General features: G+C 35.2%; 2 protein-coding genes across 2 annotated transcripts; one reads left to right on the top strand and one right to left on the bottom strand.

Moving 5' to 3' along the window:
• Positions 1-29,707: 29,707 nt before the first annotated feature.
• LOC136817272 (growth/differentiation factor 6-A-like) lies at positions 29,708-38,082 on the top strand. The gene is made up of 2 exons (XM_067073604.1): positions 29,708-30,301; positions 36,521-38,082. The coding sequence occupies exons 1-2, from the start codon at positions 29,893-29,895 to the stop codon at positions 37,447-37,449; spliced, it is 1,338 nt and encodes a 445-aa protein (XP_066929705.1). The 5' UTR covers positions 29,708-29,892; the 3' UTR covers positions 37,450-38,082.
• An 8,249-nt stretch (positions 38,083-46,331) lies between these two features.
• LOC136817270 (innexin inx2-like) lies at positions 46,332-51,267 on the bottom strand (the record flags this gene model as incomplete). The annotated part of the gene is given in 4 exon segments (XM_067073603.1): positions 46,332-46,958; positions 47,851-47,987; positions 50,363-50,591; positions 51,052-51,267. Coding segments are annotated over 4 exon segments (704 nt in total), but the record flags the coding sequence as incomplete, so codon positions are not given.
• Between the last annotated feature and the right edge of the window lie 8,178 nt (positions 51,268-59,445).

Here is a 59,445-nt window from a genome sequence, read left to right as displayed (position 1 = left end):
AAAGTAAATATCGTAGAAATTATTTTTGCTGCTTAGAATTTTAAAAAATCTTTGTAAGATCTTACAACGATTCTTAGGCAATCTTGAAAATTTCTTCCAACAAAAAGATCTTGTAAAGAAATTGTTAAAAATTGTCAAGATTCTTCCCGCATATTTATAGTAAGAAAATTTATTATTTCTTATTAAATTCTTAAGCAGAATCTTACGAAATCTAGGGCCATAAAATATAAATTTTTACTTAAGATTCCGTCAAGATCTTGAATCACTGTAAGGGACAAGAATCATATTCAAAACTTATAAAAAAGTCTCATAAGATCGTTAAAGATATTGAAAGATCTTGGCACGTTCGTAGTAAGAAACTGAAAAAGTATTAAGCAAAGTTTCTTGATAAGATCTTTTCAAGAATTTTTCAAGAATTTTTACCAGGGTGAAATCAGTTCGTAATGTCACGTAAAACAGCACACTTTTCAGTCAAAGTACTTTAACTAGCCCTTGTAGGGATTCATAGATTTGTGGGCATATTGAGAAAATATTATTATCTAGTTTGGGGGTACTAGTTTTGCGGGATACCGGGTATGTACCGCACGACTTTTGGTGGTCGGGTCCTTATAAGGACCAAAACGGACCATTAGAGGGACTTAAAGGGAAGAAAAACCCGAATTTCTGAGAGGATTTGGGTTTAACTAGCAATCATAAAGATTCCCGGTAAGCAAAATCATTCTGGTAGATAAGATTAATAAATTTTAAGAAATTATACGGCTAATAATAACACAGAGCCTTGCCAATGATAAAGACTTCCATTTAAAGCCTTTTAACAGAGTTTTTTTCCTTTTGAAAATTGGATTAATTTGCGTTAATTCGATCATCATAGCAGCTTAATACCTAGAACGTAAACTCCTTTCGTAAGGTGTTTAATACCAATTAATTGAGTATTTATTCGTGTACTAGTTTCGTATTAGTCATTTTAATGTTATTATAAAATGATTATAATTTTACTGGTAAAATCTAATGACTTGGATACAGATTTTAGATAACTTCACATCCATCAAATCCGTTTCTTTTATCGAGTGTTCAGAGGGCATTGGCTAATTCGAATTTCTATTATTCAAATCTTTCTATCATTCGAAGTAAATCTCAGTTTCTGTCAAAAGGAAAAACCCTCGTAAAATACTTTCTATTATTCGAAAAAAAAATAGACTCTCCACTCGGCTTTGAGTTAGCGAGATGTCACTGCGGGGGCAGTTCGACGCCCAGGGTGTATGCTCCATAGTCTTTTTTGTCGCACTGTATTTAAAATTGTACTTCCATTTACCCAATCAGTCTGAAGGAAGATAATTTTCTTTGGTCAGGTTTTTGACATTGATTTTGAAAGCTGTGATTACTGCACCCTTTCATTTTTTCAATTATTATGTCGAAAAACTGAAGAGATTTGCATGGGCGTAATCTCAAATTAGTTCAAAACCGAATAAATGTCATTTCAGGCTTAATTTGACTTAAACAGATAAGCTTAAGTTGAATTTTTTTAATCTTTAACGAGAAAAAAAATCTGTGGAGGAAAAAAAAGTATCAAAATATGGAGAATGTCTGACAAATTTTTGAAAATCTAAATTCCTTAAAATATAAAATGCACGTTTTTTAAGCCATATGAAAAAAGGGGTTGGACACTTTGGTGGATTTGTTATCTATAATTTGATTTTGTGTTTTTAAGGAGAGGTCAAAGTTAAGAAAGAATTTTGATTTGTTTCTAATAGTGTTTTGATAGTTTTCTTTTGTCTGGGACAAACCGTTTAAACATCCAAATATTATTCATAACGTACATTCCATTTGTTCTTGAACGATTTGAAAACGTTCCAGTCTTCTATTCTGATCTAATTTTGTCGAGGATTTTGCAGCGGGAGGCTTGGTAAACCAGTCCTCATTTCGGGGAATGGCGGGTTCAACTGAAGCGTGTAAGAGTAGTTGAACCCGACTGAGTATGCGGCACATCAGAGGCCGACTATCATTTCTCTCCGATGGAAAATTGGCCCGCTCCCTTTAGAGCTTTAGCGTGAGCGGCCGCCAATCCGCCATCGGAGTATCAGATAAATTTTGGTGTGACAAAGAGCAAATAGAGCAAAAAATAGGAAAGAATTTATTTTGAGGTCCAAAGGGTTAAATAACACTGGTAATCTTTGCCGTTCCTATTTAAAAAATGTTTTTTTTATTGCTAGAAAAGAAAAGACAAAATTAATTTCCTAGTGTCAAACTTGACAAACAAAAGCGTGACTTAAAATCAATGCGGTCAAACACACAAAACCCAAAATCAGCTTGAAATCAAAAGTTTTGCGGCGAAAAGTGATCAAATTAACCCCATACTATGTTTTTACGATAAGAAGGGGGAAGGGTATAAAAGAAAAAAGGAGGAAAATTTGCTACAAAATACGATTAGTTCGTTAAGAAATCTTATTATCAATTTACCGATCAGAGGGTGATAGAAATATTACACTCTTTCTATAAAAGAAAAAAGTATTTAAGAACATAAACCTTCCAGCCCTAAAAACTTTCTAAGAATATTTTGCTTTGTAGATTCTGAAGTATTATGTTCCCATTATGTTTAAAGCCCAAAGGGTAAAAAGAACCCGGTATTTAATGATTTTAGATGCTCGAAACTGTACAGCGATTTCCGCTTGGCTTATTTGACAGATACTGATAGAATTACAACAATAAAAAATGAACGAGTTTTTCTTATCATAAATTGAAAATATCTCTCTACCTACGGCAGTATAGCCGATTGCCAACTAATTTCATTTTTGACGTGGTCAACCCAGTGCAGTAATCTAGGCTTTAAGACAATTTTTCGATAATTGTCACGGGCTAGGCGGGAATTCAAAGTGGGAACCCCCAGTTTTGTAACCCTGTAGCTTTTAATATGTACTTTAAAAATACATTTCTCGGACGCTTTTTTAATATTGAAGTTTTGGAGATGGTCCTTGAGAAATTTTTGTATTAGAATTTAACAGAAAAGGACGATAAAAAATCAGATTTGAAAAGTTACTAGAAAGAAAGTTGCGGTAATTAAAATAATCTAGACACCCGCTGAGCCGCTAATCTCACATAAATTTATAGGATTTCATTTTTCTTTCTGTCAATGAAAGGCTAGCTTCCAATGTATGTGAGTTATAAATCTATTTGATGTGAGACTTCGGAGACCGCACACCGTTCGGTTCGATAGCCATATTGGATGATTAGAAGAAACGCAACGTCGGATTCCGAATCTCTGATTTTTTAGACTACACTCTAAAATTGACTCTTTTTTGCGTTGTGAATTGTAATATATTTCACATTGGTTGGGTTTAATCCAAGATCTTAGATGATTACCATGGTTTCTTTTGTTCTCGTTGGATGTAAGTACGCTATATAGAATCGATATCCGTCGTCACAGTGCATGTTAGAAGCTAAACTTGAAACTAAACCAAAACTGAAGCAAGACGAATAAACCAGGGGGTTTTGCTTGAAAGATTAATTTCTCTTACTTTATTTATAAATCGCATTGGAAAATAAAGCATGTAATTTTGATTAGGTATGCATAGATACGATTATCACTTTCGGGTTAAGCTCACATTTAACACTCCCAGGATGAAATATAGAAGGTTAATTTTTTTTCATCGAATTTTTAGCAATTGTAGTTACAACTGATAGAATCGAAAAATGATCCCGATTTTCGTTGATGAAGATTTTTTTCAGGTGGGCATTTTGTGTTTTCTTGGTAGCAGTAACGTTGATTTTCTCAATTGTGTTTAGGATAATTTAAGGGGTAATAGAGATGTGTGAGATGCGTGCGATAAATTTCTGAACTCCGAAATACACAAAAACACCAAAGAGTTTTACATTTCCACGATTCTGGAAAAAGTATTTTCTGATTCCCACTACCGAATTACCTATTATTTCACCAAAATCGAACCAAAAAGATAAAAAAGATCTAGTATATAATCCAAAGTATTGGAAAAAAACTCTGATCTAAAAATGAATTTATTCACAACACCTAAACAATTTCATGTTTATTCTGAAATCACATACATCCTACCATGCATTAGGGGTTAAAAATTACCTATTCTCAGTTTAAAAGCGTATAATAGGAGTTTTTTTTAAATTATCACGTGACTAGCCCAGCTGTATATGAAAGTTTGATGTGTTCTACATACAATTAGGAAATTTTATGGTATTTTTCAAATACGCAGCTAACGATTTTAGATATTCAGCTATTTTTGCCAGTGGCAAGAGGTCCGGCCGGGACTTTCCCGCCATTTTCCAATTTTTTCTAGATTGCGGTATGAAATATGGATAGGAAAAAATTCACGAGTATTGAATAATCTCTCTTACGAGTGAAATTTAGGAATTAAAAATTTACTTTAAGATTTTTTCATTCATTTAGTTTTCATGTTTCCGTTGGTCGTAAAAATGATTTGCTCGGTGTTAGTAACAAGTTGTAATAAAAATGAGAAAACCTTTTCTTCTTGACACTTTTTGTGTAAATAAATATAAAAAGTTGTTTCTAAATGTCTTTCAATTATTACATTTTTGGAACCAGTTTAGTGTACTTTATTTGTTTGTTGTCGTTGTTTGTTTTTACAGCCGACTCACTATAACTGGAACCTCTTTTATTCGAATCTCTCTGTATTTCGAACTAAAATATTGGTCCCCCCTGTATTAGAATCTTTGTCTAATTCAAAAAAGACTTCATTGTTCGTTGAAGATCGAATCAACAAGATTCAACTCTATCTCAAGTCTGTCTCTTTGAGGCGGTAAAAGCCCTTAGTTCGGATTTTGATTCTGATAGTGTTCACGATGGCATCAAGTCAATAAGTAATTTCAAAAAGTGATGCACGTGGAGTATGAAGTTGGGAGAATGCTAATATACCTCAGCATCCAGACCCTAGGTTACAAGACATGTCATTATCAAGAGAATAGTAAAGTAAAAATGTGTAGGCGTGGTCAGGCTGTCTAACAATATAAGATTAAAACATTATGATAAAGAACACCTAAGCACGTAAACGAGAAATTAAAAGTAATTATCAAAATTTAAGACAGGGAAGGACGGGAACTATTACCATTATGAGGAAATTTGCTGCATAATGGAATACTGATATATACGAATGATATAGTCTGATTATTTTGACATTGATAGCAAATAGATCTTAATGATAGCATATCATTACTTCCCATAAATTCCCTGAATTAAATTTCATTAAAGAATCAGCACAGGTTTCGAAATAAGGCCGTTCAAGACCACGTTTTTACATAAGAACAAACTATATAAGAACATAAGGCTTCGTTGGCAAAAATTTTAAAAAAAGTTAAGAGCATTGTAAGGCTTTGCAGACTCTAAAACAGCTAATTTCTGAGGAAAATGGACAAAATACATAAAAATGGGGAAAATAAGAACATGTTAAAAACATTTTTAGGCTCGAAACCTAAAAGGTTAAGGAACATCCGAAGGCCTCAAAAATTTTGGATGTTCTTATAAAAAAATGTGTATCTCAATATTTATGTATAACAATTAATTAAAATATTCAGCTGAAACAGGTGTAAGAGATTATCTGAAAGGCATCATGAACTCAGGAAGTAGAGAAATTTCAATAAAGTTAATAACAAGAATGAAAAGTCATCATTAAAAATGATATTTAATATTCATCATGCATCATCATAATCATCAAATTTAACGATCATCAAAAATAAATCAACCAATCATTATCATTAATATTCCATAAAAAAAATCGTTTTATTTTTACCAAAAAACGCATTTTAAAGCGTGTGTCGATTCGCAATCAAGCACGTTTTAATTATAGTTTTTACGTATTTCGCAATATTATTTCTTGTTTTTGACCGATAATTAATTCTATAAACTCTAACAAAATCTGTCTCAAGATAACCTGGAAAGGAGACAAGAAGGCTGGTACTATGTTGAAAAAGATGGTTTTGTGTTTTGTGTTTTGAAAATCTATTTATGAGTGGAATATTAGGAAACGAAAAAAATGAAAAAATGTATAAAAAGAAGATGGAAGATATACCTCCGTACCACTGACCCGGTCACATCCAGGCCGTTGGATAACCTGGTGAAAAGAATTGTCGAAAATGGCCTAGTCTTAGGGATAAATAATTGAACGTAGTCGAAGTTTTCCAGCCCGGGAAGAATTTGGAAATACATCCGGTCATTAATAACACCCCTGTGTCACAGACCCGCTGGGATACCCACCCCACTGGAAAATTTGGAAAAAATTTCGTCTCCAGTGGAAAAAATACCCTAGGATTTTAGCCCCATTGGGGAAATTAGCTTGATTTCATCCCATTCCGAATGGCTTAAAAACAATCGTTAAAGAAGCTAGGTATGAGGAAATGAAAGAGAAGCGAGATCATGATAATCGATCGAAAAACATCATCATTCATGGAGTAACTGAAAATACGCCTGAACAAACAGAAATCACTGACAGAGCCTTTGTTGATACCCTAATTGAAACGATCAAAATACCAAAACCAAACATGAGAGCCATCTCAAGAATCGGTAGTCAAGCCAACGATAAAAAACGACCAATTAAAGTTGTGCTTGGTACAGAAAAAGAAAAGATGACAGTTCTGCGCAACCTATCCGCACTGAAAGATAACGAGGAATATAAAGGAATCAGCATAACGGAAGACCTAACACCAACAGAAAGGTCTGTCCTTAAAGAATGGACGGAAAAAGCAAAACATCTCAACTCCGAATCATCTGCAGTAGCACATAGAGTCCGAGGTGATTCAAAAAACGGATACTACATCAAGAAGTTTCCAAAAGCCAACGTCAGTAATATCTGTTACTGCAAACAAACCAATTAAAAAAAATAAAGAAACAACAAAAAAAGACGATACATTACCCGAACACAAAACATCACCAACAACTGATAACATACCACAAACCAATGACAAAGCAAGCACAAACTTTGACATCACATTGATTCACCAACCAAGACGGACATGAAAACAACGGACATGAACAACGAGACGTACAGGAACAGCGAGTCGGACAGGAGCAGCAAGAAGACAACATGCACAGGTATGATGTAGATTCTCCAATGCTTAATAGAGAGCTTGAACTTGAAAAACTTAAAGCTCTTCGTAAGCAAAACTGTAAGAAAATCTTATTGGTCAACTAAATCTCAACTCAATAAGGATAAAATTGAAAATTTATCAGCTATAGTATCAGAAATCTAGATATACTTTTGGTTTCTGAAACCAAATTGAACGATAATTTCACAACTAATCAGTTTGAAATAGAAGGTTTGAGGAACCGCATCGTTTGGATAGACCTAAAAACGATGGAGGTGGTGGACTTTTGCTTTATGTAAGAATTGGATTACCATCTAAGTTAATAAGATCTGAAAATACGTATGAAGGCATGTTTGTTAAGGTAACAATTAATAAACAAAAATGGCTGATATGTTTTCCTATAACCCACATTTAAATAACATCAACGAGCACCTAGAAAAGCTGCAAATTAGCATAGATGCGATAGATATCGATTATAACAACATTCTGGTTGTAGGAGACTTGAATTGTGAAATTGAGAATCAGCCTTTGGTTGATTTTTGTGAGGCGTTGAATCTCAAAGCTATGATTAACTCACCAACCTGTTTTAAAAATCCTGATAGGCCAACTTGCATTGACCATATGCTTACAAATAAGCCAAATCATTTTCAGAAAACTGCTTACACTATTACCACTGGAATATCGGACTTTCACAAGATGACTCTGATAATCCTAAATGAAAACTTTAAGAAATTGCCACCGAAAACAATCAGATACCGATCTTACAGGACATTCAACAGTGATACTTTTCGCATGAAACTAGATCTGATCATCAATAGTGATGACAGTGAATTTGAATCAAAAATAAAATGTATCATAGAAGAACTAGACAAACAAGCTCCTTTTAAATATAAAACGGTTAGAGGTAATAATATGCCTTTTATAAATAGAGATATGAGAAAAGCCATCATGATAAGATCCAAACTCAAGAACCTGTACTATAAGAATAAAACACACGAAAACAAAACAAAATACAACAGACAAAAAAATTTTTGCTTATCGCTATTGAGGAGGACTAAGAAAGACTACTTTGCCAACCTTAAAGATTCCAACATAACTGATAACAAAAAGTTTTGGAAAACTGTACAACCATTGTTTTCAAATAAAGGTTCAAACAATAAGAGTTATACCTTAGTGGATAAAGAAAAGATCATAAATGACGAGAAACAGATAGCTCAAATATTCAATGACTATTATGGCCAAATAATATCAAAACTAGACTTGCCTGAGCCTCCCTATGTTGCATTTGACGAAACAAATAATCATACTGAAATTTGTATTCAGAAATATAGACAACACCCAAGTGTCACTGAAATCAAGAAAACTGAGTATCTAAATAAATTTTCTTTTATACCAACAACGAAAGAGGAAGTAGGGAAAATTATCAAGGACTTAGTTCAAGGAAAATCACAGCCAAGCTCAGATATTCCAGTGAAAATCATAAAAGGATAATTGTGATATGTTTTCCGAGTTTTTTGTGCTCAGAAATAAATGCGTCATTCGAGTCAAACTCTTTTCCAAAAGAATTGAAACTTGCTGATATAACACCTGTGTATAAGAGAAAAGGTTCAAAGAATGACAAGGGCAACTTCAGACCGGTGAGTATTCTCCCAGTTCTGTCAAAAATTTATGAAAAAGTCATACATACCCAAGTCTCAACCTACTTTAACAACATTTTTGAGCAATAGACAATTTGGATATAGAAAAGGAATGAGTACACAAACTCCACTTTTAGTCATGACTGAAATTTGGAAGAAAGCTACAGATGAAAAGAAAAAGTTTGCAGCGCTACTCATTGACTTATCAAAAGCTTTCGACTGCATCTCGCACGAACTATTGATTGCTAAACTTGAAGCATACGGATTTTCAAGGAGTGCCTTAGGTCTCATAGCAGCCTATCTATCAGATAGAAAGCAAAGAACGAAAATTGGCGACCATTACAGTACCTGGCATAATGTTAAAGTAGGTGTTCCCCAAGGATCCATTCTAGGGCCGCTACTATTTAACATCTACATGAGAGATTTGTTCTACTTTCTTGAAAATAGAAATGTACTGAATTATGCAGACGATACAACACCTTTTGTGATAGCTGACTCTTGGGAACAGGTTGGTGAGGAGCTCTCGAATGGAGCTGCTATCATCTTTGAATGGATAACCCAAAATCAAATGAAAGGAAATGCAGACAAGTCTGAGTTGATAGCTAACAATACCAGCAAAGAAATCTTCATTACTATACAGAATGAACGCATCTTTAACAGCAACTCAGGCAAGATCCTAGGATTAACTTTTGACAACTGTCTGACTTTTGAGCCACACATTAACATGATTTATAAGAAAGCTAGCCAGAAAATCAGTGCACTTGCGAGGGTAGCACCGTACATAAATCAAAAGAAAAAACAAAGGCTCATGAATGCCTTCTTTCGAAGTCAATTCAATTATTGTTCGCTTGTCTGGATGTTTCATGTTCGCAGGCTAGATCAAAAAATAAATCACCTCCACGAAAGATGTTTGAGGATAGTGTATTCTGATCATACATCTACTTTTGAGCAGCTTTTAGAGAAAGACGGTGCCATCAAATTCCACCATAAAAATCTTCAGTTGTTAGCAATAGAACTTTTCAAATGTAAAAATAACATATCAGATCTAACTAAAGAAATTTTCAAACATGATGAAAATATCAAAGTAAATCGCAAAACGCCTTACTTCAGATCAAGAGAAATAAACTCTGTTTTTCACGGTTCAGAGTCACTTTCATTTTTAGGGCCAAAAGTTTGGGAATTAATTCCGGATGAGTATAGAGATATAGTTGATCTTAGTATTTTTAAGGAAAAGATTAAGCAATGGAGGCCTACATCATGCCCGTGTAGAAACTGCCGAACCTATATTGAAGGTGTTGGCTTTTTGTAATCACCTTACAAATTGTAAAGTAGCGTTGACTTTTATTAGCCTTTGTTGCTACCTGTTCGTCAACTTGAAATAAACTATTACATACATACATACATTCAAGATTAAATGTTTAGATATTGCACTCCAAAACCATCCACGCTGGGTTTTTTAACCTTGGCACAATAGAATTTTCATCCCGGTTGGAATTTCAGTAGACACACCGAGGCTATGAGACGGGGTGTTTAATAATTACATTAGGTAGGTCAGCCCGGCCAGATTTTTCGAGAAAAGCCAAGTAAAGTAAAAGTCTCCTTTAATTTGTTTTCAGTCTATTCTCCAACATAATCTTTTGTACCATTATCAAAATTTTTGCTTGCAGTACTTAAGCCAATTTTATTTACGATTGAAAAAACTTGCCCTGGTGAAAATCGAAGTGAGAAAAACCTCGCCCAGTGGAGTTTTTAGGCCTCAAAACCAAATCCGGATTACTATAGCACTTTTAAAACGCCAACAGATCACTGAGGTAAGAGGATAAATGGAATTTTTCAATTCATTAAAGACATTTTCTTTTAGCCCGTTTTGCTCATAAACACATTTTATACACGACAAATATGAAAATTCATTATGATCAGAGCCGTTAAATCCACGAAATCATTAAGAACATATTTTGTTTTTTCATGAACACTAATTAGAGCATGTCAAACCTCCCAGCTGGCACACAACGTTGTTTCAACATTCACCTTACTAACGTTATATTGACGTTGTGAACGTTAAGGCCGGCGCAAATGAATCCAACATTTGATCCAACATTATTGTTGGATCAAATGTTGGGTTCGTTTGCGCAAGCCATAAAATTGCAACTTTTTAAGAAAATTGTTGGAAATCATGTTGGATGAAGTTTGATCGCCGTCAAACTTTTCATCCAACATTTTTTAATGAGATTGACGTCACTTTTATGTTGGTTTCAATGTTGGATGCATTTGCGTAATCATGTTGGATGAAAATGTTTGACGTTTTTGCGCAAATGACTTTTCATGCAACTTTTCGAATTTTTCCACGTGACTTTTCGTCCAACATTTTGTCCAACAATAAATTGGAAATGTTGGATTAATTTGCGTCGGCCTTTAGATAAACGTCGAAAAAAATGTTGTGTGCCAGCTGGGCTTATAAAGTCATCATTGCTTCCAAAGCGTAGCCATAAGTGACCCATAATGTCAGTCGCTTCGAAGATTTTGTTTTCTTGTAAAGTAAAATATGGAAATTAGTATACATTAGATATTGCGAAATCTCGCTTCCTTTTTTCCGTCCACATAATTGACTTTTTTGGCATTTACCGGGGGGTTTTAGAATGAAAAAATGGAAGTGCATCTAAATTTAAAAATTGCTTTAATGTATGAGATCTTAGTGATGGTGACAATGTTTATGGACTTTGGAATATTTACAAGAAATGCTTGTTTTTTTTGTTAGGGATCATTTGAGATACAGTTAACTTTCTCTAATTCGATCTCTGAGGGACTATTTTTTCGAATTAGAGAAAGATTTGAATAGTAGAGAGCAATTTAAACCACTTTCGAGTTGACGGAACCAATTTTTTAGTTCAAATTACGGAAAGATTCAAAAGAGGAGAGACTCGAATTAAAGAGAGTTGATTGTATTAAAAACTGTAATAATCAAAATACATGGAATTCTTAGTTGATAATTTAGTCTTCGCACTATCGATGATCTGGATGAAAGAACTTCAAGGTAAAACTGGAAATTGAAATTGGTAATTTTTAGACAAATGTTTGGGAGTAAAATTCTATGCTGTAGATGGCCAATGTTTGAAGTTTTACTATTGACACTCTAAGATCGATTCCGTTAGTATTGGGAAATGCTGAGGGTGGTGCTGTCAAAATTTTAGAGTCCGTGAGAAGGCTTTTATCCAATTCCTAACAGCCACTTCAAAAAGCTGTCAATGAAACTAATTAATCACCTAGTTGGCCCATCAACCGAAAACACATAAACATAGTATTAACACTTCATTATCCCAACTCGTAAACATTCTTAAATATTTCAATTAAGCTCGTTAAATTTTGACATACATGTCGCTATTTTGACCCCTCACGCTTAATTAATCCTTGCGCGACGAATTTTTTACTTGTTTTGTGAAATAGTCTCTTTTACAGTCCTTCTAGCAAAAACATCAAGTTTCCATGTCCAAAGGTTAAAGGAACTGCGCCTGAACATTTTGCCTCCATAACTTGAACAATATTTCGAATGCCTGAACGAGTTTCCTCAACCATGAAATAACCTTCATAAAAAAATAGTTTCAGTGCGAGTTTTCAAATTATGTCATACTCATTCTACTATATTGCATTGTCACGGCTATCCAAGTTTGTCCAGGGATGACACTCGATCTGAAAACGGGTGCTGAAAACTACCGTTATGTTGCTGCAGACAAAAGTCTACTGACTCTCAAATTGGAATCTTAAAATGCAGAGAAAATTTGAGAAGATTAGAGCAAAAAAACAAACTTTTTGTCCACTTAAAGGCAAATATTTTCTAATCTTGCAAAATTTTAGCTAAAGACCAAAGCCTACCTTTAAGGGCTACACTTGTAGAATGCCTCCGGACTTGTAGTACATGTTTGTTGTACAAGTCATCATGGATACGATCATATGGGTTTGCTTTTCCAAGTTTATATTACAACTGCATTAATACTCACAGTATTCTTTGAATTAAAAAGAAATTAGAAGATTCTCGACAAAACTCCAATACATCTTTTCGACCGAAGTCGCACGGTCAGGCGCGTGTCACTTTATACCGCGCAGGAATTGGCGGCTACGGTCGAAAAGGTGTATACGAATTTTCCTTTTTTAGAGTACAAAATGTTGTTTACGCATGCAAATCGGTGTATATCCGCACCACGATTTCCCGTGTGCGGGAATTAAAAAACTATTTTCTGTGGATATGTGGGTGTTAATCACTGCCACATTAAATTCGCATTTGCTAAGTAAGAAAAGGAATTACAGTAGTTTCTTTGATAGAATTTTTGTTTATGAATAAGTGAACTTTAAAAAAATGTTGTTTTGGATACACCGTTTCAATCGTAGTCGCACGGTCAGGCACGTGCCACTTAATTATTTAATTATCCCCTTAAACTCGATCCAATCCTTTTTTGACACATTTGTCTATTGTCTTTAGGTGCAAAAAAAGGACTGGGACGGTTTTAATGGGATAAAAAGCACAAGAAAATACCCGCGCGGCAATTGGCGGCTACGAATGAAAAGGTGTATTAGTCAGACTTTTAGAAAGCCATTTTTGCCCGTGTATATCTGTTGACGTTTTCCTAAGAGGTAACCAGATCGAACTTTAGTTCAAAAAATTCCTTTCATTGAAATTTTCTCAATTTTGGTTACTTTTCAAAGAAAATCCAAAGTACAAGGCTGTACCTTTTTATCCAAGGAAAATATGAAAAATCTAAATGTAGTTTTTCACTTAATATACTCTAAAAAGTGTCTGGCCACAGTAGAAAACTCGGTAGAAAAGTCTTCTTTTTTCGTCTTCAAATGTGGAACTCCTTAGAACTCCTCTGTCCTCAACAATATGTTTCCAACAGTGTATGTATTTTTGATATTGGTAGTCAACATTGAGGCGCACACCCTTAGTACACTCACATTTTCTTGTCTTTAAAAAATTAAAGATTTACTTATTGATATCCTTCCAATTTGAATTCTATATCAATTTTGGCACTACCTATATGTTCTATAGTCTAAGTGTTCTATAGTCTAATTTGTATGTCATTACCTAATTCTATCTGAAATGCATTAATGATACCCTTTTTGATTTCAGTTTTACACCAATTTTCGAAAAGAATGCTTTTGAAGTTCATTTTTGATGAAATTAAAAATGCGGGGTTTTGCGGGTTTTGAAATTATAATTAGTCCTAATTATCGAAATACGTGTTTAAAGATCAACTGTTTGAGCTTTGATGTGGCAAATGGATATCCGGTAGCCTGCTACTTCAGGAAAATCTTTGTCGATAGAGAAGATGTTTTATAACACTTCCAGGGTGATTCATAACAGCAGTGGATCTAAATAGGGTAGACAATAAATACACCTTTTCGACCGCAGCGCCAATTGCCGCGTGGGTATTTATGTCTGTTTTACCATCCTAAAACTGTCCCAGTCTTTTTTTCGCGCCTTTAGATAATAGAAAAAGGATTGGGTCAAGTTTAGGGGGATACTCAAAATAATAAAGTGGCACGTGCCTGACTATGGTCGAAAAGGTGTATTCAAAGAAAGTTATGTTAGGACTTCTTGACCTTGCTAGAACTAAGCTTTTGACAAATAATAAGAATCATTGAAATTCTAATTATGCATAGAACCCGTCGGGAAGGGAGACAAACAAAATGAACTTTCGGAAGAAAGGTAAAAAGAAATAGATCTCTATGTCACTATACTGTTTACTGTTTGAAAAAATATTGAGAATTTTATTCAAAGATTTCGAATCATAAATCGATACTATTGCAAATAAGACTATTGAGGACACGGAGAAGCGATAAGAGAAATAATTTATAGAGATGCTCAGGGAAAGAATACTACTAATCTATGATGAACTTTCCAGCTTGGATCATGATGTTCATTGCAACACAACGTTGCCTTGAACAACATTAAAGATTTAGATTGTGAGACCTTTGGTAAAATTTGGTAAAAATATTTTCCATTTTCCCTAATCCAAATAAGTTTGAGTTTATCGACCCAGTGATATTCATATTGGAAGTTTATCGTGGCTTGGATCACGAGATTTACGTTTGGCTACGTTTCGAGAGATTCTTCTCCCATTTTCCTGTTTGCATCAAAGGAAGGGGTGTTAATTGTAATATCCTTACAGTAGCTTAAATTTTTTTAAATTCTTCAACGTCACACATAACGATTTAGTAAAGATATATGTTGAAGAACATGATCTCGTGACCGATAATTAAAAAAACTTCCCTGTTGACTGGGTAATAAAACAGGTTCGATTTACAGAGCAATGAAGGTCCGAGTTATAGAGGTGCGAGTTATAGAGGTGTGATTATATAGGTGCGAGTAATAGAGGCCTGAGTTATAGCAGTTCGAGTTGTGAAGGTTTGATTTAAGTCATTTAAATAAAAGAGTTTCGAGTTTTGAGTTATAAAGATATAGAAATCGAGTTATAGAAATTAAAGTAATAGCATCCCGAGTAATTCAGAGTTGAGAAAAAGAGGTTCGAGTTGTGAAAGATCGAATTATTGAGATTCGATTTATGAAGACTCTATTGTATACAAACAACAAACAAACAAAATTTTAACGGAAACACAGATCGGACACGATCATAATTACAAGGAAAATAAGAAACATCATCCACAACAAAAAATCCTTTTCGCATAAGTAACGGTCAATTTTACATAATCCCTTCATGATCCTTTTAAATGACAGTGCTAATATCATAAAATAAGGCTTCATATCCGCGGCGTGGGATTATACCGTATAATAATTCTACTATACGTTTTGTTTATAAGAACATCCATAATTTTTCAATTTAAATTTTTGAGTTTTAAGCCTAAAAATGTTCTTTAACATCTTCTTATTTTCACCATTTTGTGAGTATTTTTGTCATTTTCCTAAAAAAATAGAGGTTTTAGGGTCTGCAAAGCCATAAAATGTCTTATGCTCTTATATAGTTTGTTTTTATAAAAAAAAACATGTAAGCGGTGTCGGCTTACTGAACCAGTTTTAATTGGTATACTCATTTGCGCTTCCAAGTGTTCCCATTAAGTCAGTATTAAATGATAGGATTAAGATACTTGTACAATTAATAAGTGTTAAAAGACAGCGGGTGATCGAAATTTTTGAAGGAGTTATGTGCCCGCCTTTATGAGATAAGTTTAATCAAAATGGCAACATTCTTTATTCATGATGCAGGATTTAAACCGGTACGGGCATATTTAATAAGTTATAATAAGTTATTTTTATTGCATGACTTAAATCTTAAGTTTAAGAAGATGCACCTTTTTGGAGTTTGTTTTCTGCTTTATTTTGTGAATGTTTCGGCTGGTAAAGGATTGGTTAGATGCTTCAAAGTCTGTAAAGCCTTAAATTGTCCTTGAATTGTCCATAATATTTTGGCCTAAGAAGACCGAAGAAGAACGATGTTCTTTAATAGTTTGTTCTCATATAAACATATATTGAATATAACTTTCCAAAGGAAACTTTTGGATAGGTGCTCACCGAATATTTATGTATGATGCCGCGACTTATAAATTCCATGCAATACAATCTTTGAAAAATGTCCTTCAAGGGTTTCTTAAAAGCAAGTTACTCGGTAAAAGTTAGGTAATGACAAGATCCTTTAAAAATCTAAAATGGTAGCTAAATTATGGGACAGAGACGTGGTTGGAACCCCGAGGTGGGGGGGGGGTGCTTATGCAAAATTGAGGTCAGGTATGTGTAAGCCCATAAGGGTCCCTTTTTCGCACCGTCGAAAGTCCCTCAAAAGGGTACAAAACAATCAAAAGAAAATTTTGGCTAAAATTTTGGGGAAATTGTCTCTCTGAGGGTCGGTTTTTGAACTTTGACTAGGACGAACGCGTCATCTCGCAAATCCCAGGTTGGAGCCTTTCAGAAGATACGGATAAAATGAAGGAGCAAATTGCCAGGGGAAGTAAAACATCCTGTTTTTGGTGAGTAGGGGTTTTGAGCATTACAATATTTGCAATGGTGATGAACCAACAGGGTATATTTTTCTCATCGAACGATCTTCTGACACAACACAACACAAAACACAAAGAGGAAAGAATAGATCAAAAACGCATTTAAATGAAAAGAGTTATTTCAATCGATTCCAACAAAATTATGAATCTCAATTATCCTAAATGACATCCTATGCTTGGTTTACAAATTAAACCGGTTAAAAATTACAGGAATAGGAAGATGTGTCATTTATCTCATTTATTCCAATACAAGTTTTCGTTTTTTTGTATTTAGATTGACCATTTCTTGTTGTCCTCTATTGTCGCTTTTAAATTGCTACAACCAACGCACAAGGATATGTTATGTGCTCTATCTAGAACTACAATCATGGTTGTAATATTTGAGAAAAAAGGGAAATCCACCGGGAAGTTTTGAAACCACAATCAGTTTGTAAGTGCTCTAAAGTAGGTTGGAAGGGTAGAAGTTTAGCTCTGAGTTTTAACGTGAGACTTAAGACTTAGGAGGAGCTTAGTATCTGAGGATCCGAATGTTCAAAAAGGGTCCAATAAGGCATAATACAGCCTGGAGGTCTATAAACCCGAGCCAAATTGAAATATCCGATTAAATTTGAGAGATAGCCCAAAATCGACTTTCTCGCCCGAACTCCAAATTTCGAAAAACTGAGGAAATAAGCTTAATTCTCAATAGTTTTCGACCATGATAGTAGTCATGTCTTTTGTTTACAAAATGAGTATTTAAAGCTCTGAAAGAAACACGGTGACATGGTAATCAATTTATCAACACTGGTGAATTAAGATAGCTATGCATGTTTAAAAAAACCTCTTTTCAATTGAAAAATTCCGTAAAACAGCATTCCCATTGAATTTGGAAGAATGAGGCCGGAATAACAATCCGATTTTTAGTGACTGTAGCATGAAGGTATAGCATCCAGCTACGGTGCGCAAGGTCGTGGGCTCAATCCTTAGCCGGATCATACCAAAGACTCCAAAATGGTACTTGATGCCTCTCTGCTTGATGATCAGCAATTAAAGAGACGGATCGAGGGTAAGTGAAGAAATCCAGGGAAAGGAGTGGCGCCCTCCCCTAATTTGGGTAGACAGCTAGAGAAAAGGGAGCCTTCGGATCACCCTCGACTGTGGTCGCAAACTTACAAACAATCCAAAACATTGCATTTGAAGGTGAAAACAATAGAATAAGAGATTCCGTTTGAATTTCGACAAAGATTTTCTTCCTCGTTGAGCAAGAAAAGTTTGATTGAGGCAAGAATTTATTATAGACACTGGATAACCAACGAGCTATATTTTCATTGATTTCTCATGTTCTAGCCTTGTCCGCAGTAATGACATTATTGTTCACTCTCCTTCCTTCATTAAACGATTTTTCGTAACATTTTAATCATTTTTTTCATCTTAACACAGTCATTTCAATTCCCAAATAAAAACTAAGTTTTCCTTAGAGAGGCGAACGCATCAAAATAATTGCTAATTACGTGTCGTTATACCGTTTCAGTTGCAAGAAAGATACGAAAAACATGCTATGAATGAAAAATTGAATGTCGACACCAGAAATTTTTCAAAATTTAACCTCAATAAAACCACCGATCCACCACAAGCCTCCAAAATATTTTCATACCACGGTTAACCGGTTAAGCCAAGACACCCAAAAGTCTGATATAATATGAAGAAAAATGTTAGAAAGATATCGCCAGCTTAAAATTCTGTGTCATTTTAGGCTCTTTGTTTGATTTTTCTTGTCTGATGATGTTTTTGACACAACAGATTTAATACATGTATCCGTTAAGTATTTTAGCATTTATTTCCAAATTTTTGGCGAGTAAATGTACAAAAAGATATAGATAGAGGACTTTTTAGAAATGAGATAATTAATCCTTTTTCAAAATCAGAGAACTTCGAGCCGCCATGACAGTTGTCCTTTGCGGACAAAGCTAGATCCTCGATTGTTTTTTTAAACAAAAGAAAGACAATGGTTCGCTCTCCACCGTTTTATACGTTGTTTATCCAGTGTCTATAATAAATTCATGATCGAGGCACTATAATAAATGAAGGTTCCCTTATAGAACATTATAAAGCTTCCTTGTTTTAAAGCATCTTCCATATATCTAATACAACAAGCATGGGCAAATTAGTTTCTAAGTAATTATATGGCCATTTTCCACTTAATTCTAAAAAGTATGATACAAGATGTCACATTGCAGATGGAGTAATCAGAGCGTAGATGCCATTTATAGTACACCTAGCTATTTTCAGTTTTTTTTAAGTGTTCATAATTTTTTTATATGGAAATAATCAAGCTATAACAAGAGGGTGGTTTTGCAACTAATTATGAGGGAATGTAAATTATAGAAAATACTTGAGCATGTTGGAAAAATCACTTTTGATACAATCTTGTTTTAGTTGTTATGTTTTGTCGGTTTATTTGATTTGTTTTTTTGGATTGCCATTTTAGAAAATAGGGTCAAGTGTTACTAATTTCTGAAATTCTGAAAGATGAAAGTTGACCGCTATTTGGTTTTTGTGAAATCCAGTTTTCGTGTCAAGAGCTTTGTTACTGATTTGAAAGTGTCTTTAACCAAGTAAAGAATATTAAATTGTCGTTATGTTATGTTTTACTAGATACCATTAAAGCAAAGGTAAATCATTCGGCAACGGTGCCCAATGTTGTTGGTTCAATCCTTGGTCAGGGGTCATACCAAATATTTTGCACTTAGTACATAACCGGTACTTGATGCCTCTCTGCTTGATGTTCAGCAATTAAAAGATGGATCAAGGGTAAGTGGAGCAATTCAGGAAAATTTTGGGTACTGTAAATAGCTATCGAAAGAGGAGCAATCGCAGACTAACTTTATTTGTTTATTTGCTACGCTTTAAATGATCGTCTTAACAATTCAAGATGACTGGAATTCGATGCATATTGTTTACAATATTGTTATGGATATTACAGATATAGGCAGGTTGAGCAAAAGGTAAGCGTTTTTTTAACGCTTGCAGTTAAATGAGGATTACAATTTCTTCAACCAAATTCGATGAAATCGAAAGTAGTGATTTTGTGGGCAGTATTTAAAAGCATGTGGTAATACAATACCATGCCGGAGACTGACCGCTTTACTTTCTAAATCGTCTTTATCGAAGTTTTTAAATACAGTCAACTCTAGGCTGAATCACAGACCTTTTCGCTAGAGGATGAGCAGAAGCCTAAGCCAACTCTCTCTAAATTTGAAAACCGACGAGTCTGCTAAATTACGTGGGTCGCGTGGGTGTCGTGGGTCCGTGGGTTACGTGGGTCCGTGGGTTCGTGGGTCGCGTGGGTTCGTGGGTTAGAAAAGCGCGTGGGTTCGTGGGTCCGAAATGTACGTGGGTCCGTGGGTTCGTGGGTCAGAATTTTTTCTACGTGGGTTCGTGGGTATTTTTTTTACGTGGGTTCGTGGGTCCAATTTTTTTTTACGTGGGTCAAATTTTTTTTTACGTGGGTCAAATTTTTTTTTTACGTGGGTCGGAATTTTTTTTACGTGGGTCTAATTTTTTTTTACGTGGATCAAATTTTTTTTACGTGGGTCAAAATGTTTTCTAGAAACATAAGAAGAACAATTTTTTTGCAAGCTCTGTGTGAAGTAAAAAGAATTAGAAATATGCAGGCAGGACTTTTGTAAAGAATGTACATACTGAAACAATCTTTTTTATAATGAAACAAGTGAGATTTAAAACTGATTAGCTCTTTCTTTTAAAAATGAAAACAAAAGAAATATATGAGTACGCTATTCATATTAATAAAAGATTTATACGTTTTCTAATCTCTTTATCACCAGATATTAGGTATATATTGGTATATCGAATATCTATCTATATAATAAGTTTATAAAGAAGTTGCAACATCGACACCGAAACAACGGCGGTTAACAGTGGCAGTTCCAGTCATAAAAGCGCCCACCGCCTGCGCCCATTGGCTTCTCCTGGCAGTAAACTGACTTATAAAAAGCGAATCGAAGTGAGATGTAATATTCCGAAGCGATAAAGAAAAACAAATGTGCTCTGTAACGTAGTTGATCAGCGGAGTAAAAAAATACTGTTATGACAAAAAGTGTAACTCAAAAAGCAAAAGATAAATTAGTAAAAATTAGAACGGCAATGTCGCGAAAGAAGATGGCTTTCGCCATACACGTTTTTCGCTAAGAACAAAGTATATAAGAACATTAGGCATCGAGTTCAAAAATAATTAAAAACAGGTTAAGAACATTTGGAGGCTTTGGAGAATCAAGAGTAAAGAAATAAGAACATTTTTCATTTTTGATTATGTACACATGAATTAAAAGACTTTAATTAAGAACATTTTAAGGCTTGAAACCATTAGAAGGCTTCTTCGAATTCTGATTTCCTATAAAAAAAACGTGTATGGCGTCTCTCTTACATTGCTGAAATATATGCATTCGTGTCATATATTGTTTCACTATACGAACAAATTTCATTTCGCTTTATCTTTTAATAGGCTATTGTTAATTTTATCAAAAAATTGTTTCGGCTTCTCACCTGTTTTTTTTGGCTTCCGCTCATTTTTAAATGAAAAAGAGAAAATCAACCAACAACCAACAACCAATGACAACCAATCAGGCTCTGAGAGAGTGGTTTTAGAATGATGAATCTAATTCATTATTTTGTTGAATAAATGAGCGTGGTTTACAAAAATAATGACATAATCATAAAATATAAAATATAATGCATTTCTTATTATGCTCCCATTCTTTAAAAAAAATCTTTTTGACCAGCTCGTAAAAAATTGGACCCACGTAAAAAAAATTCCGACCCACGTAAACAAAAATTGGACCCACGTAAAAAAAATTCCGACCCACGTAAAAAAAATTTCGACCCACGTAAAAAAAAGTTGGACCCACGAACCCACGTAAAAAAAAATACCCACGAACCCACGTAGAAAAAATTCTGACCCACGAACCCACGGACCCACGCACATTTCAGACCCACGAACCCACGCACTTTTCTAACCCACGAACCCACGTGACCCACGAACCCACGGACCCACGTAACCCACGGACCCACGACACCCACGCGACCCACGTAATTTAGCAGACTCAAAACCGACTGTTCAAATCTTTCTACTAGTGATTTGAACTAACTAGAATATGGGTCCTTTCAGCTGGAATTGCGTGTAAAACCCCCTCTTCCATTTTGAATCTTTTTCTAATTATAAGAAAAGCTTATGGTCCCTAGAAGAGTGATTTAAAGAGAGTCAACATATGAAGTCCTAGTCAGACAATAACAACATATTCTGCAGTGATCCAGCTACAAAGTATTATAGCTTAGCAACGAGGAAAAATTAAGCAATAAACGATGACGTAATTTAATAAGCATTTGGTAAGACTCCAAATAAACACGTTTAAAAGTCGTTTTCAAAATGACTTTTGTATTGTTTCATTGCAGACAGAGACATATAGTAAATTCGGTGCAATTTAAATGGAAAAGAAAGGCAATTACCAATTTCAGCCAATAAAGCAATAAAGCAAAAAAGGAAAGATGCGAGTTGATTTTGCCAAGAAAGTTTCATTTTTTGATGTGATACATGTTTATGTGATTATTGAAAGGTTCAGTCGATTGTAGAGTATGTGTGTGGTGATTTGTGTTAAGTTGATCGAATTTTTGTTTGTTTTGGTAGATTTTTTTTATGTGAAGGATATTTTTTTTTTCATTACCTCTGGTCGTCTAGTTTGAGCCTTCCTATATTCAATTGCGAATATCAAGACCTTGTAAGATACAACGTTTTTTCTCATATTAGTTCATTACCGAGTTTATGTATGTGTGTTTTTCTGCGACGGAGACGGTAAGGTTCTAATTTAGCTAGATCCTAACCAGCCAAGGACGACGGTAAATCAGCACTTTTACCGTCCTCGATTTGCGGGTCAGAACTGCAGGTTTTTCCAAAGCGCTTCAGTCACTCTACCGTCCTCAAAAGTGCAAATACATAAACTCGCTATTATTAGTTTCATGGTAGATCTGTATATTATTCTAGACTGCGCTGCCAGATTCTAAGAGAATTACAGTTCATCTGGGGCTCATTCAGGATCACTCTTTTAGCGAATTTCGGCGAAATGTTGGGTACGCTAAGTTCATTTTCGAGCATTGAAATAACGAAATAACAAACTGTTTTATAGTATTTTCCTTTTACTAATCTTTAATTTCCTTCAAAAGATTTTATTCTAATAAATCAAACTTTCGATTTTGAAGAAAATCGTCATTACAAAAAAGTACAATTAATCACAAGTTCACACTCGAGAGCAATTGTTAATCTAAATGCAAACATTGGCAGATAGTTGTTAAAAGGTACTGATTAAGAGTGAGCTATGAATTCCTTTTTGAGGGATTGGAATTAAGGATTTTTTTCCTCCTTTTTAACGACTTGGGCAAACAATCGATGTTATCTTAGTTCGTCCGTATAAGGAGTAGTGTGTTATATATGAAGATTCTTTTTGATAATTTTATAGATGTTGGGTTCTATTTCAGAGTTTTTCTTCTGGAATGATTTGTCAAACCCCCTGAATGGTATCTCGAGAGAAATGCTTACGCGATCTGCAAAATTTTTCTTTTAGATTTCATTAATTTCAAACTACGAAAAACATTTATAGGTATCTATACCAAGAGAAGTCAAATATCGTTGGATCTGTTGAAAATTTACAATATTCTCTAGCTCTTTATTTATCCTAGAATTCGGTCAGATCACAAAAGATCACAATAGAGACGCGTTTACTTTGCTGGTTAAATGTGAATATTGATTGATTGATTGATTGATTGTTGATTAATTATTGATTAATAGATGATTAATGATATGGTCAACTATTCATTGTTTGATTGATTGATTATTGATTGATTGATTATCAATAAGTTCATTACGATTGTTATAATATCACCTTGTCGTAAACGCTTATTAGGGAAAAATCTTGATATAAATCAACACTTTCCTTTCTTAGGAATAATTCGTAGAAGATTTCAATTTTGCATTTTCGTGTGTTAACACAGGAAATATATTTGATGATGTGCTATGGTAATAAGTTAATGAAAAATGAAAATTAATGACATTTGTAAAGCTTATAATTAGTAGAGTCTTAACTAGTCACTAATTCAGAAATGACCTGCAATAATGGTATTTCCCACACTTTCAAGAATGTGTACTTATCAGAGTCGTCGGTTTTCTCACCCGGGAGGGCAGTCAGGCAAATTGACCGACGGGTATGTGCGGTGGTTAAGGGTATGTTTTTCAAAATATCAGAAATGCACTGTATGGGTGGACTTTTGATAAATGCACTGTAAGGGTGGAAATTTCGGCAAATCTGGGAAAAATTGCAAATTTTTGCTCGAAAATTTTGATTTTTTTTGCTCTAAGAGAGTTTTAAAATTTGAAAAAATGCACTGTAAGGGTATGAATTTCACCGATTTTTTTCTACACTGTAAGGGTGCGATTCTAAAAGCCATTTTTTTCGCCGCACATGCCGTCAGTTGGTAAACCCACTGCCCCCCCAGGTTTTCTCATTTTGAATCTTCTCTATAATTTATTTTTTTCCAATGGCTCTGGTGAAAGGGAAATTAGTTTTTTGAGAATCTTATATACTTGGAATTGTGATTTTGCTAATTTGTCAAACACAAAAAAGTTTGTGTTTGGCATCGTTGGCAAGCTCTTTTCAAGATAAATGTCTCAAAAAATTCATGCTGGAAATATTTTTTCTTTGTAACCATTTGAAGTAATTGCACTAAGAATCGAAATACTTGGCTTATCATTGCAAGTTTTCTGGACCAGACTACACAAAAAGAGATTGGTTTGATTGTCGCGTGAGAGTTTATGAGGAACTTGCAATGAAAGTGTGGGCGTGGTTTTTGCAACTTCCTACCAACATTGCTTCAATATTGGCATTATACTTTGTGAAACGGTATTTTACGCATAATTTTATAGTTTCTAAATGTCTTGCAATAGGCTGATGCCGAAATGAAGATACGGACAAGTTCCGTCAGTGATTACTTTAAAATAACAAGCTGATCTCTTTCCCAATTTTGTGGCTTTTTTGATTTCTAATTAGTAAACTTTACATTGTCTAGCAATAGGAACCTTTGCTTTAAAGATTTTTTACCATTCGACCTTGCCTATTTCAAATGGGACCAGGTTCTGTGAGCGCCAGCTGGACGAGACAGGGGTGTCTCATTTTGCTTTTCGAAGTCTTCTCCTTTCTATTACCGAGTTTATGTATCGGAGGATATCGAGGGCAATGGTAAGTGAAATCAATACAAAACAAAGTCGATAGTTGATGACGGTATCTTGGTGTTTTTACCGTCGTCGAGCAAAGTATACGGCGATTTCTGCCCCATGTCAGCTTTGCTTTTTACCGTCCCCCTCGATTTATTTCGAATACATAAACTCGCTACTGATTGAAAGAGGACAGCGGTTATCGTTACTTTCTCGATTCCTTTTCAAAAAACATATTGAAATCAAAGATTCATATATCAGTAACCAGAATCTAAATCACATTTCTCGTAATACCTTGCACTCTTACACGTATAGCAATAATCTGACTAAAAGAAATTCCAGCAATACTTTATAGATTTAGATACACATGAGAACAAGAGAAATATTTTCACTTTTTAAATCGTTCGATTGAAGAAGTTTTGGAATTCCTGCCTGTCCCTTATCTTCTGTTATTACTAACAGGATATTGATACAGATGACACTGAAACGTGAGGATATAGAGCAGGATTGGTAAAAAGGTAATCTGGATGGTCGAAGAATTTGTTTGGAATGTTATGATAAGTTTTGTCGTACTATATAGACAAGACAGAGTCGTGAGGAAGTTGAGTAGATTGAAAATAAAGTTATTTAGTCTGTTTTAGAGAGGTTATATCATATTGTAAGTGTATAATTTCGTTAGCAACTTGCGCTAGCAAATGCGAGAATCAGCTGATGCATTTTGATATACGCAGCTAGTCCGGCTCAACATCATCAAAACACGGCAATGAGTAGAAAATTTAAGAAAGTAATTTTGATGTAACTTAGATGTGGATACATCACATTATTTTATATTGTTATGGAATTACTGTACTTTCATGGGCTGGAAATGATGCTATATTTTTCAAATATAACCAACCAGATACTTGATAACACCCCTGTCTCACTGCCCCTGGTGGAAATCTTTTCCTCAGTGGGGATAAAAATTCCTATTGAAATCTCAATGGGGATAGAAATTCTATTGCTCCAAGGTGGGGATGGTTTTGGAGTGCAATTTGGAATTACTGAAAAACCTACCCTCAAGGGCCGCACATCCGGTAGGTCACTTACCTGGAGTGCCCCCCCCCCTCCGGGGGAATTTCGAGTGGGGATGAAATCAAAATCAATTTCCCAGTGGGGCTGAAATTCAAGGGTATTTCCCACCGGGGACGAAATTTTTGCCAAATTTTCCAGTGGGGCTGGGGTTCCAGTGGGTCTGTGACACAGAGGTGTATTGTTTTGGAATTACTGTATTTGATGGGCTGGAAATGATGCTATATTTCCCAACCAACCAGATACTTACTATCACTTAGTGTAAAATATTGTGATTTACAGAAACAGATGACCTAATAGGTCTATGGCAACGGAAAGGGAAATAGTTTGTACATACAAGAAAGAGACGTGCTCACAAAAATAATTCGTCTCCACTAAAACAAACAAATAGGTGGTTAAGAACCCGTCCTTTATTAACCACAAATCAACAAATACATTGTCATTCAAAAACAATCCACGAAGCCTTAAAATATTTTATCCTGATCCATCAATCAATTTTTATAACTCATTGAAGTTTTAAAACTGGTTTACTGTTTATTTTATTGGTTGTTATTACTGTTAAAGTGTGAGCGTTGGACTGTTTCAGAATGCCATTGCGCTGAGAATACCTGCAGGAGAAATCTACGGCTTTTCTAGGAATTAAACAATTTTAAGCGTGTATGTTGGACATACTATAGAGTAAAAGATACTTAACTTGATAGAAGAGTTGAAAGCTTTAATACTAATGTTCTGAAACTCATAAACCTTGTCAAATTGTTGGGTCAAATAGTCAACCGACTGCTTTACCGAGAAAAGTTTTGTTGGGTAAATTCTTTTCACTTGTGCAGATGAATAGGATATTGATTTTTAAAAATTATTCTTTTTTTTACGCATGTCTCGACCGCGGTCAGGATGATAATATTAATGATGAAACAAATGTAACATTTGAAATAATTACCGTACAGTTACGCAAAAGACACACATCTCCTCATGTTAAGATCAAGGGGAATCTTTTAGGTGAAAGGGGAAATAGTTTTGTGTAATTAAGGTCGCGGGTCCCGATATATTGAGTTTAATAATATACAAAACAAGATATGTCGGTATTTTGGCTTTGAGAAGATTTGCGGGACTTTCAATCCGCATTATAATTATAATTGAATAAGTTTTTCTATGTGTGAATATCTTCAATATCCATGTTGGTTATTACATATATAAACATCATAAAGTAATTTGTTTTAGTTTGAAATTAACTCATTTACAACTATAATCAAATTAGTTAACTGGTTTTGATTCGATTTTGATATATCTGGTTAATAGTTATTTTTAATTGATTTTTTTGTTGTTTATCATACGTTTGTTTATTTTGGTGTTTGTTTACATGAGAGAATCTTTTAAATGATTGACTTGAAAGTCAGTGGATTTCAGTTTACGTTTATTGATTTTGTTTTTCGATTGGAACTGAAGAATTTGTCAAATTTTTGTAACTTTTAAAATAAACTGTTGAGAAATTTAGAACATCTTAAGGAGTTGAATACACTCCTGTCTCACTGACCCGGTGAACCAACATATATCCTTAGTTGGAAGGTTTTCAGTGGAAAAATTTGCCAAAGAAGGGCGACAAGAAAAGTTATCTTAAAATCAAATTATTAACTTTCTTTTTTAGATTTTGTTTAACTTAAAACAATTTATTCCTCCAGCGAGACAGAGGTGTAACATTGACCCAACTCCAATCAATTTGAAGTTTTCTTTATTCAGTTCTGCAGTCAGTACTTACTGAAACCATTGAAATTCGACCAACCATAGAAATTTGATTCAATCAAACAAAAATTGATTGATAACACTTACAAGTGGTATTTTACAAGGAGTGAGAAAATAAGTACTTAAATTTTGACTTTTACTTTCACTAAACAAACAATTTATTGTATACTCCTACACTTGTAAAAAATGTTACAATTTTCCCAACAAAATATTACAAGTACGAATGAAAGAGCTGATTCGTGATGTCTTGACAAAGAGCTGTATACCGCAACATTGCATAGAGCTTCTGTTTTAGACCTGCGACATGTTATTTCTGGACAGTGCCAACATATCAATGTATTACTTATCAGCTAGCTTGGAGTAATCTCTGTTGTAATTTTGTTATTCTGTAAAGTTAAAATGCAGTAGGTCAAGTATTGATACTTTAGGTCTTTCAAATGATTACATGACACAATCAAAATGGTGTTTGATGGATAAAGATGGGTTCGATTTGTCAATCTCTCATTTTTAATGATAAGTTAAGGAATGGTAATTTTGACAACTTCATGACAGATTAGCCTTCAACACCTTCAAGCCACTTTTACCGCTTTTGACCAGAGAAAAGAGGAGTTAAGATAACTGAAATGGTACCTTATAAGAACAACCATTATTTGATCAAGATAAGGAGGTTAGGAAAGTTTAAGGTTTGAAAACATGTCTAGACATCGTTTATATTGATCCATCAATGGAATAAAACGCTTGGCGGACTTTCGTGGACTTCCTACAAACCCTACCTCATCGAATAAAAATGTAAGTAGCTTTCATAAGCAGGCTCAAAGTGCTTAAAAAAGTGAATACATAGAAAAGATCTAAGATCTTGACGTGATGGCCATCAATCATTTGAACGCGTTAAAATTGCTACACACAGCTCATCAAATTTTCAAACTCGTCAAAATTTGAACGATTGTTTTCGTTAAGAGAGCGCTACAAAAAGAGAAATAATATACAGTAAATGTAACGTATCATCATGTATAATTTCTTGAGAAACTTTAATGCTCTTACGTTCAAAAGCCTTCAAAAATCAATTACTATGTTTTGACTTTCTTTTGCTTGAAAGATACACAAACACACGCTAGTGAAAGCTTTAATACTGATTGAATTTGAAAGGAGTTTTGACTGGGAATCAAATATGCAATATATGGCTTGTTTTATGGTGATATATTAAATTCATTGTCAGTTGAGTGTTGTTAATGCTGCAGGGCTTTGACGTTGAAATTTTGGAAAAGGTCCAGATATTGAGGCATTTGGACCATTGATGATTTGAGGCGTTGCGATTGCAATATCTCTTGCTGCAGCAATCAAATGAAAAAAATATGGTGTGATTGGTAGGGGATGTGGTACCTACTCCACTTGACACATTTTTATGCTCTTTTGGTGCAATAAGGATATACATTTATTTAAATGTCCGCGTGGTCTAGTTAAAGAATATTGAGCTGTATTCAATCATTAGTAGTCGTGACATACAGTAACATTTCTTCGCAATCCTTAATGAAACGTGGTATTATATAAATGATCGCAAATTAAGTATAAAAATTTACTAATTCGCTAAAAAAAGGAACACAATGAAAGGTGGATATAAAGAAACAAAGGTAGGAGGAAAGGAAACAATAGGACATAACTTTTGAAACAGCATTTTAATAGCATTTCCACTGTTCTCTATTAACAGAGGAACGTCTTTATGATCAATTAAAAGTCATTAACAACCATTTTAGACAATAGCTCTTAATACTAGAAGAATAGTTATTGGCTAACTAATATAAAAGGAAGTTTCATTCTAAATTTTGTGACATTTGCTACTGCGGCTCACTGAATTTGGTTCATACCCACCACATCTTTTATCTTACTGGTGAAATATTCGAATATAGTAGATTCTGAGTTTTTACTAATACATTGTTTATTTTTTCAGTACCATAGTTAAAGAAGAAAACAAAAAGAAATAAACAAAGCAACAACACAGATTTGTTCAAAGAGATTTTGAATAGTTTTGGTGATTTTGCCGGATTCGTTGGTTTATTTGTATTCATTGACATCATTGTTGGTGAATTTGCAATTCTTGACGTCTTTTTTTATTTTTCAATGGATCTGTTGTAGTGATATATGCATACAAACATAAACAAACCGTACCGTTTTGCAAACTTTGGAAAAATGATGATTATTCTACGCTGGCAATGGGTTTTACTTATCTTATTACTAACAATTGTACAAAAAGCATGGACTGGGAAACGTACTAAAGCTCTATTTTCATTGCGAGAGTCCAAAACCTCCGATGGAAAACAAACTGACGTTCTATTAAATAAAGACAAGGAGCTAGACTCACTTCTACAACAAACGAAAGAGAATTTGATTAAAGCTTTCGGGCTACGTGAAAATATGATCTCCAATGGTGACAAAATACAGAAGCGTGAACCTCATAAATATATGAAATATATTGCTCAGAAATACAAAGACAATTATAAAAACGGTATCCCGTTGACGGCAAATACAGTCCGTGGATGCGTCGATATAGGTAAGTCAAGACAGTTTGAATTTCAGTTGTGGATACCAGGGCGTAACACTATTGATAAATGAAGTGTTTATTTCATATATCAGATAACTAAAGTTGACGCTCTTTAATTCGACCTTCTACCATTCGATACGCTCCATTATTCGATAATATTGAAAGTATCACCGCCAACAAGAAACTCCCATAAACGACGTTCTGCTATTTGATACCCTCCCTCATTTGATGAAAATGAAAATCGAATTAGAGAGCGTCCACTGTATAGCCCTGGTCTTTACAATGACTTTCAGTGTGGCAACAATTCTTATTGAGAACTGAACGAATTATCTGGTATTATTATCAGTAGGTGTTTACGCATGCTTTTCTTTCTATTTATCGTTCGTAGTACGCACATTACAGAGGACTGTCATTTAGAAATTATAATGATTAGAATACTCTTCACAATAATTATATGTACCACGCCTCTAGGTTTGTTTACATTACCGTGCGTAGGAGGTGATGCCAAATACAGCCCGTAAAGTGTTCATAGTTGTTTTAAAGTAAGAAGCAGAAAATTAGAGTATGATTTAATTCCTTTTACTAAGTAATCGTCCCCCGAGAGCATCGAGCTTCATAGCACATAACTTGAATGTCTTCCAACTCTCTTTGAATATTATGTAGGTGAGATTAACGTCACTTTCAATTTTTGTCGACAATCAAAATGTACGTTACGCATGAACGCAATATCGTCACCATAATCGTTCTCAAAAACGTGCTAGTGGCGTATTATCCACTACGAAGCCATGGCAAACTCATTGATAGTACACGAGTAAAAGAAGAAATGAAGATTCGAGAAATTATCTAGTTTAGATTCCCAGCTGACACACAACGTTGTTTTAACGTTCATCTAACGTTATATGGACGTTGTGAACGTTAGATAAACGTTGAAACAACGTTGTGTGCCAGCTAGATTAGAGTGTACTTCTTAAAGGAAGAACCAGAGTATTATAGAAAACGCTTTTGTTGTATGTGGGTGTTATAGGACGTGTATCCTGAAAACGATTCAGCAACTTTTTCGAAATAGTGCAATTTTTTGTTAAGAAAGAAATTGGACGGAATATCCTTGGGAAATACACACCTGCAGGATCATCATTTTGATAAATGCGACTGCTGTAATGAAATGCTCTCAAGATACATCACAATATTCTAAATTTGGAGCGTCATCAATACCTGAGTCTATAGCAATACAGGTGCTTCAAATAGGACTTTGCAGCAATCTTTCTTAAATATTTTCTGATGTACACAAGAGAGTAGCCTATCGATTACTTTGAAGTGATTAGACATTAAGCGCGTCTGATTGTTTGTGTATATAAGGCTAGCCAGTATGTCTTCCACTCTATAACAACGACTTCCTGTTATGTTAAGTCCAATTGATGACCTCTTAAATATCATGTTTGGGTGGATTAGCAAAGGATTCTTCATTAACTGAGGAAATGATGCATAGCGAGAATTAACTAAACATTCTAGATCCTGATCAAAGTTTACAGTTTCTTTTTAGTAAGTAATCAGAGTCATTATAATCTTTATCCTTTATGCTATTGAAATAGTTGGAATAGATTTATATATACGTCAATATTTGAGTTTTTAGTTACTGTAGTAGCAAAACTATATAAGAGATTTAACTGCATGATCTATCTGTCTTGACCTTATGTAATAGCAAACTATAAGGCGGTCTTTTCATTTCCTTATCTTTTATAATTGTAAAGGAACTTTTAATAGAAATCTACTTATGAGTACTAAAAATGAGATGAAGAATAGCCTATGTTTGTAGTGCGAAATTTATCATTTTTAGTTACACTTGGTATATCTAAATAAAATATTCTTTTGTAATTTCCTTTGAAAGACCTGGAGAAGTGAAAAGTTTTTAGTCAAAGTCAAGTTTTGTACAGCAATTAGCAAGTCTGTATAATTGACAAGTATTTTGACATCGGTTTAAGAGCACTCTGAGATCTCAAATTAAAGATATAATTATACTGTCGAAAGGTTTAGAAGTTCTCTTCCTTAACTTATGATATTAAGATGAGCTGAAAAGATTAAGGCCCATTACATCAACTTAGAGTGTAAGGGTTATAAGCAAAATGGAGCTTTTCATGGTGACGTGTGGTTAGAGAATTTCAATGTGATGAGTATGATAGAAAGAAAAAGAAATCTTTTCGCTCTGAGAAATAACTGAAGCTTCACTTTGCTGTCAATTTGTTTTGCTAATTGATTCAATCCTTTAAAGTGTTTACGTAAAATATTGATTGTTGACATTAATAAATTTAGGGCTTTAGGGGTCTTCACGAAATCAATCTTTTTGTACTTAAGTTTAATCTAATTTAAAGAAAAACCGACAAAATATTAATTTATCAAACGGTTATTAGGAAATTTCAAGGGAATGACATAACCTAAAAGTGACATTAAGATTCTCTAGCAAAGTAAATCATAATGAATGGAAATCAGTCAGTCAATTCTTTAGATTTAAGGCTCTAATCTGTTCTAGTGCCCTTTCTTCTTAATTACTCAAAAAATATTATCGTAAAACAAAGAAGTGAACAAAAACAAAAGTATTATGTCAACTTCGTAATGCATCAAAAATCAAACGTCACTTGTTCTTTTCATGTGAATTTTATGAAACCATTAATGGGTATTAAGCAAATTTTATTACTTGATCTTTATTGAACCCATATTAGCGCATTAAGAAAATCATTAATTTCTTTCCTCCATTTAACCGCAACTTTTAACTTCATCAAATCAAATCACATCATCTTGAAAACAGAATGCCAGAATATCAGATTGTTTATTGTCATTGCAATTTCCAATTTGGACAAATCGGTCAAGTAGAGGTACTATCAGTACTGTAAAAAGTCACATTAAAATTCTCTTCGAGGATCTATAAGTTTAAGATAGAATGACAGTACTGTAAAAAAGATTCGAACTAAAAATTGTCTTAAATTTGCTTTTTCAGTATGACATTTAGAAATGTCTTTGCAATTTGAACAAATTGGTCAAGTAGAGGGCCAGTAGCGTAGACAGAGAGCGCAAAATTTGTGTAAGAGAGCAGATTTTTATGACACAGTAATCATCTATTCATAATATAAAAAGGGTTACTGGAGGGTTACTATCCGTACTATCAGTACTGTAAAAAGTCACATTTGAAACTCTCTAATCAATATCAAATACTGAAACACCCTTCAACGTCCGTTTAAACAACCACAGAAGCAATGCACTTCATCCGAAAGAAGACACCATCCCAGCGTGCAAACACTTCAACAAGGAAGGACATAATTTCAATAGAGATGCTAAATTTACGATCATTGAACAGCTAAGAAATATCGAAGGAAATGAAAGCCAGCTGAAAAACACCATTCTATCACGAGAGAACTTTTGGATCAACAAACTAAAAACCTTAAAACCCAAGGGTTTAAACCAAGAACTCAATTTGATAGCGCCTTAAGTCTGTGTTTACACGTCCATTTTTTCCAGATCACTTACAGACGGCTCATAAATATACGTCACAAAAAAGCGTTTATTTGACGTCAAAAAAAATTTTTTTTTTGTTAAAAAAACTGAATTTTTTTAGCTAGAAATATACCTTGAAAACGGCCCTGGCCGAAACATGTTGGAAATTTCTAGCATCTAATGGTATTTTTGTCTCGATCCTCCGTCCGATATAAAATACTGATTATCTATTTTCCAAGGCATGGCATGAGCCCTGCAAGAAGCTAGAATTCAAAGGACCTTGCTAAATTGGAAAAGTCTATAATTTCAACAAGCTATATACTAACAAAAAAAACGACAAATACCAAAGCAATGACAAGGAAATATACTTGCTTTCAACAAGGGATTGCTTAACAACTACTCAACTTTCGTGGACCATTAAAAACCACAATGGACCTACTTAAAATGATTTATTTGACAATATTTGGAATAAAGTATCTGTTAAAGAATGCTCATCATTTCCCATTATTGGTCTTTATTACTATCATTAAGCGACTTTGACCTTTCATATTGCCCTAGTCCATCATTTTCTGGAACGAAAACGAAATTCCAAGTATCTATCAATCGAAGTTTAAGAGATCGAAATCGAAATATTGTCAAATTGCCAATGCTTGATTAATTTTTAAAGCTCTTTAAAATACAAATCGTATATGGTATTTTGAAAATGTTCCCTTAAGTTCTATGAGGCGGCGTGAACAGAAAAAATCATTACAGTAATGTATTAGCATTTCACGTGACATAAATATTGACAAATTGTATTAAATTGCACGATAAGGCTTAATGCTCTTAGAAACACCTCAATCAGCTTGTTTTACCCAAAATTGATGAGCTGAAAAGGGGTTGGAATAATCATTTGTCAATCAAATTATGATTATGATGAATGGTGATGATGTCATCAAGCAATATTCATTCCTAGCTTAGTAATTAAAACACAAATCTGCAAGCTCAGTATTACAACCATTTTAGCACAATTTCAGAAAATATATTAAATGCACGTTTTATAATTTAGATGATAATATTTCAGGTCCTATTATCTGATATATTGGTGATAATTATCTTTTGAAAAAGAAATTGCGATATCCTCTGCATATGTTATACAGGCAGTAGCAATTTCTGATCAAAATAATATAATGTTCCGGCCTTTAATGAAATTTTCTTACGTAGATTGGAATCATAAAATGCAATCATGTCATTCCTTGGAAAATAGATAATCGCTATTTGATATTGATTAATGGACTTTAATTGCTTTCAGATAATTTCACTGTATTATTACAGGGTACTTTGGCCTGTCAAAATAGAAACATTTTTCGTGACTTTTCCTCTGAAACGATTTCTAAATGTCATACTGAAAAAGCAATTTTAAGACAATCTTTTGCAATCTTTGGTTTTAAAAATCGCTAATCGTGCCTAATAACATGCTGAATAGTGTCTTATAATGTTATGATATTATGACATATTATATGAATTTTGCGTTACCATTTGTGGTAACATATTAATAGGTCGTTAAAAAGAAAATTCAGGAATCGTAAAATGCATTTTTAAACTATAAATATACTGGTTTGAGCAAATTTTTGATCCTAATTAACTTGATGACGTCATTCGGAAAAGTTAACGTCACGGGTAATGAGTTTTTTCTCAAGTTTTTCTTCCATTTTCTTCCAAATTAGTTATTGTATACAAATACAATGCGGCTACATATTTGGGTAAAGAAAAAAATCGGTCAATTTTTGGTCACAACTTAATTACTTATCTATCAAATTTGGTGCCACTGCAAATTTCTGTTTGCGTTGTTTAGTTTCAAAAGCACGAAAAGCAAAGAACAATGTCTGTTTACCGCTGTCATACAGTACAGTCAACGCCCTCTATTTCGACTTTATAATCTTCGATACACTATATTATTCGATAATATTGAAAGTCACCGTCGACAAGAAACTCTCATAAACGACATTCTACAATTTGATTTGATACGCTTCATAACCTTTTTGACCGTAGCCGCCAATCGCTGTGCGGGCATTTTTTTGTCCACTTTATCCCACTAAAACCGTCCCAGTCCTTTTTTTTTTGCATCTACAGACAATAGAAAAATGTGTCAAAAAAGGATTGGATCAAGTTTAGGGGGATAATTAAATAATTAAGTGGCATGCACCAGACTGCGCGACTATACGGTCGAAAAGCTGTATTATATAATGAAAGTCCAATTTTTGAGAGAAAACCTTACGATCTAACATTTTCGTCAAAGGAAATAAAGGCATTTTCAAGATACAAGGAAAAGTGAAATTAAAAGGATAATCTAAGAATCCTGTTTACTTCGTGTCTCAAAAAGTCAAAAATTTATTTTTTTCGCTAATTTGAATTTCCTTTTTATTCTTTTCACTGACTGATTAGGTAGAACCGCATGCAAATTCGGAAAGTAAATGTGGGCTTAATAGATATGGAAGTGGTTAGAAGAAAACTAAAGTAAAAAAACAGGATAATTTAGTCAGCATTTTTAACCCATAGAAGTATTAGTGAAATATTTTCAGAAAATAGAACTGTCGTAATTGATTAAGAGGACGAATTCCAATTTAACGAGGCGTGGTACTTTTTTCGTTCAACTGAAATTATATGTTCTTTTGTAGATTATAGGAAATTGTATTCTTACTCGTAATTTGTGTACTTTTTGTTTCATTGAATAAACTCACAATTTTTTTTTCATTTTCTTTTCAGATCACGGCGATAAACGTCTTGCAGATTTCCCTCACGTGTCATTCAAATTCGACGTGTCCGAGATTCCACAATCTGAAATACTCATCCAATCCGAATTAAAAGTATTGATGAAACCGGACTCATTCGGGATCCGATCAATCCGAAACGGTTTCTTTCGAGCCACGGTTCTTGGAGTCGTAGCACGTAACAAAGCCGAAAACAAAGCTAAAGGACGTCACGTCTATCCAAAGCTCTGGGAAATCACTTCGAAAACCATCGCAATGGTTAAAGGACAAACAGAACATTGGGTTACATTCGACATCACAAAATTTGTGAACTACATCATAAACGTGCAACGTAAGCACGTGAAACTTGTCTTACGCGTAAAGCCACTAGGTGGCACATCAATCGATCCTAAACTCATGGGGCTTAACAATCACATTAAACTTGAAACAGAGAAAGGACTATTAGTAATTTACTCCGGCGAAGATGAAGCTCCGATTGTCAAGAAAAACAAACGTAGTAAACGCCACGTCAGCAATACATACACGGAAAAAAGCAACAAGAAAAACCGTAAAAAGAACAAGAAAAATAAGAACAAAAATAACAAGAACAGACGGAAAGGCAAACGCCGTAGAAAAGCTTGTCGACGTAAGGACATGGAAGTTGACTTTGATAAGTTTGGATGGTCAAACTTCTTAATTGAGCCGTCAAAACAGAACATTTATTACTGCCACGGACATTGTAGGTATCCATTACCTCACTACGTACCGGCAAGTAATCACGCTACGATACAGTCTATATGGCATGAGATGCATTCTTCCGTTCCGCCACCGTGTTGCGTACCAGATGAATTTGATATGCTTCCGGTACTATCTTTAGACGGAAACGACCGAGTTGTCTTCAAAATGAAAGAAGGACTCATTGTCAAAAGTTGCGCTTGTAGATAGAAAGTTCAGCGTAAAGTGAAAAGTGAGCCAAGCTTTAGGTGTAGAGCATAAATTAATTTATTGGGTGCGGAACAGAGACTGGAAAGTTGAACCAACTCGAATGTATAAAATGTCATATCCTTTGCAAACAACTTTCAAATTTTTACCGCAGAGAATTCCCGTAGAATGGAAAATTGAGCAATTTTTTTTCAAAAGCTTATCAGAAGGAAACTATTGCAACAAAACCAAGTGGCACTTATAATTAATCATGCATTCGAATTGAATACCAAACGAAAACTTTTAAAGTTTGACAACAAAGAAGATACAATGCCAATACCATTCCAGACAGATCGAGGAGACACACCATGATCCAATTTTTATCTTAAATTATGGAGAGCTGGGTCTCACCTTTCTATTATGCCAAAGAAAGAAAAACAATTATACCCAAAACTTAAAAAGAGACATCTAGAAAAACAATACTAAGAGGGGGGACGTATGATATATTCCCCCTCATATTTTCAACCTTAACTTATAAATATGTTATAAATATGAAAAAACTATATTTGAAGCCCTTATAAATAGTTATATTAAGAAAGAATCATTATATAATTTGTGATATAGCAGTTTTAAAGTAAAGAAAAACAGAAGAAATAATCCAAGTTGCTTGTATGTATTTTTCTTTGCAGAAATTTGGCCTCAATTTGGTGGTGTAAGGGTATGAATAGACTATTTTCTCTCAGCGGGAATAAAATAGTGAATAAAGTACTCATTACTATAATTTCTAAGACTTTTGTTCACACGTTACTGTTCCGTTTCACTCCGGTATGATTCTCGTTACGGATCGAGTGTCTTCATATTGGTATCGGAACGTTTCGGAGTAAGAAAACGGAGCAGTTCCGTTCCGATGAAACAAGTGGAGTGAAATCGTCTCGATCTGTTTTGCTTTGTAATGTCTCCTTTTTTGACGTTTCGAATTTTGAAGTTCACACTTGTTTTGGAACCGTTTCGTTTTAGAACGGAACGGAACCGTAACGTCTGAACATGGTCTAAAAAGGCAATGAGGAAATGCTAAAATTAATTTATATAAGCTGATTTAAGGTAAGGGGTTAGTGATGTTAAAAAAATGAATTGTACGGATCAAAAAATAAGATAAAGGAAATAGACGAGAAAAAACACGCCCATTGAAATTATGAAGTTCGTCTGAAACACGTAAACTGACTTCTGTGGCTGAGTATGCCAAAATATTATAAAAATAGTTCAGGAAAACGTATACTAATTGCATTCGATTAAAGGGTAATTAATCATAATTTAACGCATTTTTTATCGCAAATTTCCATAAAATTTTGCGGTAATTTTGAAATGTTCAATGATAGGAAATTAGCGTAGGTTCGATGGTTTACTAACGTCCTGTTACAGATGCCTCAAAGAATCAACTCCACTGTTTTTATAAGAACCATTTCATAAGAACAATGAGGCTCAAAATCGTCAAAAAATAAGAATAATTTAAGAAAAATGCTGAACTTGAAATTACTCAGTTTCAAGCAATTCATCGGTTAAAGTAGTACGAATTGGGTGTAGCGTCTAAAATACTTCAATTACACCCTATATAAATAAGAACAGGATAAGAACAATTTGAAGCTCAAAGTGCCAAAAAAAACAAGAACAGCCGAGCCTCAGAAAAATTTTCAGCTTCTTATAAAAACAAAAAATGTAATATGACCTTTAACTCTTCACAAGTAAGCTAAATCTTATTTGGAATCTTTTGACCAAAACAAAACCTAAAACTCTTGAAACACCAGGGAGTGATTGAACTTAATCATAACTGCTGTAGCCGGGTATGTGCAGTGGACCTTTAAGACCAGTTTTAAGACCTTTTAAAGTCTAACGAAACTCATTCTAAGATTTTTTGCCGAAATGAAAACACCCCTGTTTCATAGCCCCGGTGGAACTTTTTCCTCAGCAGGGATAAAACTTCCTACTGAAATCCCAATGGGACAGAAATTCTATTGATCTAAAGTCAAAATTTCCAGTGGGAATAGTTTGGAGTGCCATAATGAAACATTGAATTTCGAATGGGGTTGAATTCAAAATAAATTTCCCAGTGGGGCTGAAATTCCAGGGTATTTCCCACCCGGGACGAAACTGTTGCCAAATTTTCTAGTGGGGCTGGGGCCAGCGAGTCTGTGACACAGGGGTGTATGAAAGCTCCCAGTCTGGTGGTTTTATCCGTGCATACATGTAATTTACACATTGTTACATTAGGCTGTCCTGGACTTGAACCCCCTACCCTATCGGCCCTATTTACACCGACCCTTATCAGTGTTATCATCATATGGTTAGATCAATGAAAACCATTCATATTTTCTATCGTGAGAATCACAGTTGGTTTTTCGTGAATTCAAACTGTGAGGACGAACTATAAGAATTCAATCACACATGTATTAGTACTAGCATGAACATATAAACGACTGGACATCTATCTTTTATTGTCTCTTTGACTTTGTTTAGGTAAAATGATTGATAGAGCTTGAACATTACTCCTAATGCACAAAAATATTATTTTCAAATTTTTTCACGAGTTTGCAATATATTTTATCAACATTTTCAACTCTGAAATGCAGAATTTCAACTGCGGGTATACTTTTGAATCCCTTTTGTCACTCCAATAATTTTTTTTATGACTTGAAAAAAATAGCTTGCCAAATTTGAGTGCCTGTGTCATAAGAATATCGAAATTAGAATGTGACACTCTCTAAAATTATTGGACACTTTTAAGTCAAAATTTGGAAATATTAGTCGGAGTTTTGACAAGCTGACGATGATTTTGCCTCTGTTATCTTTGTTATGATATAGATAAAAGACTTGAGAAAAGTAGAACAACAAAGACTTTTGTCGAAATTTTGACGTTGTTAGCAACCCAGCTGGCACACAACGTTTTTTCAATGTTTTTCTAACATTCGCAACGTCCATATAACGTTAGATAAACGTTGAAACAACGTTGTGTGCCAGCTGGGAAGGTATTCCCAAGAGGTATACCATCAGAATTTATTGTTTCATTTGATGATTTTAACGAGGCGGTAACGAAGCTAGCAGTGTTATCTTCAAAAATACAAAAGAAATGGATGTCCAGTCGTTTATGGTCGTGTTCAGACCAAGGTTTAAAGCAATTAGGTCTACATGTTTCTTTTATTTTCCTTTTGTATTCAACGGCACGCTCCTCATTAGTTAAACCAAAGTTTAAAAAGGAATCACCCTCTGGTTTAAAAAAAAAGTTTTTACGATATTATCACAGTTTTCTGAATAGACGAAATCAGAATTTGCAAGTGAAAAGCATGCTCCTTTTGTAAATTATGAAAGGAGAACGTGAAATTTATGACTTAGAGACGCTCGGAGCATCTCTAGCAGTAATGGCTTCAACGAACACGAATTAGTGTTTTGCAGAGGGATTCCCTGAAATCTTTTTTGTTTCAAAGTATCTCAAGAGAGAAGATGACATGATTTCAAATTAGGAAAGGAGATTCCTCGAGATCGCCAATCGATGATGACAAAAGAAAAGTGATTATAATTGAATTCCCATATCAACAAAATACTACTTAAACCTTAAACTTAAACTTTCAGGTCTGAACACGACCTATACAGGGTGTCCCTAATAAAAGTATCGAGTTTGAACATGCGATTGAGTAAAAAAGTTTGTGTGTGTTATCGCTAAAATATAAGAACGTTCTCCATCACATAGGCTCATTACAAAAGGTAGTTACAACGTATAAATTAATCAATAGCCCTTTTACTATTCCCCTGTTGCATAAATGTACGTCTTTAAAAATAAAAATTGATAAAAATTCAAATTCCCTCATTTTACTTTTTTATTGTTCCATACATTCCATTTTTATTATTTTCATAGTTTTACATACGATTCTTTACAAACATGTTTTAATTGTTGCGTTTTTCTCATGATCGTAATTTCGTTGCATTTGTAAACAGGCAGAGTATGTTTTTATTGTTACGTAATGACAAAGAAAAAAGAGGGAGAGCTTAAAATACAATTTTGTGAATACACACTTAAAACTTTCTACTCAATCGCATGTTCAAACTCGATACTTTTATTAGGGACACCCTGTATGTTCATGGTACTAGTAATCTCATGGTTATAAATTTTCAGGATCGTGCTGCCACGATCCTGAAAATGCAACAATATGGCGGAAATCAACGAAAATTCTAACAAGGAAATTCAACAAAATTATGGATATTGCACACCCAATAACTGTTTAACAAACACCATCGTAGCAGATAACGACACCTTACAATGTAGAAGATGTGATAGACTTGTCCATTATGCTTGCTCTGAGCTTCCGGCCTATCAGATTCAGCTTTGTCTGCAATATAAAAGCCGGTGCTTCGAATGTGGAAATTGTGTTACAATAACGCCACTCTTACTTGAGAGGATTAAAACAAGCAGACAAAAATCTCGCAGTAACATTACAACGAAGGAAGCAGATAAAGATGAACATCATCATGGATTGAAATTAGGTTTCAACGAGAGAATAACCTCTCTAGAAAGAAAAGTCGAGAAGCTAATGAATAAAAAAGACGTCAACAAAGAACAACAGAACAACAAACGATCTGAAACACAGCTCAACAGCACAGAAAAAAAAAAAATCATATGCAGAAGTCACCAAAGAAGATCTACAAAAACAAGAGGTGACCATTAAAAATTTCATCAAATCAGTGAACGAAGAGGAGCGTTGGCTCAAATCAACCAAGTGCAACATCATGGTGCATGATTTAGGTGAAAACAAGCACGAAAACGAAGAAGAGCAACGAGTTGGTGACAAAGATTTTATAGAAAGAACACTGAAACAACAAATGGGTTTCGATGTGACGATAATCAAGGTAGAACGCATAGGTGCTCGTAAAGATGAAATGTATACAAATGAACGATGGAGACCATTAAAAGTTATTCTCAAGAGTGAAGAAGAAAGGATTAGAATACTTGCATCAGCCCACAAACTAAATAAAGACGATGATTTTAGAGTATCAGACGATTTTTCAAGGAAAGAACGCGAGGTTATAAAACAATGGCATCGTAAAGCAAAAGAAAAAACATCGAAAGAAGAAGACAAGAGTCTTATATGGAAAGTGAGAGGTAGTCCTAGGACTAAACTCTATTTAAAGAAATTTACGACGGAAACAACATGATTGTAAGAAGAGTGGGTTAGATAACAAGGTGCCTAACTGTAAAACAGAATTGACAAACGAATGGAATGATAAGATCTATAAATTGTAAAGATGTAAGATTGTTTCATAGAGGTCAATAGACCTGAGAAATACACTTCTATAAATAAAATAAATAAGGGAAATTCGAGATAAATTTCCCGAGGTCAATTTTGAAATTTTTTGAAATTTCCCGAGGGCAACGAGGGAAATTTAAAACATTTCAAAATTTGACCGAGACAAATTTTGAAAGACGTCAATTTAACATTGGAAATCAATCTGAAAATTTAAAAAGAGGTCTCAAAAAAGTCATAGAAACGCGAATCGAGTTTTAATTGGATAGTATTCCATTTACTTAAGCCTTTGAAGTTAGTAAGAAAGTCGAAAAAGGTGATGAATTTCCAAACGATGAAAATTTCACTTTTGCGGGAAATTACAAAAGCTAGGAGGGAAATAGCCTATACTAGACGTCACCCGCGTTTTTTTACGCAATTAACGTCTATTCCACTTTGTGACTTTTTCGAATGTTTTGAGCCCAGGTTTTCGGGCTCTAAACATTCGATTTTTTGACGTCACTTTTAACTTTCGAAGCTCCTGCAATAGCAAAATAATCGAATTTGCGTCAAAACACTTGAAAGGCTTCTATTTTTCGAAAATTGTCGGTTTTTAGTGAGGTGCTCGCTAGGAGGGAAATTACAAGTTCACGGGAAATTACAAATTAACGTAAGCAAAAACGTCAATCGAATTTCAATCAACCATGAGATTAATTTCATTATTATCTGAAGAACAAAAAATGGAGAGCTTTCTATTAGTCTAGTAAAATTTGCTCAAAAAAGAGCCCTAACCTTGAAACAAATCATATTTGGCTGAAATTTGGCACATAGGTTTCTTATAGGTCCAAGAACCACAGAAAAAAACGGGTAGTCGATTCGAAAAGTTTTGGATGTATTTTAGATATTTTTGACAGCGTTGATTTTGTCATAGAAAAATAACTTTTAGAGCATGAGGGCTTCTGCCAGAAACAAGTAATAATTCAGTCTTAGGTTAGCCATATTAAGGACTTCTTAAAATCAAAACTTATCTTATCAAAAAGACCTCTCCCGTCGTATTGCTTTCGTAAAAACCCTCCTGAATAATTCAGAAAAATTTCAAAACAATCTTGTTTGTCTAGCCCGAGTTATTTTTTTATTGTAATATGTTCTCGGGACTACAAAAGAAAAAAATATGACAAACAAAAATCCCCTAAAATGCACCTGTCATTACCCAAAACTGACATCCCCTTACTCAAATGTCATCAATAGAGTTGACTGAACTGACAGAATAAAAAATTTCTTATGATTACTTTTGAATTTGATTTATTTTGGTTTAAACACGCAGATTTTGAAGTCACTTGCGGGTATGAATCTAACAAAGGATAGAATAATGACTTCTTTACAACCTGAAGAAGAATACCCTATTTTACCACAAGCCAGTAAAAACGTTTTAGGTCTTATCTGCATGCTGACTCTTATTATTGGTACAACAACCAACGTTGCGGTATGTTACATAATCGGTATCAAGAACAGATTCGCTAAGAGATTTGATGTTTTCTTGGTCTCATTAGCAACGACAGATTTGCTTGCGTCAGCATTTTTACCGATAGTTACCATCCATGATTTGGTTACAGACGAGCAATGTTGGTATATATTAGGTGATGGTGGATGTAAGATATTTGAAACAATGGTTCCCTTCACTGCAATGGTATCATCAATGATGTTGGTATTGATAGCGACTGGCAGATTAAGGTAGACTGAACGAAAACCATAATATTTGATGAATTGACTCTTAACTGCTGTAATTCACTTCTGGAATCGTAAAGTTTTAACTTTACGAGCCTTAGGATCTTAGAATCTGAGGATATAAAAGCTCAAAATTGTTGTAATAAGGCTGAGGATATAAACTATAGGAGCCTCTAATTTCTCCAAAATGGAAATATCCAATGAAATAAAGTTGAACTATTGAAATCACAATTCTCGCCTACTGAAAACGCTCAGCCAGATTTTCCCTTTTTCCAAACCATGTCGTGTTTGACTTATTTTTGTTAGGGCAATAAATCTAGCAAGATCTTAGAGTGAGGGTATCTTGGGTTATTATCTGGGTTATCCGGGGATCATTGTCCAAGGAATCATGTCCTAGGAATTCTAATACTGATGTTTGGCCTTTATATTAATAGGGCAATAAGAAGCAATATACCTTTACCACAAGTTCGATGTCAAACATTTACAGAAACATTGCTCGTTTGGTTGTTCGCTTTTCTTATCACCGTGCCACGTTTAGCCTTCATGAAAGTTCATAACAAAAGATGTGTGGACCCAAATTGGCATGAAAATTATATTTACTATATAACCACCGAGTCTTTGGTAAGAAACATTACACGGTTGGTATTCATTGGATGGTATGGAGCAGTATCCGTATCAAAAATGTCCAGCTTACACACAACAGTCGATGGTTTACAAGTGAGTGGGTGGGTTGGTTTAAAAGGCAATAGGGTCGGTTCGCAAGGTGATCGGGTTGGTTTTAAAATCGATTGGATCGGTTTAAAGCACGATTGGGTCAGTTTAAAATGCACCGACCACTGTGTAAGCTGGACATTTTTGATACGGATACCGCTTCATAGATAGAATGTCTTGAAGCTCCCATCCATGAAATTCATGACGCGATATACAGATGCATCCGAAATATCCCTGGCTTTTGCCACTAGTTGATGCCAACGTTTTACAAATATCCGGTCTTTTTCGGGTGCTTTCGCTTCCTCGAAGTCCGTGTATATGATAATATATTTCAAACCATCTGTCTTTTTTTAGGTTTGTATTTTACCGCTTTTCTCTATGGTCATCCTATACGCCTCATCATGTATTGTAATCACACGACGCATGCCAGCCGCTAACCGAATTATGTCAAGTCGTCGTCTACAATACAAGAAGATGAGCCGAATGTTTACCGTTCTGGTCATTGTTTTTATCACCTGTACAGCTCCTCACAGCATCTTTATATTCGTTGTCTATAGTAACCGATACAAACAACATGGCGCAGAATATACGTTCAAAAATTTCAGTACGGTAGAATTATACCTTGAGAATGGTTTTCGTATTCTGTTAGCCTTGAACCATTGCATTAACCCCTATATTTATGCTAAAATGCATCAAAGTCTTGGTAAATATTTGAAAATGATAAAAAGAAGATGGTACCTATTAAGACGTATTCCAGATGAAGATGAAAATCGAGGAACCCGGGGTTCGTATACTCAAACTGTCGATCACGCCCTGGGTAATATTGTAAGTAGCCTAACAACAGAGCCACAGTTTTCTCTTACAAATATTGGAAACCAAAGCCCGGTTACTCCGCAAGTGAACACTTATGGCAGATTTAAAGTGACTAAGACGCCGTCAAATATGTCAACGAACTCGTATATGATGTATTGATCTTATTTGAGTCATCCCAGCTGGCACACAACGTTGTTTTAACGTTCAAATAACGTTATTTGGACGTTATGAAAGTTTTGAAAGCTAGTTCAATTTACGATATCCTTATTAGACTTAAGCTAAATTTGCTAAAAAAAATTCCATCAAGTTATTAGCAAAAATTATTTGATTATATGATAAGAAACTAGCAAGGTATTTTTATATATCAGTTAAAAAATTCTCAAAAAAATATTTATGTATAATGATGCGTAGAAAAAGATATTTTTACAAAATACAATAACAGAACAGTAAGCCTCAATTTATAAACTGAACGAATAAAATAAAATTTTTACCAGAGTTGTCAACAAGGATCTGGCACCAAGGAATTACAGATGCTGTTGACTGCACACATAGTCAAAACAATTGTCCATAGAAAAATTCGTGATATTCATGTCTCATTGATGGCGTGATATTTTATACGGCAGCACCCAAAATAGACCGGGTGTTTGCAAATAAATAAATATTTGATAAATGCCTATGCTACTTTGGGTGCTTCCGTATAAAACAATATGTCATGTCAAGCGTGTCATTTAATATTCTTCTTTGAAAGGAGTGAACAATAGGGCTCATTTGGAAGAGCTCAAGAAGCCATATCCAGCAAATCTCACATCTTCATAGCGATAAAGTATTTTAATAATAAATTCTACGTTGATCTTATCCCAGTTAAAAATACAAAATGCATCAATTTTTGAACTCTTCACAGAGCATATCCAGGCCTTTGAGAAAGCTCCATATCTTTTTTATTTCGTGCAGGGCTTTGATCCCATCCTTTCATCTGTGGGGGAGTGCTTGAACCACTCGGCTCTTCTTCCCCGATGCCTGAAAATTTATGACATTTATTAGAATCTATCAAACTCGAAAATGGTCTGTTAAGTCGCTTCAATTATTATGAAACCCCCATATCACAACCCCGATAGAGCCCCCTGTTAAATAAAGTATAAGCCCGAAGGGCTAGAATTGAATCTCCTTGGTAGGATTTGAAGCTTACCAAATCCTACCAAAGTTGCGTGGTCTAGCGCGGTCCGCCTGGTTTTTACATAAATGACAGATTTAAACTAAAAATTTACACCTAAACTTCAAAAAAGATATCAATCGAAAACAAAGGCATCGTTAGATTCAATCCATCGTCAAAAATACGGCGCATATTTTAAGGCTTCACTTTTTCTTGCCTGAGAAAGGTTAAAGATTCAATTCTAGCCCTTCATTGCTTCTGTCGTTCCTTGGAAAATCCCCACCGGATTTCCAAAGAAATATTTCTATCCCTGGTGCAATTCTACGAGCTGCTGAGACAGGGGTGTATCATTGATCTTGATTGTAATTAGAAAGACACGAATATGGATGGATGAATAGACGGATCGATGCAAAATCCAGTAGGGAAAAGCCTTCAACCAGAACTCAAGCAAGCTGCCTAACGGACATAAATTTCACCCACAAAATAAAAATAGTAGACTATGCGCAGGTCTAAACGGGGAATACTTAAAACCTTAAGCAAAGCAAGGTGTGCGACTATAAATCACCCTTTAAATATCTATCATATGCTATTCCTCATAAAAACGGCTTATCAATGGTGAAATGCAGAATTGGTCCATATAGTCGACTCTCTCTAAATCACCCTCCTCAGCTAGAAAGTGGCATAAATTTATATCTCTATAATTTGAACAAAAGATTTTGTACCTTGAAGATCGAATCAAAAAGAGGCAGCTACACTTACTGATATCGGCAGTAAACATATCTCGAACTTCACCATAAACTCCAATGTTTTGTTGTTTCAAGAAAACTAAGTAATCCCATTGACGAGCTGTCAAATTGCGAAAGATCTTCTTCGATTCTGGAGTCAATCCAATTTGCCTGTAAATTAGAAAAGTTTTTGATGAAATTCATGCCTGACCTAGTGCTCAATACAACAACAGATTTTAACCAAAAGATCTTCTACAAATACGAGGGCTTGAATAAGAAATGCATTTCTTTATCAGAGCAAGAACATTTTTGGCCATAAATTTCCAAATAATTGTCGTATAAATGAAAAGTTTGGTACCGTTGGAAAGATATTTGAACGGGCTTATATTTCGCATCAATTTCTTTTCCAAAATTTGTTCAAGAAAGTGAAGAAGAGTCCTTCTTGACACAGATTTTAGAAGGCTGTCTCAAAGCCTTAGATATTCCAGGGTTCTCTTAAGGGATTTTGATAGACTGAATGGTGATTAAATGGTCCGGTAGAAAATGGTAGTTCTTAATTTGGAGCTTTTGCTTTGGAATCTAGGTTGCTTTTGGATGGTAAGAATAGGATTAAGAAATGTTTTTGAAAGGGTCAGATTTTATAAGAATATCATATGAAAATAAGGGGCGTGTTCAGCGTGGAGAAGACTATGCTATAGTCTAAGACAAATCATTATCTAAGAAAATAAGCCCAAAGCCGAAGAAAATTCGCAAACGGGTTTTTTTTGTCAAAAAGAGTTTACAGCCGATGAAGTTTACCAGTCGTTTCTTCAAAACTTTACCACCGATTTTAAACTCCGTGCGTATATCTCCCCGCCTTTATTATCACTGTAATGGACAATAACATCGTCTAAGCCAGGAGTAGTCTCTAGTCTAGGTCATAGACAGCTTAACTAACCAACGCGTAAAAATATTTAATTTGGTGCATTCCACCCATTGACTTCCAAGCCCGAAGGGCTAGACTCGAGAGTCCTTGCTGGGAAATGAAACCACTTATTTCCCATCCAGAACGCCCGTGTGTGGTTTTTACACAAACACTGGATTGAAACTAAAATCTATTGCTAGATTTAAAAAAATGCAGTCCTCAAAAACAATGGAACCGCTAGATACAATCCGTTGTCATGACTGCGGCGCGGCGGATTTTTTTTCCGTCAACGAACGAAGACCTACGCTAGCGGCCGAATACCTTTAAAACTTTAATGTGCGGTTTTCCAGCGGCCGAAGACCTACGCTAACGGCCGAAAAGACCTACCAATTTAATGTGCGATCAGTTTTCAGCGGCCGAAGACCTACACAAACGGCCGAAGACCTGCAAAACTTAGAAATTTGAGAATCTAAATCTGAGCCAGCGGACGAATACCTTTCTTTGCCGCATGAAAGTTTTTCGCACCAAGCTGCCGTTCAAGCAATAAATTTTTAATATTTCGAGAAATAAATTCTTTTCGTGATAAGTCACATGAAAACATAATGGTACTCTTGTAAACATGGAGAGGAATTTGATTGCTGATATTTTTGAGGAAATTGAATCAAAGTACGAAATTGTTACATTTTCTTGTGATGGAAATCATGAAACTGATATTGAGATAAAATGTGATATATCTTTCAGCACAGATCTCAAAAATTTTATCGAAACCTACTCAAAACACACGGGTGAAACCTTGAAAATTAGGACCCCAAAAAAGAACACTGAGAAGAGTATCTATTCGGAGCGAGTGTTTTATAGATGCTACCACGACACAAGGTACGAAAAGACAAGAGATGTCAAGTCAATATTGGAGAAGAAACCAACCAAAAGATTCAGGAATACTTTTTGTCCCTTTCAGATGTCGGTTAAGATACTTAAAAGTGATTCTAATGAACAACCAACTCCATTTAGATGTACCATAGATATAGAGCATAAACACAATCACCCCGTGAATTCTCTTCATGCTTTAAGCTTTAAATTGATTTCAGAGGAAACGCAAAATTATATCAAAAAGCTATTCAAATCTGGTATGACTCCATCACAAGCAAGCATATGCTGAGTTTCTAGGTGAATTTCGTAGGAAATGTGCTACCGAGTACCATTATGTTGTCATGTGACTTATCACGAAAAGAATTTATTTCACGAAATATTAAAAATTTATTGCTTGAATGGCAGTTTGGTGCGAAAAACTTTCATGCAGCAAAGAAAGGTATTCGTCCGCTGGCTCAGATTTAGATTCTCAAATTTCTAAGTTTTGCAGGTCTTCGGCCGTTTGTGTAGGTCTTCTGGCGCTGAAAACTGATCGCACATTAAATTTGTAGGTCTTCGACCGCTGGAAAACCACGCATTAAAGTTTTAAAGGTATTCGGCCGCTAGCGTAGGTCTTCGTTCGTTGACGGAAAAAAATCCGCTGCGGCGCGTTCTAGGTGCCTTACTGAATGGGAAATAAGTGGCTCCACTTTCTCTTGTCTGAGAAAGGTTAGAGATTCTACTCTATCCCTTCGGGGTCTAGCCCTTAAATGCAATGATTCAACCTACATACCTCATTCCCATACAAGCTGAGAACACTTTAAAGAAGCTGACAATCAAACCAATAGCGGACACCAAAATACCAATGACGATCAATAACCATAACAAAATAAAAGTATATTGGTAAAGAACGTGTTGTGAGATTTCGCAAATCACTTTATGTCTGTTGGCGTGGGTATCACGAATGTCTTTTGCTGATGACCAGATTTCACAGTAACCGAAAGGTGGTAAAAGCTCATTAGCTAAAACAAAAAAAACACGAATTAGACACCAGACTTCTTAAAATCTATTACCAAAAATTAGTATGAGACTGCATATCCTGCCATGCGAAACCTAGGAAAAGGGAAAATAGCCAAAAGGAAGGTTGTAAAAGGTCCATTAGATAAAATTAAAAAAAAATCGAAGTTAAAACACCAAATCTTAATAATTAAGTAATCTCTTGCTACACTGATTGGTGTTTTCCACGGACACAGCACCGAGAAATAGGGAAAATAGCTTTTGAGTCATGATAAAGGGGCCTAATGAAATTATAAATACCATAAACATGTGCTTCTTTTCATGATATTCTTGACTTAATGTTTTCTACGGAAAGACCCCGGTTTCGCCAGTAGAGGCAACTTTTGTCTAGTTTAAATTTGCCACTACTGGTAAAAACCGGGTTTTTTTCGTGGAAGACATTACGTCATGAATATCATGAATTACCTGGTTTAGGGAATTCGGAACCACCCATATAATCAAATCGATCTGTATTCTCTAAAGATGCCCAACTATACCAATTACTTCCAAAGCTGACGAACAATCCATTCAAACAACTGTCGAAAGACAAGAATGTTCCAATGTTGACCACCAAGTATGTTAGCTTCACCAGGATGATGAGAATTTGACGGTGCATGACTGGCGTTTGACTTAATACTTTTCCTGTGTAGTGAAATTAAAAAAGTAAAGTTTAACTTCTAATTTGCAATAATATATGAAGAAGAGTTTAGACAAGATGATAATATAGACCCGAAGCAATGACATTTAGACAAAAAGGGTGGAAAGCGGCCGCCCACTCACCAGGTCTTGGCGCTGAGTTGGTTATCAGCTAAATTACAGTGAATTCACTCGCAAAGTTACGGCGGCGTAACACAATGTAAATTTAACACACCAAATAACCAAATAAATCATTTGCATTTCATGTATCAATCAAAGAGTTTGAACTAATGAAAACTTTGATGCTGAAAATGGCTTTCAGACAAAAACTTTAGTACCATTAGAGCACTATTAGCCTCAGCTTACTAAAAGTGACAAGAGTTTTTCGCTAGATTAAGCTCTTTTAAGCTATGACTAGCTAATGGAGGTTAGATAAAATGGTTTTTGGAACAACATTAAGTACTGTAGAGTGACTAAACCTTCTCTTTCCTGGCAAAATTTTCCTATTGACCACTATAACAGAAAAAGACCAACACTTTGTGCAGGTTCAAAATAAGTCCCAAGAGTTATTGGGGTTTTGTTAGGAGTTATTATTGGAGTTATTGGAGTTATTGTTAGGTGGTCGATCTCAAGGTCGTTGCGTGTAGTCATTTGTACGCAGCAAAAAACTTATTTCTGCCGGTATACCTGGAAACATGCCAGGAATGCTTCCCCGGGAAAGACAGAGTACACCATTTTCTCACAGACCCACTGGGAACCCTTCCCACAGGAAAAACTGGCCAAGATATCGTCCCCGGTGGAAAATTTCACTCTTATTTTTGTCCCCACAGAAAATAATCATAGATAATCCGATCCTCGCTGCAAATTATTGTGCTATTCTTAACATCCCCACTGACCACATTTTCTTGCTCAAAACAAAGGAATTCAAATCCCCAGTCATGAGAAAAATGGTAATATCAATCCAGATTGAGTTTTAGTCCGCTATTTTTACCAACACTGGCCGAAGAAATTTTACCGGGTCTGTGAGAAGGGGATGTCAAAGTTTGAAAATCCTATGGTAGTTGGAGTTATGTCCAGTACGCTGACATATTGGAAATGGACATCAAATGACATCCAAAAGAAACACTTATTGGAAATGGAGACTTAAGCAAGATCTACAGTATATCAAAGTACAAGTATAAGGGAGATAAAAACAACCTATACGGGACTTAATATCTGAAGAAGAACTGAAGTTCGTATAATGAATTCAACAAATGGAGTCCATTGGATTTTAAGAGTTGTCATTTGAGAACGATAAAAAGAGGGTAGGATGCTTGGAAATGGGGATTTGGTGGAATTCCACAAATGGATTCACTTAATTGGATTTAGTGGAATTCCACAAATGGAGTCCATTGGATTTGAAGAGTTGTCATTTGAGAACGATAAAAAAGAGGGTAGGATGCGTGGAAATTGGGATTTGGTGGAATTCCACAAATGGAGTCAATTGGATTTGAAGAGTTGTCATTTGAGAACGATAAAAAAGAGGGTAGGATGCTTGGAAATGGGGATTTGGTGGAATTCCACAAATGGAGTCCATTGGATTTTAAGAGTTGTCATTTGAAAACGATAAAAAGAGGGTAGGATGCTTGGAAATGGGGATTTGGTGGAATTCCACAAATGGAGTCAATTGGATTTTAAGAGTTGTCATTTGAGAACGATAAAAAGAGGGTAGGATGCTTGGAAATGGGGATTTGGTGGAATTCCACAAATGGAGTCCAATTGGATTTGAAGAGTTGTCATTTGAGAACGATAAAAAAGAGGGTAGGATGCTTGGAAATGGGGATTTGGTGGAATTCCACAAATGGAGTCCATTGGATTTTAAGAGTTGTCATTTGAGAACGATAAAAAAGAGGGTAGGATGCTTGGAAATGGGGATTTGGTGGAATTCCACAAATGGAGTCAATTGGATTTGAAGAGTTGTCATTTGAGAACGATAAAAAAGAGGGTAGGATGCTTGGAAAAATGGGGATTTGGTGGAATTCCACAAATGGAGTCAATTGGATTTGAAGAGTTGTCATTTGAGAACGATAAAAAAGAGGGTAGGATGCTTGGAAATGGGGATTTGGTGGAATTCCACAAATGGAGTCCATTGGATTTTAAGAGTTGTCATTTGAGAACGATAAAAAGAGGGTAGGATGCTTGGAAATGGGGATTTGGTGGAATTCCACAAATGGAGTCAATTGGATTTGAAGAGTTGTCATTTGAGAACGATAAAAAGAGGGTAGGATGGATGCTTGGAAATGGGGATTTGGTGGAATTCCACAAATGGAGTCAATTGGATTTGAAGAGTTGTCATTTGAGAACGATAAAAAGAAGGTAGGATGCTTGGAAATGGGGATTTGGTGGAATTCCACAAATGGATTTTGGTGGAATTCCACAAATGGAGTCCATTGGATTTTAAGAGTTGTCATTTGAGAACGATAAAAAAGAGGGTAGGATGCTTGGAAATGGGGATTTGGTGGAATTCCACAAATGGAGTCCATTGGATTTTAAGAGTTGTCATTTGAGAACGATAAAAAGAGGGTAGGATGCTTGGAAATGGGGATTTGGTGGAATTCCACAAATGGAGTCAATTGGATTTGAAGAGTTGTCATTTGAGAACGATAAAAAAGAGGGTAGGATGCTTGGAAATGGGGATTTGGTGGAATTCCACAAATGGAGTCCATTGGATTTTAAGAGTTGTCATTTGAAAACGATAAAAAAGAGGGTAGGATGCTTGGAAATGGGGATTTGGTGGAATTCCACAAATGGAGTCAATTGGATTTGAAGAGTTGTCATTTGAGAACGATAAAAAAGAGGGTAGGATGCTTGGAAATGGGGATTTGGTGGAATTCCACAAATGGATTCACTTAATTGGATTTAGTGGAATTCCACAAATGGAGTCAATTGGATTTGAAGAGTTGTCATTTGAGAACGATAAAAAAGAGGGTAGGATGCTTGGAAATGGGGATTTGGTGGAATTCCACAAATGGAGTCAATTGGATTTGAAGAGTTGTCATTTGAGAACGATAAAAAAGAGGGTAGGATGCTTGGAAATGGGGATTTGGTGGAATTCCACAAATGGAGTCCATTGGATTTTAAGAGTTGTCATTTGAGAACGATAAAAAGAGGGTAGGATGCTTGGAAATGGGGATTTGGTGGGAATTCCACAAATGGAGTCCAATTGGATTTTAAGAGTTGTCATTTGAGAACGATAAAAAAAGAGGGTAGGATGCTTGGAATGGAAATGGGGATTTGGTGGAATTCCACAAATGGAGTCAATTGGATTTGAAGAGTTGTCATTTGAGAACGATAAAAAAGAGGGTAGGATGCTTGGAAATGGGGATTTGGTGGAATTCCACAAATGGAGTCCATTGGATTTTAAGAGTTGTCATTTGAGAACGATAAAAAAGAGGGTAGGATGCTTGGAAATGGGGATTTGGTGGAATTCCACAAATGGAGTCCATTGGATTTGAAGAGTTGTCATTTGAGAACGATAAAAAAAGAGGGTAGGATGCTTGGAAATGGGGATTTGGTGGAATTCCACAAATGGAGTCAATTGGATTTGAAGAGTTGTCATTTGAGAACGATAAAAAGAGGGTAGGATGCTTGGAAATGGGGATTTGGTGGAATTCCACAAATGGAGTCCATTGGATTTGAAGAGTTGTCATTTGAGAACGATAAAAAGAGGGTAGGATGCTTGGAAATGGGGATTTGGTGGAATTCCACAAATGGAGTCCATTGGATTTGAAGAGTTGTCATTTGGAAACGATAAAAAGAGGGTAGGATGCTTGGAAATGGGGATTTGGTGGAATTCCACAAATGGGTTGAATAAATTGGATTTGGTGGAATTCCACAAATGGAGTCCATTGGATTTGAAGAGTTGTCATTTGAGAACGATAAAAAAGAGGGTAGGATGCTTGGAAATGGGGATTTGGTGGAATTCCACAAATGGAGTCAATTGGATTTTAAGAGTTGTCATTTGAGAACGATAAAAAGAGGGTAGGATGCTTGGAAATGGGGATTTGGTGGAATTCCACAAATGGAGTCCATTGGATTTTAAGAGTTGTCATTTGAGAACGATAAAAAAGAGGGTAGGATGCTTGGAAATGGGGATTTGGTGGAATTCCACAAATGGAGTCAATTGGATTTGAAGAGTTGTCATTTGAGAACGATAAAAAAGAGGGTAGGATGCTTGGAAATGGGGATTTGGTGGAATTCCACAAATGGAGTCCATTGGATTTGAAGAGTTGTCATTTGAGAACGATAAAAAGAGGGTAGGATGCTTGGAAATGGGGATTTGGTGGAATTCCACAAATGGAGTCCATTGGATTTGAAGAGTTGTCATTTGAGAACGATAAAAAAGAGGGTAGGATGCTTGGAAATGGGGATTTGGTGGAATTCCACAAATGGAGTCCAATTGGATTTGAAGAGTTGTCATTTGAGAACGATAAAAAGAGGGTAGGATGCTTGGAAATGGGGATTTGGTGGAATTCCACAAATGGAGTCCATTGGATTTGAAGAGTTGTCATTTGAGAACGATAAAAAGAGGGTAGGATGCTTGGAAATGGGGATTTGGTGGAATTCCACAAATGGAGTCCATTGGATTTTAAGAGTTGTCATTTGAGAACGATAAAAAAGAGGGTAGGATGCTTGGAAATGGGGATTTGGTGGAATTCCACAAATGGAGTCCATTGGATTTTAAGAGTTGTCATTTGAGAACGATAAAAAAGAGGGTAGGATGCTTGGAAATGGGGATTTGGTGGAATTCCACAAATGGAGTCAATTGGATTTGAAGAGTTGTCATTTGAGAACGATAAAAAGAAGGTAGGATGCTTGGAAATGGGGATTTGGTGGAATTCCACAAATGGATTCACTTAATTGGATTTAGTGGAATTCCACAAATGGAGTCCATTGGATTTTAAGAGTTGTCATTTGAGAACGATAAAAAAGAGGGTAGGATGCTTGGAAATGGGGATTTGGTGGAATTCCACAAATGGAGTCCATTGGATTTGAAGAGTTGTCATTTGAGAACGATAAAAAGAGGGTAGGATGCTTGGAAATGGGGATTTGGTGGAATTCCACAAATGGAGTCCATTGGATTTGAAGAGTTGTCATTTGAGAACGATAAAAAGAGGGTAGGATGCTTGGAAATGGGGATTTGGTGGAATTCCACAAATGGAGTCCATTGGATTTTAAGAGTTGTCATTTGAGAACGATAAAAAAAAAGAGGTAGGATGCTTGGAAATGGGGATTTGGTGGAATTCCACAAATGGAGTCAATTGGATTTGAAGAGTTGTCATTTGAGAACGATAAAAAGAAGGTAGGATGCTTGGAAATGGGGATTTGGTGGAATTCCACAAATGGATTCACTTAATTGGATTTAGTGGAATTCCACAAATGGAGTCAATTGGATTTGAAGAGTTGTCATTTGAGAACGATAAAAAAGAGGGTAGGATGCTTGGAAATGGGGATTTGGTTTGGTGGAATTCCACAAATGGAGTCCATTGGATTTGAAGAGTTGTCATTTGAGAACGATAAAAAAGAGGGTGGTAGGATGCTTGGAAATGGGGATTTGGTGGAATTCCACAAATGGAGTCCATTGGATTTTAAGAGTTGTCATTTGAGAACGATAAAAAGAGGGTAGGTAGGATGCTTGGAAATGGGGATTTGGTGGAATTCCACAAATGGAGTCCATTGGATTTTAAGAGTTGTCATTTGAGAACGATAAAAAGAGGGTAGGATGCTTGGAAATGGGGATTTGGTGGAATTCCACAAATGGAGTCCAATTGGATTTGAAGAGTTGTCATTTGAGAACGATAAAAAGAGGGTAGGATGCTTGGAAATGGGGATTTGGTGGAATTCCACAAATGGAGTCCATTGGATTTGAAGAGTTGTCATTTGAGAACGATAAAAAAGAGGGTAGGATGCTTGGAAATGGGGATTTGGTGGAATTCCACAAATGGAGTCAATTGGATTTGAAGAGTTGTCATTTGAGAACGATAAAAAGAGGGTAGGATGCTTGGAAATGGGGATTTGGTGGAATTCCACAAATGGAGTCCATTGGATTTGAAGAGTTGTCATTTGAGAACGATAAAAAGAGGGTAGGATGCTTGGAAATGGGGATTTGGTGGAATTCCACAAATGGAGTCCATTGGATTTGAAGAGTTGTCATTTGAGAACGATAAAAAAGAGGGTAGGATGCTTGGAAATGGGGATTTGGTGGAATTCCACAAATGGAGTCCATTGGATTTTAAGAGTTGTCATTTGAGAACGATAAAAAGAGGGTAGGATGCTTGGAAATGGGGATTTGGTGGAATTCCACAAATGGAGTCCATTGGATTTGAAGAGTTGTCATTTGAGAACGATAAAAAGAGGGTAGGATGCTTGGAAATGGGGATTTGGTGGAATTCCACAAATGGATTCAATTAATTGGATTTGGTGGAATTCCACAAATGGAGTCCATTGGATTTAAGAGTTGTCATTTGAGAACGATAAAAAAGAGGGTAGGATGCTTGGAAATGGGGATTTGGTGGAATTCCACAAATGGAGTCCATTGGATTTGAAGAGTTGTCATTTGAGAACGATAAAAAGAGGGTAGGATGCTTGGAAATGGGGATTTGGTGGAATTCCACAAATGGAGTCAATTGGATTTGAAGAGTTGTCATTTGAGAACGATAAAAAAGAGGGTAGGATGCTTGGAAATGGGGATTTGGTGGAATTCCACAAATGGAGTCCATTGGATTTTAAGAGTTGTCATTTGAGAACGATAAAAAGAGGGTAGGATGCTTGGAAATGGGGATTTGGTGGAATTCCACAAATGGAGTCCATTGGATTTGAAGAGTTGTCATTTGAGAACGATAAAAAGAAGGTAGGATGCTTGGAAATGGGGATTTGGTGGAATTCCACAAATGGATTCACTTAATTGGATTTGTCCACAAATGGAGTCAATTGGATTTGAAGAGTTGTCATTTGAGAACGATAAAAAAAGAGGGTAGGATGCTTGGAAATGGGGATTTGGTGGAATTCCACAAATGGAGTCCATTGGATTTTAAGAGTTGTCATTTGAGAACGATAAAAAAGAGGGTAGGATGCTTGGAAATGGGGATTTGGTGGAATTCCACAAATGGAGTCAATTGGATTTGAAGAGTTGTCATTTGAGAACGATAAAAAAGAGGGTAGGATGCTTGGAAAATGGGGATTTGGTGGAATTCCACAAATGGAGTCCATTGGATTTTAAGAGTTGTCATTTGAAAACGATAAAAAGAGGGTAGGATGCTTGGAAATGGGGATTTGGTGGAATTCCACAAATGGAGTCCATTGGATTTGAAGAGTTGTCATTTGAGAACGATAAAAAAGAGGGTAGGATGCTTGGAAATGGGGATTTGGTGGAATTCCACAAATGGAGTCAATTGGATTTGAATTCCACAATGGAGTCAATTGGATTTGAAGAGTTGTCATTTGAGAAACGATAAAAAAAGAGGGTAGGATGCTTGGAAATGGGGATTTGGTGGAATTCCACAAATGGAGTCCATTGGATTTTAAGAGTTGTCATTTGAGAACGATAAAAAAGAGGGTAGGATGGATGCTTGGAAATGGGGATTTGGTGGAATTCCACAAATGGAGTCCATTGGATTTTAAGAGTTGTCATTTGAGAACGATAAAAAAGAGGGTAGGATGCTTGGAAATGGGGATTTGGTGGAATTCCACAAATGGAGTCAATTGGATTTGAAGAGTTGTCATTTGAGAACGATAAAAAAGAGGGTAGGATGCTTGGAAATGGGGATTTGGTGGAATTCCACAAATGGAGTCCATTGGATTTTAAGAGTTGTCATTTGAGAACGATAAAAAGAGGGTAGGATGCTTGGAAATGGGGATTTGGTGGAATTCCACAAATGGAGTCCATTGGATTTGAAGAGTTGTCATTTGAGAACGATAAAAAGAGGGTAGGATGCTTGGAAATGGGGATTTGGTGGAATTCCACAAATGGAATTCCACAAATGGAGTCCATTGGATTTGAAGAGTTGTCATTTGAGAACGATAAAAAAGAGGGTAGGATGCTTGGAAATGGGGATTTGGTGGAATTCCACAAATGGAGTCAATTGGATTTGAAGAGTTGTCATTTGAGAACGATAAAAAGAGGGTAGGATGCTGGAAATGGGGATT

Source organism: Clytia hemisphaerica, unplaced genomic scaffold (assembly GCF_902728285.1).
Source record: "Clytia hemisphaerica strain Z4C2 unplaced genomic scaffold, Clytia hemisphaerica genome assembly, whole genome shotgun sequence".
NCBI classification, from domain to species: Eukaryota; Metazoa; Cnidaria; class Hydrozoa; order Leptothecata; family Clytiidae; genus Clytia; species Clytia hemisphaerica.
Note: the sequence above shows the minus strand (reverse complement) of the source record. Positions and strands in the feature narration are given on the sequence as shown.

Excerpts from the sequence above, each read along its gene's own strand:
- LOC136817272 (XM_067073604.1), top strand. The coding sequence starts at position 29,893 with ATGCATACAAACATAAACAAACCGTACCGTTTTGCAAACTTTGGAAAA. Across the intron at positions 30,302-36,520 it reads CCGTGGATGCGTCGATATAG|ATCACGGCGATAAACGTCTT; the intron begins GTAAGTCAAGAC and ends TTTTCTTTTCAG.